Source organism: Puma concolor, chromosome D4 (assembly GCF_028749965.1).
Source record: "Puma concolor isolate L17-30 chromosome D4, mPumCon1.1.hap2, whole genome shotgun sequence".
Classification (NCBI taxonomy): domain Eukaryota; kingdom Metazoa; phylum Chordata; class Mammalia; order Carnivora; family Felidae; genus Puma; species Puma concolor.
Window position 1 is genome coordinate 65,231,568 of NC_141679.1, and position 72,089 is coordinate 65,303,656.

General features: G+C 34.3%; 2 protein-coding genes, 1 long non-coding RNA gene and 1 other non-coding gene across 4 annotated transcripts; all 4 read left to right on the forward strand.

Moving 5' to 3' along the window:
• The first annotated feature begins 3,958 nt into the window (after window positions 1-3,958).
• CYLC2 (cylicin 2) lies at window positions 3,959-18,062 on the forward strand. Its single transcript, XM_086683619.1, has 4 exons — window positions 3,959-4,023; window positions 13,634-13,674; window positions 15,043-15,164; window positions 16,571-18,062. The coding sequence occupies exons 1-4, from the start codon at window positions 4,007-4,009 to the stop codon at window positions 17,804-17,806; spliced, it is 1,416 nt and encodes a 471-aa protein (XP_086539745.1). The 5' UTR covers window positions 3,959-4,006; the 3' UTR covers window positions 17,807-18,062.
• Window positions 18,063-18,180: 118 nt separating this feature from the next.
• Window positions 18,181-31,454, forward strand: LOC147574949 (uncharacterized). The gene is made up of 3 exons (XR_015242908.1): window positions 18,181-18,435; window positions 18,768-18,829; window positions 31,310-31,454. It is a non-coding gene; the product is annotated as an uncharacterized LOC147574949 (long non-coding RNA).
• Window positions 31,455-31,701: 247 nt separating this feature from the next.
• LOC147574950 (uncharacterized) lies at window positions 31,702-47,750 on the forward strand. The gene is made up of 5 exons (XM_086683945.1): window positions 31,702-31,719; window positions 33,507-33,634; window positions 41,053-41,099; window positions 47,140-47,255; window positions 47,587-47,750. Exons 1-5 carry the CDS (start codon window positions 31,702-31,704, stop codon window positions 47,686-47,688), a joined length of 411 nt encoding a protein of 136 aa, XP_086540071.1. The 3' UTR covers window positions 47,689-47,750.
• Window positions 40,164-40,269, forward strand: LOC112851707 (U6 spliceosomal RNA). The gene has a single exon (XR_003222806.1). It is a non-coding gene; the product is annotated as a U6 spliceosomal RNA (small nuclear RNA).
• Window positions 47,751-72,089: the final 24,339 nt, after the last annotated feature.

The window sequence follows — 72,089 nt, forward strand, 5'->3', positions numbered from 1 at the left end:
TGCGGGGTTTGATCCTGCAAACAGTGAGGTCATGACCTGAACCAAAATCAAGAGGCTTAATCGACTGAACCACCCAGGCAAACATTCTAATTATTATTTCAATATGTTATATGAATTTCTCTTTTGCTTTTAATACATCTATGGCTTATGTAATTTTTTTATGAAAAGTTTGCTATAATTCTTCTTTTTCTCCTTTGGTAGGTTATGTGTTGTTGTTGTTGTTTTCCCTACACCTGCTCTTTCACCAGTGTTCCTAATCATTAATAATCAGGAAAATGTAATTTAAAACAACAGTGATACACAATCACATAACTTCAAACTAGCTAAAATTAAAATAATTCATAAAAACCACTGTTGAGAGGACAGGGATGAACAAGAGATTTCTCTCATACACCACCAGTGATACAGATACTTTGGAAAATTATTTGGCATTGTCTAAAGTTGAGCATCATTAAACCCCACCATCAAATACTTTTATAAATGTTATATATCAACATACACATATGATCATGTCTGCCAAAATACATATGAAAAATTGGCCATAATAAAATAATTAAAAATAGTTAAACATTAGATGTAAAATAAATTCATCAATTTAAGAATATATAAAAAATGTTATATAAATATAATGCTATAATACACAAATAAGTACACATACAGAAAATTATGAACAAACTGCAAACATATGCAACTAGATGGATGAATATAAAAGTGTATATTGAAAGAAACCACATTAAAGAAAATACATATTACATACTATTATAGGATTTCAAAAACAAATTAATAGTATAATAGTTAAGATAATTGTGGTCACTTTTGGGGAGGGCATAAGGTTAACAGTTTGAATAGATCATAGGCTATCAGTAATAATCCACATGTAACTGAGAACATTGTTAAAAACTTTGTTCATTTTACAATATTTTATCATGCTGATCACTTAACATTTTAGTTACATTTAAAAATAAAAAAAACTTTAGATATTTATATAATTTTGTGGTTAATCTTTACAATAATGATACAAACTACTATACAATACAAATAGCTTAAATTATATTTAATAATTTTATTTCTACATTTATAATACCCTTGTTAGGTGTCTTAAATCTTTTCAGCAACACAGAGAGAAATAAATAAGTTGATGATACATGGATACATAAATAAGTTAATAATCACATATATATATTGTATACATAATTCTGTGAACTTTGAAACCAGCACAAGCTTGAATAATCAATCTATCTAATGATCTATCTTTAATGGGAAAAATTATATAACCATACTTTTAAATTGGTAATCTATTATAAAATGTTAGGAAATAGCTGTAAATATCAAGGACCAACTGTACCCACTTCATACTGTATTATTATAAGAAAAAATGAGTTAATATACACAAATTATTTTATAACCTATAAAACACTTAAAATATATTATCTATTTATACTTTTATATTTTTATTTTACACATAGTTTTTAAATACAATATTTATATTTGAAGACATACTTACTAAGCTGAATGGCCTTTTAAAAAACAACAAAATGCTTGTATATAATCATAGTGCTGCTGGATAGACATTGGCAAAATCTTAGGACATAAAAATAATATATATCAGGCTGAAATATTTCTCATAAGCCTCAAATAAAGTAAGACTTTAGTCTAATTTTGGCTTTATGTGAAGCCATAGGCAGAATGTGAAGAATGACCCCAATGACCTTTCATTTTGAGCACAGGTGGGACTTGTGACTATGAAGAGATATTATCCCCATGGTTATGATCTACTATGAGGGACAGGCGACCTTCAGAGAGATATCTACAGGAGCCTAATGTACCCAATGAGCTGTTTAGAAAACAAAAGTTTCCTCATCTGGTAACAGTGGACGAAGGGAGAAAAAGAACACAGATATGAACTAGGAGAAGGATTTGAAACACTGCTGGTTTGAAGAGGGAGGGGGTTATCTGAGAAGGAATGTAGGCACCTTCTAGGAGCAAAAAGTAGCAGACAGTGATAACACACAAGAAAACACAGACATCAGAACCAGCCACAAGGAACTGAATTCTGCAAGTGGAATGTTGCTTGGAAATAGATTGTTTCTCAGAGCCTCCAGATAAGAGACTAGTCAACAAATTGACTTCAGCCTATGAGACACTGAGCAGAGGAACCAACTGAACCTGAGATTTGTGAACTACAGAATATGAGATTATAAAATTTTTTTAATGTTTATTTTTTGAGAGAGTGAGAGAGAGCGAGCATGAGCAAGGGAGGAGCAGAGAGAGAGAGGGAGACACAGGATCTGAAGCAGGCTCCAGGCTCTGAGCTGACAGTTCAAACTCATGAACCACGAGATCATGAACTGAGCTGAAGTCAGAAGCTTAGTCAAATGGGCCACCCAGGTGCCCCCAGAATTATGAGATTATGTTTTCTATTATAACACTAAGTTTGTGATAATTTGTTATACAGCAATAGAAAATTAATACAAACTTAGAATAAAAAGATCATTAGCTCTCTGAGATCTTAAAAGATTACATACAGTTAAAATGACTGAGAGATTAATTCAAGAGGTCATGGTGCAGAAGGCAAGTATTGTTGGCTGCCCCGTAATGATCTGGACCTTACTACATGCTGACAGAAGAAATGCACTGGGTATACCTACTTTCATAAACCAGGTATTTATTATAAAGTCTTAACAAAATACTGTGGATTCAGAAATCATACTTTGCTAATCATCACTTTGCAAAAAACCAACAGCATTAATAGTGTTAAGTTAGTGGATAATGAAGCCATTAAATCAGAGAAACCTGAATTACTAAACATTTTTTTGGAGGAGCACCCGGGTGGCTCAGTCAGTTAAGCGCCAGACTTCAGCTCAGGTTATGATCTTGCAGTTTGTGGGTTTGAGCCCCGCGTCAGGCTTTGTGCTGACAGCTCGGAGCCTGGAGCCTGCTTTGGATTCTGTGTCTCCCTTTCTCTCTGCCCCTCTTGTGTGCTCACTCTCTCTCTCTCAAAAATAAACATTAAAAAAATTTAAATCTTGTTATGGAAACCTCCTACCTCAACCACCCTAGAGCTTACCATGGTCTGAGACATAAGATAGTAAGTTTCACTGAGTTAAAACCACTGAGATTTTTGTAACTGATCTCCTACAGTAGCTGAAGTTTAATCAAACTATTCCTTAAGGGGAAAAAAATCAGCTGAATTTCCCTAAAAGGAGCAAGATAATGGCAGCATGTTCAAATACTACTTGTATTTGCATTCATCTGTTAGTGGGGTGGAGGGCGGGTATAGTAAAAACGACCTGAGATCTATCAGTAACTTGATAATTAAAAAAAAATTAAGTTAGTTTATTTTGAGAGAGAGAGAGAGAGAGAGAGAGAGAGAGAGGAGGGAAGGGGTAGAAAGAGAGATAGAGAGAGAATCCCAAGCAGGCTCTGCACTGCCAGAGCAGAGTCCAATGGTCATGAACTGTGAGATCATGACATGAGTTGAAATCAAGAGCCAGATGCTAAACCGACTGAGCTACTGACATGCTCCTAAATTCAAATTTTAGTAAGCACCTAGCCTTCTTTAAAATCTTGTATCTATGAGCAACCCGTGTGTTTAAAATGGGAAAAGGTAAACGGCACAAAGTTATACAAAGAATTTAACAAAAGACACATGAATATCAAGGAAGTTAGGATTACAATTTATTTTAATAGATACTCAGATTCATCTTTTTGTCTTATTAGTCAATAAATTAAAATTACATGAAAAACTGAAACAAGAATTTTATAAGATGTAAAACCAACTGGTTATTTTTAAACCATCAGTTGTAGTCTGTCAGTAATAATGAGTGAAAGAAAACACAAATCTTAGACTGAATATTAGAAAACATAAAATACAAGTTAAAGTGATTGCTTTTGTTTTCCCCTTTAACTCCAAGTGCTCTTGGCCTCTTTATGATGTCACCTCTCAACATCATTAATTTGAACTTACAGTGCTTACTTAAGTCCTGGCAAATCATAGGTGGTGGAAATGTCTGTACCAAGATTGTAAGTCCTCTTGTCAAATTTTATATTTTAAAATAACTGAAATGCTCTAGTTAGCTTTATATTTATTCTCTTTAGTATAAAGAGATGTCCATTATTATTCATTATAAACAAGAGAGTATGTGTTTAGCACATACATTCTCAAGCAACATCATAGGCTGTTTTGATCCAAGACTTAACTAATTCATTCATTTCAGTGAAATATATGCATAGTTTTGGATAAATCTTTTTGAATGTGATCCTTACTTCATTTTTTTTTTTTTATCATACTGTATTTTGTAACATACAGAATAAAATGTTTCATGGTTCTCATTCAGGGAACTTTCACCTCTTGGAGCCTATTTGGAAATCTCTGGGAATTTTGTTTTGTTTTGTTTCTGTTTTCTGTTTTGTTTTAAACTTTATTTTTGAGAGAGAGAGTGGCACTGAGAGAAGAAGAGAGAGACTCCCAAGCAGGCTCCTCACTGTCAGCACAGAGCTCGATGTGGGGCTCAAACTCATGAACTGTGAGATCGTGACTGGAGCAGAAATCAAGAGTCAGACACTCAACCGATTGAGCCACCCAGGCGCCCCTTGTTTTTTTGTTTGTTTGTTTGTTTGTTTGTTTGTTTTTTTAATGTCACAGTGACTGAGGAGTCTACTGACTTTTAGAGGGCGTGTATCAAGGATGCTAAACCTTTGGTAATAAGTGGGGCATCCCAACAGAAAGAAGATCAATTAAATACTAACTGTATTCCCCTTGAGAAATACTGAGTAGGCAAAAATACTTTGCAATGAAAAGCAGATTATGCAGACATGGGAAGTTTGACGATAGTAGCTTCCTTACGCTTAATTTATGTTGTGGTATAATGAGATAGGGAAAGAAGACCTTCAATTATGTAAGCCTTTTAACTATGTAGACTTGGAACAAAGGTGAAAGTATGAACTATGAAATAGAATGTAACTGGTTTTTATTTTGGACAGTACTTTTGAAGAAAAATAAAATACAACTCTTGAAGATAAACAAAATGGGCTTTAAAAGTCCCTAGTGCCTACTCCCTTATAATGCAATCATAAAGGACTACCATCAGTAAAAGGGTTCAACGTATGTGTAATAATTAAAGGGTGAGGGACTTGCTGATGATTACAAAGTAATCTGTACGTTAGCATGTAACATGACAGAATTACACTGTATAATAATTACTTTAAAATGTTGAAGCACAATAAAATATTGATGGCATTACTATTATGAGCACTGCATGACTTTCAGAGAACTTCACACAAAGAGTTAAAAACTTATTTTTGGTTCTATGACTACTTCTTTATGTTGTTTTCTGGTATAATCCTAAAACTCTCATGTATCATAGAAGGAACGTGTGGTTCAATTCATAATCAAATGGCCTCATTGTTAGCTAATGAAGCACACATACAAGTCCTTAATAACAAAATCTTATATTTCTTTGGGTTCAAATGGCAACTTTCAATTCAGTTACAAGAGAATTTGAGATGCAGAAAATAATATTGTGCTTTTTCCTCTGAATTCTATGACAGGACCTTAATTCTGGACTTACATTTCTGTGTCATGGCTATCAACTTATAGTTGATAGAAGAAATTTTCTCCTTTCAGTTCAGTTTTCCCCCTCCCCACTTATTCCCCTTTAATACCCTTGTTCATCAAAACCTCAACAGCACCATTCAAATGTTTCTCCTCTTCCTGCCTTTTCCTCCAATTCAGGTTGTATCAGTCAACCCAATCCTTCCATTTCTAATACTGAATAGACCTAAGGTTACTGAAGGAAGTAAGAGAGGTTTTCACAAAGAATGGGGCTATCTAAAACGTGAACTTCTTAAACTTCCAGTATTAACTTTTGGATCCCATATTGACTATACATTTTTTTCATCCCTCGAGTTGCATTAATAAGGTCCTCTCCTACCAACTTGCATAGGAATTCACCTTGATATAGAACAAGGTATAAGAATCTTAACACTATTGACTTATTAGGAAGGATAACTACTTATTGGAGGACTGGGCAGGGGGCAGGGAGGTACTCTGCAGTGTAAGTAGCTAGCAGCATCCCTGGTCTCTACCCACTAGATGCCACTATCAGCACTGTGTGTACATCCCCCCCCCCCCAACCAAAAGATACACACAATTGTGATAAAAATATCTCAGACGTTGCAAATGTCCACTGCAGGCAAGGCATTAATAATAAACCCAGGTTGAGAAACACTACTCTAGATAATGTTAAAAAAAAGACAGCAAATTTCACCATACTATACCTAGAGTCATCTTTCACCAAGACAATAACCATGTGACAGTTGAGTTTTGCCTTAAAAAAGAGACCTCTAGAGCAAATACAAGAGTGACTCAGATCCAGTCTGTCCCTGGAAAACTTTCTGCCAAGTACTTTATGGCTTTATTTGTCATATATCTGATGCAGAATACAAAAATCCAAAGTCAGCCAGCAGGATATGTTATGAAACTCACATATAATGATTGTCTGTAGCCATTTCAAATCAAAATAAAGTAGGTATAACATTATTGAGAGCCCTTATTCTTTGAATTTATTATACATTTCAAAGATATACCAGAGATACAGTTAAAGGTAAGAGTAAGGGCAGGTTTATTGTATACAAAGATTAAAAATTTTAAGACTAAGAAAAAAAAGTCCTACAAATACAGTTACACGTTTACTCCTTTAAAAGGAAAAAAACAACTTATTTCCAGTGGTAATATAAAAGTAGATTTTTGTCATAAAAAATAAAGATCCCCATGTCTCCTACTTTGGGATCTCAATTTTTTATTTAGGAAAACCCAAACCCAGTTTCCCTTTCTAACTCATGAATGCATGACATTCCACAATGCTAACAATGGGCACCTTCTTTACTTAAAGCTCACACATATGTGGAATCTAACACAAAATGAAGAATCAGACCTATAAATACAGAGAACAAAGTGATGGTTGTCAGAGGGGAGGAGGATTGTGGGGATGGGCAAAATGTATGAAGGAGAAGGGGACATACAGATTTCAAGTAATGGAAGAAATAAGTCATAGAATAAAAGGCACAGCATATGGAATACAGTCAATGACACTGTAATAGTGTTGTATGGTGACAGATGGCAGCTACACTTGCTGTGAGCAAAGCATAACATATAAACGCGTCCAATCACTATGCTACACACCTGAAATTAGTGTAACACTGTGTGCCAACTATACTCAAATAAAAAAAATTAAAAGGAATCTTGAGATTAAGGAAAAAAAAAAAGCTCAGAGACACTGAGACTGATTTTGAAATGATTAAATGTGTGCACTACACCTGAAGTGAAGGCAGGTTTTTGTGGCACCTGTTTTCCATTGCACCATGGTTAAGATGAAGTACTAGTTATTATGTTTCCATATATATATATATATATTGCCAGAGATCTTAATTCAAAAACTAGGTACATCAAGACAGAACAACCTTTTTGACTTGTTACATTTTTTATGAATTAACCAATTGTTTCAAAATAGAAAATATAAAAAAAATATGTTGACTCTGTGTGTGTGTGTGTGTGTGGTTTAATAAAAACTTTAAAAATGGAATCTAACTGCATCCTGGTCCAGAAAATTTCTTGATGTCCCAGAGAGGTAAAGGGAGAGATGCTATTACCAGCAGTACCAGATTTAGGCAAAAAAGTAGAAAAATGCTATCTATTCCCAACAGGTTAAATTTATTGAATTGCTTATGGCATATGTAAATTTACACAGGAAGTGAGAACTAGAGTATTAAGATCACGGCTATTTTGGGGTCCTATAAAATCTTCCCAGTGAAAATGAAAGAGAACTAAACTTATTTGTCACTAACCCTAACCTAACCAACCTTAAGAAACGTTAAGAATTTTCAACACCATTAAGTTACATTGTGTCACTTTCTAATCAACCACTCTGCCCCTCCCCCACAACAGGCTGTTAAATTACCATAGAGAGCCTTGCCTATGCTTGAAATTCATACAAATTAGATCATACAGTATATACTTTTGTGTTTCTGGATTTTTTCTTTCAGTATAATTTCTTTTTGATTCATTCATGTTGCATATATCAACGGTACATTTCTTTACATTGCAGAGCAGTATTCCATTACATGAATATACCACACTTAGTTTTTCCATCCTGCTGATAGACATTTGAGTTACTTTAGTTTTGGGTTATTATAAATAAAGCTGCTATACACATTTTGTCCAAGTCTTTTTGTGAACTTCTCCTGGGTAAGGTACAGTGGAAATGCTGAATCATACATACAGCACACATATGTTTAACTTTATTTTACAAACATCAAGTGGTTTTCCAAAGTGACTGTACTATTTTACACCTACCACCATGCTGAACATGTCAGATACTCTATACCTTTGCTGTTATGTCATTAGCCTTTAATTTTAGTTGTTTTGGTAGGTATAAAGTACAAAGGATGTCTGTGAATCAGAAAATATATATTATGTATATGAATAAAAATATAGGTTTATACATATGCGTGCGTGTGTGTGTGTGTGTGTGTGTGTGTGTATATAATTTTCCTCAAAAATTCACACAGAGTCCAATAATCTCATAGACTGTGAGATCATGATCTGAGCCAAAGTTAGACACTTAATTAACTGAGCCACTGAAGCACCCCTTTTAATGTTTATTTTTGAGACAAAGAGCAAGCGACCAAGAGCAAGCATGAGCAGGGGAGGGGCAGACAGAAAGGGGGACAGAGGATCTCAAGCGGGCTATATGCTGACAGCAAAGAGCCTGATCCAAGACTTGAACTTGTAAACTATGAGATCATGACCTGAGCCAAAGTCAGACACTTAACTGAGCTACCCAAACGCCCCTTAGTTTTCTTGCACATATTTCAATAAATTTACCTCTAAGTAGTTTTTTTATGGTATTGCAAATTATATTGTGTTCTTAAATTTATATTTTTAAATTTTTCCAGTTATGTTTAAAAATATGTAATTTTAAAAAAAAATGTTATTTAAATCCAAGTTAGTTAACATATAGTGTATTAACGGCTTCAGGAGAATAATTTAGTGACTCATCATTTACATGTAACACCTAGTGCTCATCCCAACAAGTGCCCTCCTTGATGCCCATCATCCATCTTGGCGATCCCCCCACCCAACACCCCTCCAGCAACCTTCAGTTTGTTCTCTGTATTTAAGAGTCTCTTATGGTTTGACTCTTTGTTTTTTTTCTTATTTTTCCTTCCTTTCCCCATGTTCATCTGTTTTGTTTCTTAAATTCCATATGAGTGAAATCATATGGTATTTGACTTTCTCTGACTTTCTTTGCTTAGCATAATACATTCTAGCTCCATCCACGTTGTTACAAATGGCAAGATTTCATAACTTATGTAATTAGAGCCTATATCATACAATCTTATTACATTCACTTAACAGCTCTAAATAATTTTTTAAGTTTATTTATTTTTATTTATTTATATTATTTAAAACATTTCTTTAAATGTTTCTTCATTTTTGAAAGACAGAGGGTGAGCAGGGGAGGGGCAGAGAGAGAGAGACACAGAATCTGAAGCAGGCTCCAGGCTCTGAGCCTTCAGCACAAAGCCTGATGCAAGGCTCGAACTCAAGAACCATGAGGTCATGATCTGGGCCGATGTCAGATGCTTAACCAACTGAGCCACCCACGTGCCCCAATTTATTTATTTTGAGAGAGAGAAAGAGAGCACAAACAGGGGAAGGGCAGAGAGAGAGAGAGAGAGAGAGAGAGAGACAGAGAATCCCAAGCAAGCTCTGCCTTGTCAGCATAGAGCTCAACACAGGGCTTGAACTCAGGAACTGTGAAATCATGACCTGAGCGGAAACCAAGAATCAACCAAAAGTGGGATGTTTGACTGAGTCACCCAGGTGCCCCTCCCTAAATCATTCTTTTTGTAGATGTTACTGGATAGTCCACTCAAGCACGTCTTCTGTGAACAAAGACAATTTTACTTCTTCCTTTCCAATCTTAATGTTTCATTGTCTTATGGAACAAAATAGTCTGGATTGCAAGGTTGATTAGAAAGAGTGAGCATCTTTGCCTTATTTCTGGTTTCTAGAGGAAAGATAGTCAACATCCACAACTGATTTTAGAAATGAGTATTGTCCGGAGACATTTTATCCATTTGAGGAAGGTGTCTTCTATTTCTATTTTTCTCAGAGTTTTAAATTATGAATTGATATAATTTTTTTCAAAAATTCTTTTGCGGGACGCCTGGGTGGCTCAATTGGTTAAGCATCCGAGTCACAGAGAACTCTCTCTCTCTCTGTGCCCCTACCCAGCTGTGCTCTCTCTCTCTCTGCCCCTACCCCACTTGTACTCTCTCTCTCAAAAGTAAATATTAAAAAAAAAAATCTTCTATATATCTTGAAATTATTAGATGAATTTTCTTATTTGTTATTTGGAGTGACTGCCTGGGTTGATTTATACATGTTAAACCAAACTTATATTCCAGAAAGTAAATTTCAATGACCACGATGTATTTGCCATTTTATATATTGTTCAGTAACTGGTTAACAAATTGCTAAGGAAGTTTTGTGTCTGTGTTAGTGCAAGATATTAGTCTATATACTCATTTCTCAAATTCTCAAAACTTCTTTGAGAAGTTTTAGTGTCAGAATTATTTATATTCGTGTCAAAAATGAGTTGAAACTTCTTTCCCCTACCTCTTGTTTCTCAAAACCTTGTGTAGAGTTAGTATTTTTCCTAAATTTTTTTTAAGATCTGAGTTTAGGTCTGTGCTTTCCTTTCTTGGAAGGTTTTTGATAATGGATTCAATTTACTTATTATGGAGCCCATTCACATATTTATTATTTAATCATGTGTTTTGCTAAATTAGTTTTACAAGGAGCTCATCTATATCATTTAAGCTGAACTTTTTGCCATAAAATTGTAAATAATATTTCCCATTATCCTTTAAAATCTACGTAGTTAAAAAACTTGCATCAATCCTGATATTGGTAATTTGTATTTTCTCTTTATTATATCAGTCTAAGAGTTAATCAATTTTAATAATTAAAAAAAACAAATTTTGGATTTTTTAATTTTCTTTAATTTTGTGTTCACTTTGTTTCTGGCTTATAGCTTTATTATTTACTCCCTCTAACTTTGAACTTAGTTTGATATTTTCCTAATTTTATTCATTTATTTTTCATATTTTCCTAATATTAAAGCAGGGATTTAAAACACTGTTTTAAACTTTTTTCTAATACCAGTCATTAAAATTATAAATTCTGCTTTGTGAACTGTAGTTCACAATATTTGATACTATGTTATTGTTTCTTTTTGTAAATGTGCACTGTGATTTGATGATAGGTTATTTAGAAGAACGATTTTTTTTAAAAATTGTATATTTTCTATATAGTGACTTTGATTTCTAATTCAATTACTTGTTGATTAAAGAACTATAGAAATTATACAAGGAATAAATGGATCATGCCTATGTACATTTTAAATCACAAATTTAATATTGTTTCCTGAATCTGAAATATTTCCTCTTTCAGAGTATTTAAAACAGAGATGTTCATAACCATAGCTGAACATCAAAATTTCTTCAGCAATATATTAACATACATTGGCTAGATCCAATCCTAGAGATTCAGATTGGCCAGATCCAGACTTAGAGATTCAGATACAACAGGACAAGTGATTTTAATGCATGTCCTCAGTTAAAAAGAAAAACCATCACCAGCAACAAAACCCAACTGTGTGGATGGAGCTACAGAGTATTATGTTAAGCGAAATGAGTCAGAGAAAAACGAATACCATATGATTTCACTCATATGTGAAATTAAGAAACAAATGAACAAAGGTTAAAGAAAAAGAGAGGTAAACCAAGAAACAGACTCTTAACTACAGAGAACAAACTGATGGTTACCAGGGGGAGATGGGTGGTGAAGTAGGTTAAATAGGTGATCGGAATTAAGGAGTGCAGTTGTTGTGATGAGCACTGAGTGATGTATGGAAGTGTGATAGCACTATATTGTAACCATGAAACTAATATTACACTGTATGTTAACTGGAATTTAAGTAAAAGCTTAAAAAAAAAAAACTAAACCCGATAACTTATTGGTTAATACATCCTAAATTTTATTCAATTAAAGTCATTTAAATTTTTATAGAGTGACAAAAATGTGCCAAGTTTTGTGCTAGGAAATAGAGCCCAAATAAAAATATCAAGATACTTATTTTAATGTACTTTATTTTTCAATTTTTTTGAGTACAGTTGACATGCAATGTTACATTAAGGTGTACATTAGACTTCTCTATTCATTATGCTGTGTTCATCCCAAGTGTAGCTACCATTTGTCACCATAAAACATTATTACAGTATCATTGCCTATATTCCCTATACTGTGCCTTTTATTCTCTTTTATTCTAGTGACTTAGTCATTCCACAACTGGAAGCCTGTATTCCCACTCCCCTTCACCCATTTTGCTTTCCCCCACAAACCATTAGTTAGTTCTGTTTATGGATCTGGTTCTGCTTTTTGTTTACTCACCATTTTGTTTTGTTTTTTTTTTTAATTTTACTATGTACTTAATTCTTAATATTTATATAATGTCAAAATAAGTAAGAACCTGTGTATGTGTGTGTGTGTGTGTGTGTGTGTGTGTGTGTGTGTGTGTTTATGCATGTCTGTAAGCCCCAAACTCACACACGATCAACAATGGCTTTATTTTTGTAATGCAATGAGATGCTGTAAAATAACATTTTTTAGGGGTACCTGGGTGGCTCAGTGGGTTGGGCATCTGACTTGGGCTCAGGTCATGATCTCACTGTTTATGACTTCGAGCCCCACATCAGGCTTTATGGTGACAGCTCAGACCCTGAAGACTGCTTTGGAGTCTATATCTCTCTCTCTCTCTTCTCCCCTACTCCAATTCTGTCTCTCTCACTCTCAAAACTAAACAAACATTTAAAAAATGTCTAAAATAACCTTTTTATATGAAATATTAATGTATGCCTCCAATGCAAATATTATATAATAAAATTCCCCTTTGTGGGAGCAAACATGCTCATATAGTACTGAAACAAATGGAAACTTTTAAATGAAAAATACTTTGCAAAACAGTTTTTATTTCTCAGATATTCCTGAAGAACAAAAATTAAAACAAATAAAAATCCGTATCGATACTTATGGTGCACACTGACACACATACACATTCACACACATATAAGTATGTCATTGAATGGTTCAGATTTGCTTAAGTTCTGAGAATATTTTGAGGATCTGATTTTGCTTAAGTAATGCTTTTAAAGTGACATATTTGCTAAAATTCAATTGCAAGTGAATCTGGAGCATGAGACAGAGAAAAATAATTCAACTATGATGTCACAATTCTTTTTTAAAGTTTATATTTCAGATATGGCAATTTGGTAACTTTCTAAATTGTTTTTTATCTACTTTGTTTTAGTTATGTTAAAGTTTGTGCAAAAGACACACATGTACTCATTTCTGTTTCTTCTAGAGTGAAGTAATCTTACATAATAGTAGAGATCTGAGAATGCAAAATATTTCTCTAGTTGGTGATGGCCAGTGCTTACACATAATAGTGATCATTAGAGTGATTATATATAAATTAATTAAAAACTTTCCCTCTTATTTTAATAGCCAAAAAATAAACTTTGGAACATATGATAATTACATTCCAGGTAAGAAAGAATTTAATATTTACTTTTGAAACATGATTAATTTTAGGATTATGATTATTTTAAGGATAAGTGATTATTATCCTCTATTAAAAGGGATAAAGCAAGAGCTCTTACAGAATATTATTAAAAATAAACCCTTTTACTTATAAGGCACCTTACTCATGGACTCAGCAAACACTTTCTAAGATATTTTGTTTTTAAATCAAACAAAGTTTAAGCAAATAGGTTCAGCAACATAAAGGTGTTATGTTAGAAATCATACATGTTAGAAATAAAAAATCAGATAATCTTACAGTTGAAAAGTAGTCTAGAAACTGGATAAATTCACCAATATCCACAATGACTTGTACTACATTCCTGCTAGACTATATCCTCCTGATAATAGGCCAAAAACCCAACAATCTGATGTTGAAGGCCTTCATATATCAAATGATTTTCCCTCATATAGTGAGCTTAAATATCTCTTTCATTCTGTATATTTTCTCATCGATCCTGTTTTCAGGAGACTCATGGGAAAAGTATATTTTCTCTTACACAAAGTACTACTACTGCACGTGTTTAAATGCAGTGATAATCTCTCACTAGTTTCATTTGTACCCTAAATGTCTCTAAACCATTCTCTCATAGTTTCCAGGTAACTTTACCCTCACAGTCACAATTCTATAGGTACTCTTAATTTGTTAGATTTTTTCATTAATATGCCACTTACATTTTTTTCAAATTTTTATTTAAATTCTAGTTGGTTAACATATAGTGTACTATTGGTTTCAGGAGTAGAATTAAGTGGTTCATCACTTACTTATAATACCCAGTGCTCATCAAAACAAATGCCCTCCTTAATACCCATCACCCAATAACAACAATGCTGTTATTAAGTGTACAACATTTACTCTTGTAACTTGGAAAATTACTAACTAAAGGAATCTTAAGCAGTAGCATTTAGATTCAATCATATATTTACGAAATATTTTATAACAAGTACTGTGCTAAGTACTTTGGAGGCTACAGAAGTAGTTACCATATTTTCTGATCTCAATAGAATTTATTCTAACCTAAAGAATCTATAGCAAGAATCCAGACCTGGAGAGACAGAAAGATTATAAGAAAGCAGTAAACATGTTTCTTTGCATTTATATCCCAGACTATATTAGTTTTACAATGACTAGTTATCTGTAAAACTGATCAAAATAGAAAAATAAATCTTTATTTTCATGTACTGATAGCAGAGAATTCCAAATATTAATAAAATAAATGAAGCCATAATTCGTATCATTTGTTTATTCATGAAGTCTATTATCTTACTGCTGTTTTAGTTCTGATGAAATTCTACTTACTCTAAAATGTTTGTTAAATATTTTCTTATTTTAGTCAGTGAATTAAGCAAAAAATCATGGAATCAGCAACACTTTGCCCTGGTATTTCCCAAACCACCACGGCCAGGAAAAAAAAGGAGATCAAAACCATCTCAACTACGAGACAATACAGCTCCTGTGAGTATTGAAAAGATCATATAATCTTACTAGTGATAAACTTGTGAAATCATGTATAGTTGTGTGTTTTACAGATCAGTGCTGACCAATGGGATTTCTGTGGTGATGGAAATATTTATGTCTTTGCATTCCAATTTAGCTATTGAACATTCATTTTGAGAGGCTAGTCCAACTGAGGAATTCAATTTTACATCTCAATTCATTTCTCTTGAGGCTTATATACCATATTGGACAGCACAGTTAAAGGTAATTCAAACTCTACTACTTGACAAAAGTAGATATATTTTATTTTCATTTCACTGTATAAAAATTGGCCTCTTATTTCATATTATTTCTTTAGTAACACCACACTATAAAAATGTGTGTTCAAGAAGCACAAAAATCTGAGGATCCTAATACTGCAGTTAATAAGAACATTCAGAAAATGTGCCCTAGCTAGAGAAACTCCCTCATTAAAGTTGTGGGGTTATATTATACCCTGATGAAGTTTTAATACTTCTTCAATGTAGAATTCAGTATTCTGAATACTTGAAGATAAATATTTCTTAATGTGTGTGGAGTCATCATGCGATATGAAATGTTAAAAAAAAAAAAAACTTTCACAAGATAAATGTATCAACTCTTGTTTGTTTTAGGGAGTGTTTCTAATCAGTAGAGATCCTAGCTTATTCTGTAATCTCACACTCTTTGCTTTTCCTTTCTTTCTTTATTCAATTTATTTTTCCATTATTTGTTATCATTACTTGCAAAGTTTGCTTTTTTTGCAATTAAGATTTTACAAATACTTGGTTAGGAGTTGAAAATAAAATGTACCATTCTGCACAAATTTACTTGCACTGAATGTTACAGATTTTATCATTGTAATTTCCTATCTGAAAGATATCAATTTATACCTTGCCAAACAGTAGCAGTTTTAGGCTTGTACTTTTAACCACATGTAGCAATCCAAATTCCAGAGACCTTGAATGTGATAATAGAGAACAGGATATGCCTGAACATGAAACTATTAGAGAATAGTTTCTGAGTTGCCTAGTAATGGAGAGTGGGCAGAATATTTTAAGAATTCTCCAGAACACTGAGGAAAAAAAAGCCTCCCTGATTGTGAAATCAGAAATTCTGATATGTCATTAGTCAGTGGAGGTCTCTACCAATTTTAACATAATATCTTGAGGGAATTATGAAGATCCTCTAAATTGAAATAAGGCCCACAATAATACATGAATATCAATTAGTCATAAAAAGAATGAAATTAGAAAAGCAAAATAAACTATGAGATCTACAATGTATCCACTTATCAAAATCTAAAATCTTTTAATGGTTGAAGTTAAAATGTATTTGATATCTGGTAATAAAGGCTGTGTAACTTGCACACAAGTTGTTCATCATTATTCTAACCAATATTTCAGAAATATGATGAAGAGAAATTAAGAGAAGGTCCTAAACGACCGTTATGGATGCACAGTTCTTTAATGAGAATTTCTGAAAGACCATCTGATTATTTAGCTGCCAGGATATGGCCCCAACATAAACCAACCCATCACCCCAAGGAGGTTGCTAAAGTAGCAGATGTACACAAACCTGTATCTCCAGCAAGAGGTAAGAAAGATAAAGAACACAAGAAAGCAGACAAGAGAGACAAATCAGAATCAGAATCAGAATCCACAGTTTCAAAGGGGCCACTAATAACTAGGAAGGAGTCAAAGAAAGATAAGGATATAGAAACAGGAACTAAAGGTGAAAAAGATGTTGCAAAAACAGATGTCAAAAAAGAGACGAAACATACAAAGAAGGGTAAGGAGTCAGCTACAGAATCTGAAGAGGAACAAAAAGGTGCAAAAAAAGATACCAAAAAAGAAAGAAAAGATTCAAAGAAGGGTAAGGAGTCAGGTACAGAATCTGAAGGTGAAAAGAAAGATGCCAAGAAAGGTGCCAAGAAAGAAAAGAAAGATTCAAAGGACAAGGAGTCAGGTACAGAATCTGAAGGTGAAAAGAAAGGGGCCATGAAAGGTGCCAAGAAAGATAAGAAAGAGTCAAAGGACAAGGAGATAGGTATAGAATCTGAAGGTGAAAAGAAAGAGGCCACAAAAGGTGCCAAGAAAGATAAGAAAGACTCAAAGGACAAAGAGTCAGGTACAGAATCTGAAGGTGAAAAGAAAGATGCCAAGAAAGAAAAGAAAGATTCAAAAAAGGGCAAGGAGTCAGGTACAGAATCTGAAGGTGAAAAAAAGAATTCAAAGAAAGATGCCAAGAAAGATAAGAAAGATTCAAAAAAGAGCAAAGAATCAAGTATAGAATCTGAAGATGAAAAGAAGGGTGCCAAGAAGGATAAGGATGGGAAAAAAGATTCAAAGAAACCGGGAGAAAAAGATGATGAGTCAAAAGACAAGAAAGAATCCAAGAAAGATGCAAAGAGAAAGGTGAGTAAAAAAGAGAAGAAAGATGAAAAGCCTAGTGGGACAGATATTGAATCAAAAGATGATGCCAAGAAAGATTCCAAGAAGAATGCCAAGAAAGATGGCAAGAAAGATGCCAAGAAAGATACTGACACAGAATCTCCTGATGCAAAGAAGGATGCAAAGAAGGATAAAAAGGATGCAAAGAAGGATGCAAAGAAGGATGCAAAGGCAAAGAAAGGCAAGTAGGCCTTGGATAAAATTCAAAAGCACGTTCGATAAAACAATTTTAGCAATCTGATACCAAATCTATGAGTGACAGGGGGCCTCAAAGAATCAAATAATTTTTAAAATGGAGCAAAGAAGAATACAAAGAAAGACTCATAAAATCATAAAAATATAAAGAAGAAAAGAAAAATTAAGAGATGATTCAATGAAGAACTTGGAGGATACGTATGCTAAGTTTGGGGATATGAAGGATTCAATGAAAAATCCCTAGAAATGTTCAAAGAAGAATATTCAAAACAGGATGTAGAAGTTAATGACACTGGATCTGTGGATAGCAAAAAAAAAAAAAAAATATATCAAGACTTCAAAAAAATCCAAGGAGGTAGACAATCTATATAATCAAACTGTGAAGCTGCATCCACAGATTTAAATAAAGAACTATAGGTGTATCAGAGGAAGTCAAAAAAATTTCAGAAAGTCTTTCAAACAAATACAAATTAAAAGTAGCATTCTTCAAAAAAATACGGAAGGAAGGAAGGAAGAAAAGAATTGCTTCCTTGTGAACCTATACCGTCATCCCTGAAGCGTAAACAGCCACACCAGGTTGATGGAAATTAAATTCCACATCCAAGCCAAGACAAACACACTTGGTAAGTTAATTTTGTTTTTTAAGCGAAACTGGATTAAACAATAATTGAGTCAATTTGAGGTTTGAATTGAAATATACGATTCTTAGAAAAATCTGTGTCATCTGCCGAGTATGTTTTGCTGGAATTTGGTAGAATTGAGTAGAATTTACTTAGGGCTTTCTCATTATAGAAATTACTGATGAATTTGGTAACAATAACACAAGAATGAAGACTTTAAAAGTATCAACAAAAAGGTTAATTAGAATTACTTATCATGAGAGAGGAGACTGAGTTTTGATACATGGAAACTAACAATTATCAAGAGTTTGTTGGGGTTTTTTTTCTTTAAACAGAATATAGTAGCCAACTTCTCTCCATTTAAGACAGGAAAATCAAACTTTTCCAAATTACCAAGGTAAGTAAATTTATTTTTTATTTTATTTATTTTATTTTTGGGGGTGTGTGGGGAAGGAGAAAAGGGGGGGGAGAGAGAGAGAGAGAGGAGAGAGAGAGAGAGAGAGAGAGAGAGAGAGAGAGAGAGAGAGAGAATCCCAAGCAGGCCCCATGCTCAGCACAGAGACCAACATGGGGCTCAACCCCACAACCATGAGATAATGACCTGAGCTGAAATAAAGAGTCAGATGCTCAACCGACTGACCCACCCCACGTGCCCCGCACCGTAAGTAAATTTAAACAAGTCATATTAAAGAGACACCTGATAAATTGCTAATACATATACAAAACCAAATTATCCAGAATTCAACAGGGTCTAACAGAGTGAAAGCATTTACATATTTTTTATATATGAAAATAATTAACTTTGTATTTTTATAACTACGTTAAACTCTCTTGTGATCCATAAGCCCTATTAATGTGACAAAAAATAAAAAAAAAAAACAATATAAAGCACAATGCAAAACTCTCTGAATGCCCAATTAGTGGAAATTAAATTTCTTTAACATTTTCTCTCAGATAAACTCAACATTGTTGCAGAACTTGCTAAGTGACTTTCTTTCACTTTTATGCATCCCAATATAAATTCTGAATACAAAATAAAGCTTCTCCTTGATACTCCTATTCCACATACTTTCAAGAGCTAGCTTTCTGTGAACAGAAGTATAATTATGTTGCCTGGTCTTTAAACATTGGCCCTGTTCCCCTACATCAACTACTCAAGGATTCATGGCTATTGTAATTTATGGTCTTCCAGGCTGCCCTACCTTGCAGATCTGACTCAGTTGTAATGACATAGAGTTAAATCCTGTCCCACTATTCTCTCCCTCTTCCAGGAAAATCATTCTTTTTCTCCCTTTGCTTTATAGTAAAATACTATATTCAGATTTTCAAAATTTTCTGAAAATGTTTGCATCTCTCTGAGGATTTAGGGAATCATTTAAAATCCCCTAGGGGAGCCTGGGTAGCTCAGTTAAGTTTCCAGCTTTGGCTCAGGTCATGATCCCATGGTTCGCGAGTGAGAGCCCCACATCAGGCTCTGTGCTGACAGCTCAGAGCCTAGAGCCTGGAGCCTGCTTCAGATTCTGTGTCTCCCTCTCTGTCTGCCAACTCTCCCCCACTCATGCTTGTCTCTCTTCCTTTCTCTCTCTCTCAAAAATAAACACTAAAACTTTTTAAAATCCCCTATTCCTTTAAAAAAAGCCCTTAGATTATTGTCTAACATAGTATTCAAAAGTCAACTTTTAGGTTAAAATTTAATGTATAGTACAATAATAACTGAGCTCCTGTCTTTACCATTCTACTGAAATGCATGAAGGTCCCCCAGGAACCTCTTGGAGTTCCAGTTACAATGTCTTTTTATCCTAGCCCCTCTTTTCTGTCTATGTATTTCTCTATATTTATTCCATGTATTCCCATGGCTTTACACATCATTCTTATTCTGCTGAATCCTTCATTTTATTTTTTTTTTAAGTTTATTTTTGAGAGAGAGAGACAGAGACAGAGACAGTGAACGGAGGAGGGGCAGACAGACAGGGAGAAAGAGAATCCCAAGCACGCTCTGCACTGTCAGCACAGAACCTGATGCAGGGCTTGAATGCATGAACTGTGAGATCATGACCTGAGACGAAACTAAGAGTCAGATGCTTAAACCCACTGAACCACCCAGGTGCCCTGAATCCTGTATTAGACATCTCAAAATTAACAAGTCTCAAAGAGAGCCCAATACCTCTCCACCCAAACCTGTTTTCCCCAGGTATTCACCAACTCAGTAAATGACGACTTCTGACTCAATCAAAAATTGGTGGGTCATTCACAATTATTTTATTTCTCCATGCTTATCTATTATTAAGTCCTGCCTGGCTACCGCCAATATTTAAATTGTTCACTCCATTTATACCACTTTTACATTAGAAGTCCAATCAGCCATTATATTTCACTTGGAAATCCCAAAGCCCCCTAAATGCAGGTAAAACCGCCTACTTCAACTCTTGTAACCACCCAACACCCCTTCTCAACACAGAAATCATGTTCCTCCATTACTCTAAGTCTTCTAGTGTATTGATGTCACATTTAGCATAAGCTTGCTTGCTTTCTTTTTCTTTCTTTTTTTTTTTTTTTTTGCTCTAGCTTATATTGCCTTTAATTATCTGGCTTCTGACTACTTATCTGCCTTCATGTGGTAGCAAAATTGTCTACCATGCTCTTGTCACACTGGATTTCTTTCTGTATTTAACCATATAGATCATTACACTTTCAAGGCTTCACACTGTTTCCTCTGCCTATAACACAATTCTTCTAGAACTTTACATTGCTGACTCCTAATTATTTATACTTAGCTTAAATTTTGCCTTTCCAAACATTTAAAATATATTTTATTTTTAAAGTATTTTTAGGTTCACAGAAATATTGATGATAAGGGGCAGATTTTTCCCATATATCCACCTATACATGCATAGCTTCCTCCATTTATCAACATCCACCACCCGGGTAGTATATTTATTACAACTGATAAGCCTACATTGACACATCATTATCACTCAAAACACATAATTTCCATTAGGGTTCACTCTAGGTGGTGTACATTCTATGGATTTTTAATGCATAGTGACATATATCAACCAACAGTATCATACAGAGTAATTTCACTGCCCCTAAAAATCTACGTGCTCTACTGTTTCATCTCATCTTTGCCTTTTACATCTGGCAACTGCCGATCTTTTCACCATCTCCATAGTCATATAGCTGAAATTATAGAATAGGTAACTTTTTCAGGCTGGCTTCTCTTATTTATCTACATGCATTTAATATTCTCCCATGTCTTTTCATGGCTTGAAAGCTAATTTCTTTTTAGCATTGAGTAATATTACATTGTCTAGATGTACCACAGATTATTTATCTATTCACCTACCAAAAGACATCTTGTTTGACTCTAAATTTTAGCAATACTGAATAAAGATGCTGTAAACATTCATGTGCATTTTTGCATCTACATATCTTTTCATCCTATTTGAGAAAATACTATGGAGTGCAATTGCTGGATTGTATGATAAGGATATGTTTAGTTTTTTCAGAAGTAATGTATGCTTAAAAAATTGCTAAGAGGGGATCTTATGTTTTCTTATCATATAGATGACGATAATAATAGATAAAAAAGGTAGGAGGAAACTTTTGGAGGTTATGGATAATGCTTATGATACAGATTGTAGTGATGGTTTCATAGGTGTATACGTATCTCCAAAATCATCAAGTCATCAAGTTGTACACATTAAACTTGCACAGCTTTTTAGGTGTCTCATATATATATATATATATATATATATATATATATATAATTCTAATTATGTTATTTATTTAGCTCAAAAGGATATGGATATGGCCCAATCTCATTTGACAGGGCTCCTCTAATATAACTCTACTCCATTTCAAAGGGCATTGTTTTTTTTAAGTTTATTTATTACTATTTTGAGAGAGAGAGACAGAGAGCACACAAGTTGGAGAGGGGCAGAGAGACAGAAAGAAACAGAATCTCAAGCAGGCTCTGCACTGTCAGTGTGGAGCCTGATGTGGGGCTCTAACTCACCAACTGTGAGATTATGATCTGAATGGAAGTCAGACACTTAACTGACTGAGCCACCCAGGTGCCCCACTTTACTCCATTTCTAATGGTTAGCTCAACTTGGAAGTTGTGTTACCTAGCTTAGTACCCTCCTTCCTATTTATAGACTGGTATTAGTAGACTTTTATTTTAATTTCCCATTCCCACTCCATAAGAGAAATTAAGATTTTATCCCCTCTAAAATCCAGGGGGAAAGTACACATAGTTTTTTTGTTTTTTTTTTTTTTTTTTGAGTCTTTATATGTAGCTCTGATTTCTGAACTAAGTTACTTAATTCTTCCATAAGGACTACTAGGATAACCTCTAAATGACTTTATTCATCAGCTTATACCTTGACCTATGGCAGAGGATATTAGCTTTTCTCCAAAGCTGTGTTCTATTTCCCAAATGTAGGTTATGAGTTGTTAGAAATATATGGAAATGATTAAAGAAAAAATTATATTGCCACTCATATGAAATGTAGGGTTTTGGCCATTAAAATAAAAATATAATACAGCAATATAAATATCCTCCTATCGATGACAATTATACATGTCTCTAAGAAGTATCTAGTTTTCTAACTTTTAGTTATTTGCTAACTTTTCTTCACACATAACAATGAGCAGCAGAGACAATTAGTTGTCAATTACAGGGTGTTTTTCTAACCCTCTTTACCTTGTCTCCTTAGTACCAAAGCCACAAGTGGAGGTGAAACAAGTTAGCAGATCAATTCAAAGGCAAAAATCCACATAAAGGACAACCTCCTACTCAATAATCCTGCTATATCTTTCACTTCTCAATTTAGCCTTTTAATCACACAGTTTGAATGTATAAGATATTTTTCCTCTTTTACTGATTCATTTTCCCTCGAGTAAAACTGAGAGCTGTAAAAGTGAAATACAGATGTGAAAGAATTGCTAGCTTTGTATGCTTGTTAATATATGATTAATTCACTGCAAAGGCTTGGAGTGGTGGCTAAAGAATTTCAAATGTGACTAAAACCACAGAATATCATAAAAAAAAAGAAATATCATAAAACAAAAACAAATCTTTAGAAACGTGTATGTCCTGAAAGAAATATGTCAATCTTCTGGCCTCCTTATGTGAAAAAATAAAGTAGTATAATAGATCATTAATTAGTCATGTCTGATTTTATAGAATTCTATAAATATTCCACATCATGACTTATCAACTGCAGTGGTATGGTTATTTGCAAGGTGCTTTCGAATTATTTTTCTCCTCTGTATGTGTATGTCTGTGTGTGTCTATGTAACATTGTCAATAACACAGAACAAGTAAGAAAATCTGTTAAAAGTGAATGTCATGAAAGATGAAATGACTGATGGATTTGAGAACTCTGTTTTATGTAGGGGGAACAAATATCACATTATGTCCAATTTTCTAAAACTGTAGGAAAATTTAGATATTATCAATTTTCTTTAATTCTAATAAAACTATCAACAATAATTTTAAACATATAAATAGGAAATAAGTACTAACATCAATAACAATTGATTTTGCACTCAAAACAGTATTTTCTGCCTGTGTTTCACATAACTCAAAGCACCACTTATCTGTTTTATAGATGGAAATAGTTCAAGCCTTGTCCTAGACTTCTAAGATGCTACTCCAATTGAAAAAAAACCTAGTTATACCTGTATTACAATCCACACTCCAGCATGAAGTAGACATCTGGAGATTAACATGACTTCTCCATGCCATTCATTATCTCCTTTCAGTTGCTAGTATTCATGAGCTTCTTTCAAAGGGCTGAGTCCTCAGTGATATCTGCACTGCAGTATATATATTATCTCCTTAAGAAATGTTGCTGTAAAACTAATTGAATTAAAAACATTTTCTCCCATTACACAAATTGCCTTTCACTCTGTTGATTGTTTTCCTTGCTGTGAAGATATCCTTTGAAGTAGTGCCACTTGTCTATTTTTTGCTTTTATTGCCTGTGCCTTTGTTGTCATACAATCATTGTCTACACCAAAGCCACAAAGATTTTCCCCTGGATTTTCTTCTAGGTTTAAGTTTTAGATTTTGCATTTTTTAGATTTTAATTCATTTTAAGTTGATATTTCCATACAGTGTAAGATAAGGTAATTGCCCACTTTCATTCTTTTGCATGTAAATGTTGTTTTCTAACACCCTTTGTTGAAGGGACCATCTTTCCCCATTGTACTCTTGGCACCCTTGTCAAAGCTCAGTTGACCATTATGTGTGGATTTATTTCTGGGCTCTCTATTCTGTTCCATTGTGTATATGTCTGTTTTTATGTAAGTACCATACTATTTTAATTACTGTAGCTTTGTAATAAATTTTGACGTCAGAATGTTGATTCCTTCAGCTTTGTTTTTATCAAAATGGTTTTGGCTATTTGGGGTATTTTATGGTTGCATATATATAATTGTTTTTTCTGTTATAGTAAATAATGTTATTGAGATTTTGATAGGGATTGCACTGAATCTAGAAAATGCACTGTGCAGTCTAGACATTTTAACAATATTAAGTCTTCCAATCCATAAACATAGAATGATTTCTATTTGTTTCTAATTTCTTTCATCAATGTTTTATAGTTTCAGTACACACAATCTTTTACCTCCTTGGTTAAGTTTATTTTTAAGTATTTTATTTTTGATGCTATTGTAAATAGAATCATTTTCTTAATTTCCTTTTTCAGATAGTTTATTACAGAAACACAACTAATTTTTTTAATTAAAGTATAATGGACATGCAATGTCATATAAGTTTCATTTGTATAACATATTGATTCAATAATTCTATACACTACTCAGTGCTCACCATAAATGCAGTTACTATCTGTCACCAAACATTATAATATTATATACCAAACCCTCTATCCTGCCTGTACTTTTCATCTTCATAACCACTTATTTTATAACTGCAAGTTGTATCATTCTCTTTATGTATTTTACTCATCCTCCTACCAACCTTCTCTTGGGCAACCATAGTTTGTTCTCTGTATCCAACAATGTCTATGTTATACAACTATTTCATATAAATTTCACCTACATCGGAATCTAAAAAAACAAATGAACTAAGAAGCAAAGAAACAAAGTAACACAACTGATTTTTGTATGTTGATTTCACATCTCAGGAATTACTGAATTTGTCCACTAGTTTTATTTATTTTTTTGAGTTTACAATAAGGGTATAGTGTATTTATTATTATTTGTAAGTTGTGTGGTATATACCTTACATATAAAGTGTATAATAGCTTTATGTATAAAACACATACATTTTTTCTGAGAGAGACAGTTGTTAAACATTTATCAACAAACCACCACCTGTGCCTCACTCTCATATAGGGAAGGGGGGATTTGTTTTGTTTTCACTCTTAGGACAATTATCTCTTTTTATTGAGAAATATCCAATTTCAGATTTCTGCCTATTGGCCCTTTGTTGTTTTCTACAGTGTCAAAAGAGCTTGGCTTAAGGGCTACTACAAGGAAAATAAGGCAGCAATTACCTATTTTCTTTATAATTAAAAGTGGCTTTTAAGGATGAATGTAGTTGACCCTCGAAACACAGTTTGAACTGTGTGGTCCACTTATATGCAAATTTTTTACAGCACAGTTCAGTAAATATACTTTCTCTCCTTATGTTTTTCATAATATTTTTTTCCTCTAGCTTACTTTATTATAACAATACAGTATGTAACACAAATAACATACAAAAATATATGATAATTGACTACTTATGTTATGGGCAAGGTTTCCAGTCAACAGTAAGTAGCTTACTACTAGTTAAATTTTGCGGGGGCGGGGGTGTCAAAAGTTATACACAGATTTTTGACTATGCAGGGGATGGGTCAGCACCCCAAATTCCTGCATTGTTCAAGGGTCAACTATATGTACACACTGCATTATCTTCGCTAATAATCAAGCTGACCCAAAATGTATTAGTTGTGTCTCTGAAATTATTTTATGAGTTTGAAAAAGATTTATGTTTGTGATATTAGAAAAACTTAAAAAAAAATTTTTTTTTACTTTTTAAGAAACCAGTATGCACTCTGAGAACCAGAGTACCTACATTTTAAACCTGCAAACTACCAACTCTGTTATCTGCTTAAATGACCTCTCTGTACTTAAGTTTCCCCATCTGTGAAATTAACATGATAATAGAATCTATGGCACAGGGTTGTTGTGATAGTCAATGTGTGTAAAACATAAACAGTGCCTAGCACACAACAGAAGGCTTGCCATTATCATTACCATTGCTATTACTACTACAATTGCTGCTGCCCCACAAAGAAGTCAACTCACTGACATCTTTTTTGGGTTCTAATACTACAGACTGTGTGATCTTTGGTTTAGTCACTCTTTCTACACCAGCATGGATCTAAGGTTAGGACTCTTTTTACAGTTTACTTTTAATATCTGTAAGTCAGTGAGTTAACTACTTTGTTCATTAGTTCCACTAATTTTTTGTGGAGTCTTTTGAATTTTCTACTTATATGTTCATGTCATCTACAAAGATAACTCTTTCTTTCTTTCTGTATTAAATGCCTTTTATTTATTTTTCATGCCTGACTTCTCTAAGACTTCTATTAAAATGTTGAATATAAGTTGCTGGAGTGGGCATCCTGGTCTTGTTACAGATCTTAGCGGAAAAGCTTTGGGTGGCAAGGTTGAGTAAGATGTTAGTCATTGGCTTTTCATATATGGCTTTTATTATGTTGAGGTAAATTCTAGATTTCGTTTTTTCAAAGATTTTTTTATCATGAAAACACGTTGAATGTTGTGAGATGATTTTCCTGCAGCTATTGAGATGATCATTGATTTTTGTCATTCATTGGTGTTGTGTATCACATTACTTGTGTATTGTAAACTATCCTTGCATTCCCAGGGATAAAACCACTTGATCATGGTGTATGAGCCTTCTAATAATGTGTTGTTGAATTCAGTTTACTAGCATTTTGCTGAGGAAGTTTTCATCTATATTAATCAGGGATATTGGCATGTAATTTTTTCTTATAATGTTTTTATCCAGTTTTAGTATCAGAGTAATGGCCTCACAAAATGAGTTTGCAAGTATTCTCTGCTTTTCTATTTTTTCTAGAAGAGTTTGAGAAGAATTGTTATTAATTCTTCTTTAAATGTTTTAATTCACCAGACAAGCCATGTGGTCCTGGACTTTTCTTTCCTGGGAGTTTTTGTTTTTTGTTTTTTTGTTTTGTTTTTTTTTATTGAGTCAATCTCTTTACTCATTATTGATCTTTTCAGATTTTTTATTTCTTCATGATTCAATATTGGTAGGCTGTATGTTTCCAGGAATTTATCCATTATCTAATGTTATCTAATATGTTGGTGTATAACTGTTCACAGCAGTCCCTTATGATTCTCTTTATTTTTGAAGCATCCCTTGTAAATGTCTCTTCTATTGTTTTATTTGTGTTTTACCTTGCTTGCTTTCTTAGTGTAGTAAAAGGTTTTTCAAGTCTGTTTATCTTTTCAAAAGCCAAGTCAGTTTTAATTTTTTTCTATTGTATTTTTGTACTATATTTCATTTATTTCTGCTTTATTATTTCTTTCTTCCACTGGCTTTGGACTTACGTTGTTCTTTTCTTAGTTACTTGAGTTGTAAAGTCAGGTTAAGATATCTCTTCTTTTTTAACGTATATGTTACTGTTACCAGCTTTCTTCTTCCTACTGATTTGGCTCCATCCCATATGTTTTGGTATTTTGTATTTTTTTTAATATGTATTTAAAAAATTTTTTTAATGTTTATTTATTTTTGATAGAGACAGAGCATGAGTGGGGGAGGAGCAGAGAGAGAGGGAGACACAGAATCCGAAGCAGGCTCCAGGCTCTGAGCTGTCAGCACAGAGCCCAATGCAGGGCTCAAACTCACGAACTGTGAGATCATGACCTGAGCCGAAGTTGGATGCTCAACCGACTGAGCCACCCAGGTGCCCCATTTAATGTTTATTTATTTCTGAGAGAGAGCACAAGTGGGGTAGGGGCAGAGAGAGAGGGGGACAGAGGATCCAAAACAGGCTCTGCACTGACAGCAGCAAGCCTGATGGGGGGCTTGAACTCACAAACCATGAGATCATGACCTAAGCTGGAGTCAGACACTCAAATGACTGAACCATCCAGGTGCTCTTGGTACCCTGTGTTTTTGTTTATCTTGAGTTATTTTCTTATTTCCCTTTTGATTTCTTCTTTGACCCACTCATTGTTCAAGAGTGTGTTGTTATATTTCCACACATTTGTGAATAAACCCATACATACACAGTTAATTGATCTTTTTAACAAAGGTACCAAGAGTGCACATGGAGAAATGACAGATTCCCAAAGATGATGTTTAAGAAACTGAATATCCACATTCAAAAGAATGTTATAGCTTATATCATATACAAAATATATATGATACATATATCACATACAAAAATGAGCTCAAAATGGATATAGGATCTGAAAGTGTGAAACTCCTCAAAGAAAACATAGGAAAACTTCATGACATTGGTCTTGACAGTAATTTCTTAGATTTATCATCAACATGCAGTCAACAAAATCAAAAAATACACTACAAAAATCCTACAACTCAGCAACAAAAAATCAAATAACGAACTTAAGAAATGGTGCAAGGACTTGAAGAGGAATTTCTCCAAAGAGAACATAAAATCGCCAACAGACACAGGAAAATATGCTTGGCATCCCTAATTTCCTCCCAGAAAAACAAAGATAACAAGTGTTGGTGACAACATGGGGAAATTAGAACCCACGTACACTGTTGATACAAATATAAGATAATGCTGTCACTATGGAAATCAGTACAGAGGTTCCTCAAAAAATTAAAAATAAAACTACCAAATGATCTAGCAATCCCACTCCTGGGTATATATCCAAAATAATTGATAACCGGATCTCAAAGAGATAGCTGCACTCTCATCCTCACTATGGTATTCAAAAAGCCAAAATATGAAAACAACCTAAATGTCCATCAGTGAATGAATGAAGAAAATGTGACATATGCATACAATATTTGACTTTAAAACAGAAGGAAATGCTGTTATATGCAATTACATGACTGAATCTGGAGAACATCATGCTAAGTGAAATAAATATGTTACAGGACAAATACTGCATGATTCCACTTACATGAGACATCCAAAATAGTCAAGCTCATAGAAACAGAGTAGAATAGTAATTTCGAGGGGATGGAAGGAGGGAGATAAGGGGAGCTGTTCCTCAACAGGTATTAAGTTTCAGTTATACATCATGTATACATTATAGAGATCTGCTGTACATCATGTATTAATACTGTACCACACACCTATAAAAAAATTAAGATAGATTTCATGTTAAGCGTTTTTACCATAATGAAAAAAAAAATGAGTATCTAGGATTAGATAGCTAACCTTGAAAGTGCTACCTAATCTACTAGCGAATCTCTAATTGTACCTTTTTCATGTAAAAGTACTTTCTTGGTTTTCCAATCTGATAATACCCCTTTTAGATAGATCACATTTTCTAGCCTTGGATTTTCTAAACTATGTAGATATTTTAACGGGAAATCTGAGAGAATTTTTCTAATGCTACCTATTGAAAAGACTGAGGTCAAATGAGATTCAGTAATATACCAGTTTTTATAGTTCCTCAGTGACATAATTTGGATGAGGATGCTGATCTTCAAATTCCCATTCCACTGGTTCTGCTTATGCCTACTAAGGAAAAAGTTTGAGTATTAAATGTGTGTCTTTATTCTCCCTTCTCACATCATCTCTAATCTAAGTTTTCTTTGGTAGTTCTATTCAAAAAGAAAAAGGAATTGATATTTTCAGGCTTTATTGAAGAATAGAAAATAAATTAATGTTTTAATCAAAACCATAGAAATATACATATTTTAATTCTCAGGAAAATATATTTGACAGGTAAAATACAGCATTTCCTAGTAACAATGTTTTTTTTTATTTCATCAGTAATATGGATTAAATGTCCAAGAAAACTGACCTTACGATTTTTTTTGCTTCATATAGAACTAATTTTTAGTCCTAAATATATAAATTCTGGGAAATGTACTTAGAGATAGAGTTGGAATTTTTTCAAGTAGAATGTAAACAAAATGTATAAATTCAAATCATTTAAACAATTTTAATTATAGATTAATCTCCAAATTTCAAGAGAAACAGATATTCTTGCAACAAATTTGGACGAATGATGCTATAAAAATTTTTAATTTTAAGATAAAATGTTTTACATTAGGTTTGATAATGATTATCTGCTACCAAAGAAGAAAAATTAAGCTTTATTACTGCAACTTTTCTGAAGACTGAAATTATGACAAAATAAAAAGTTAAAAACAAACTACTGAAAAGTAAAATGCTCTGACTTATGCATAATCACTATTAAAACATTATATTCTTTGTATCTGAAAAAAAAATCTTGACTAAATTAAGTACTATCTCTTTCTCTCTCTCTCTCTCTCTCTCTCTCTCGCATGCGCGCGCGCACACACACACACACACACACACACACACACACACACACACAACCTAACAGATATATCTAGCGTTCATGTATATGTATGTGTGTGAGTAATCAAATTACCTCTTTCTTCACCATTTTTTGTGAATTTTTACAATATCTATAAAATATTCACCATTCATGGATATCCTATGAGACAAGGCCCTTAATTAAAAAAAAAATAAAAAGCATGGCTATTGGTCCATGTACATCTAGGAATTTTCTATATATATACATATACATACTATCACCATATAGAATGGAATAAAACACCTGAATTCCTAAGTTCTATAGTCAATAACTTATTTTCTTTTCACAAAATTCATATGATTTTTGTATTGCATAGACACTGCTATGAAAGAAAACATTTGCAGTAGATATTGTATAAGGAGAGTGAAGTGATAGCACCCGAGAGGTACATCAGGTTCTAAATTTAGAAATATTGGTGTAGTTGTTTGAGTGGTGTAAATTTTTATTCCATTAAACTCATCCCCAGAGGCAATCATTAATTCTTTGTAATGTTCTATCATTTAGAGAATATTATAAGACAAGAAGATGCTAAACAGCATAGAGATAACTGCAAACCTGAGCATGGAAGAACTAAGGAAAGATATGTAGAAAAAGAACACTTATAAAGGTCTTTTTGGAAGTACAAGGGAACCTTGGTGAAGATTTTTCATGGTTTTATTATTTAAGGTCTATGATATATACTCAGTTTTAATTTTGCTGATTTACATAATGTTTAAGCGCGGGATGGTATACAGAAACCATCATTTAGGTCATACGTAAACCTCGTCTGCTGGTCATCCAAATTCATCAAAATATTCTCTGTCCAACCCCTGTGTACAATGCATTAGTTTTTGCAATGAGTTAAAATGTCTTTAAATTATTATCAATTCAGTTTTCTAGATTTAGAAACATTTCTTATTATTGGTACCATAGAATATAATTTAAAATAGTAAATTATTTGCATGGAAATTTAATAGATTTTCCATTTTGTTTGCAATTAATTCATATAACTACGGAGAGTAGGAGATGGTCACATCATTTTCCCCATAAATATCTTGCTGTATACTCTAGAGAAACCAGAGGTAGCAAAGATATTAGTAAATCTAGATTTTATTATGAGGCAATTGTAAGAATTTTGCTCCACTAATGAAAGGGGATTGACTCAACTTTGAGCCATTCTTGAATTGTATACACTACGTTTCCTAAAAAAAAAAAAAAAAAAGTGCATGACTTCCATCCATACAAGTATTAAACTTTATTTGTGCTTTTTGGTTAGACATAAGTCACATAAAGAAAAAGAAATTATTTATTTAGACTCTAATTATTATTCTATATTTTAATATTTCTATTTCTCACATTATACTATTATATATCATATGCTAATATAAGTATTAAATTATCAAAAGACTACATTTGAGAATAAAATAAACTATTTCTACTGTATATATTCAATATTGAAATTAATGTGAATCACTAAAAATATTATTACATATGAAAACAACATTTCACATTCTGGTGCTGTGAATAAAAATAATCCAGTTGGTTGAAAGGGCTATTTATTTGCTTTATTATCTGAGTAGTGGCAAACATTTAAGAAAGCAGTTTTTATATCTGTGGTCCTAATTCCATATCAGAAACATCAATAATAGTAATAAAATAAAGAAAAATTAAAAAAAAATATTAGATATATTTAGAATATATGTCACTACTTGTGGATATATTCAATCTTATTTCTAGGAGGTATCAAGTACTGTTCATGAAAAAAGCCAATAGTAAATCACTGAAAAGAGACAGAAAAGTTAGAAGTTATCTACTGAGAAGTCATATACCACATTACTGTACAACCAGGAAAATCTTTTAAAAGCAATGGCAAAATACAAAAATATTTCAATACAATAATAATTCATATTACTCCTCAAATAATCAACAAAATATTTCTAAATTGAAATAACAGCAATAGCAAAATCACCCAATATTTATTTGCCACTAACGATTTTCTAAACACTTTTCTTGTCATTTAATCCTCATACCAGTCGTAACATGTTGTCTCTGTTTAACTGAACATAGAGCTGTTAAGCTAACAGGAGAAAATTTTCAAAAATAATGGTAAAAGCAGACTTTCAATCTGAATTTATATCTCACAGCACACTAGGATTTAGACCAAGATTTTGTGGCTTAATTGTTCTGGGATTTGGGGAAATTGTTCTTTAACACCTCGCCTCAGTTTCTTCATAGCATCATTACTTTATCTGCAAAAATGTACAGTTCTGTTAAAATTACATAAAATTACATCACATATGTAAAGTTCCCACTCTACAATTTTTTAAGAAAAGCAGTTGTTCAATGCATAACTGCTTGGCTCCATTAGTCTCAAAGGAACCTGTCCTGCTACTACTCTTCCCACTGCTGATGGCCTTTAGTGTGTCTCTTCACAAATATTGCACTCTGATTAGTAAGTCATAGGAGTTGTATTTGCAGGAATATGCTACAGAAAACAAAAATACGGAAACTGAAAATATGCATTTGAATCCTAGCTCAACCGAGGGACAAGAAAAGAATATAAAACACAGAACTCAAGGCAGAATGGGAAAGTACCATCTCACATCCAAATATCATTAATTCTAAAAAGCATTAGAAAAAATGAAGTATGCCTGGAGACAAGGTAAAGATTCATCTATTTATCTATCTATGATATTATTAAGGAATCAGCTCTAGTTAACACGATAGTTTCCAAAATATTTCATGCTTTCCCCTTATCTTTATGTATGTCATCAAGAAATACCTCTAAAGGAGTGTCTGGGTTGTTCAGTTGATTAAGCCTCCTACCTGGGCTCAGGTCATAATCTCACAGTTGGTGAGTTCGAGCCCCACGTAGGGCTCTGTGCTGACAGCTCAGAGCCTGGAGCCCACTTTGGATTCTGTGTCTCCCTCACTCTCTGCCCTTCTCCCACTCATGCTCTGTCTCTCTCTGTCTCTCAAAAATAAATAAAAATGTTAAAAAAAAATTAAAAAAAAAAATACCTCTAGGGATGCCTGGGTGGCTCAGTCAGTTGAGCGACCGACTTCAGCCCAGGTCATGATCCTGTGCTTCATGGGTTTGAGCCCCGCATCGGGCTCTGTGTTGATGGCTCAGAGCCTGGAGCCTTCTTCAGATTCTGTTTCTCTCTCTCTCTGTCCCTCCCCCACTCTCTGTCTCCCATAAATAAACAAACATTAAAAAAATGTAAAGAAATACTTCTATAATTCCTTTTTTTTTACATTTCAATTAATCAGTTTACAGTATCTTAAATTCTGCTAAGAATTGAATAGAATAAGAGAAAACTGACATCTAGTGTCAAATAAATCATATAATGGTGAGTAGAGATAAAGATTACTAGAAAATTGTTTCATGTATGGTTTCTGCAAGTAGTGAATATTGATAACAGGCCAATTGGTTTTGTAATGTTTTACTTTGATACTGATAGTTTAAAAAAAATTATTTTGAACGAGACTGAAAGTGGGGGCAGAGGGAGAGGGAGAATCACAAGCAGGCTCTATGCTCAGCACAGAGCCAGACATGGGGCTTGATCTCATGATGGTGAGATGGTGCCTGACACAGGTCTGGATCTCACCACTGTGAGATCATGACCTGAGCCAAGAGTCTGTTGTTTAACCCAATGATCCACCCAGGTGCCAGACATTGATACTCTTTAAAGCAGTCATCCTCATATATATAAAAGGAGATTTCAATGAATGAGAGTTGCAGGTCAAATGATATAATACTAGCAAATCCACACACACACACAAATCATGCTTATACATTATTGAAATACCCTAGTCTAAATTAGAGGGACTTAGTTTGGTTAACTAGTAATCAGGAGAGTGGGATTTAAGTCTAAGGTTAGTTTAGACAAGTAAACATTACTGAGCTTCAGTGTTTCTTCAGTAGCATAAAGACACTGAAACAAATTCTAATATCTCAACAAGTTACATTGTATGGTTTTAAAACTCATTAATAAAATGAAAAACAAATATTTTTAATAATGTTAAGTCATATAGACCAAAGTCAATATTGCATTTTATGTGGTATTTTAATCCATGGTAATATAAAATATTACAAATGCCAGAGATATAATATGAAGAAAGATAAGTGATTTCTTGTAATCCTTCATAATGCCCATGTCAACTACTGGGAATTATAAAACAAGAAGCAGTAAACACATTATTTCTGACAAAGAAACTAAATACCAGATATTCTGCTGCTCTGACATTTCAGAAAACTGATACTCAAGATTTATATTTTTAAATGCCAGCATGCTATTACTTTATGTGCTATGTGAATGCAGTTGCATGCATTCAAAAAAAATGATGGAATTTAGTTTATCTTAAAACAGAGCATAATACAATAATTATAAGTTAGAATAAAATTAACAGGACTATGTCCATTTTGTACAAATATAGGGAAATACACTTTTCATTCATAATAATTTTGTTATTTTAAATATTTTCTAAACATATGGTTTTACTCTTATTCAAATACATTTTTTATGCATTTTAATTGTCTTATTGTGAAAGCTATGTATCTGAGGGCAATAGAAAGAATTCGGAATTCAAGTGTTACATTATAAATTTTCTGCAGTAAATTCAAATGAACAATTCTAAGAAATTTTAATGATAGTCACTAAAATCTCAGTCTAGATAATTATATATTTGATTTGAAAAATAAACTGTAGATTTTAAATGTTCTTCTAAAATTTTATGAAAGTACAATAAAATTTATGATAGATTTAGCATACAACACAATAATGATACACAGAAATACTTATTGAATAATTATTACATTAAACTTTTATTATAAAAGGATATAAAACTAGTATTTTTACTTTTATGAAATGTAAGTTTAATAAAACCTGATGGCATATGCAATAAACATTTACAAAATTTAGACAAGTCTATGTAAGTAGAGTGTAAGTATATATGCATATATATATGTTTGTGTAATGTATATGTGAATGCATATGTGTGTACATATAATGTGTTCTATTTCAGAAATGCTACATTAGAATTTTAGGTTGATTCCTTGGAACTCTTTATTCTAGAAATATATAAGTATCTCTAAAAATTTTAAAGCATATTTAAATCGACCTCTGACTCAGGAGGTAAACCTTGACAGAGGTAAAGATCTTCTACACTCTCTGTCCCAAAAATAAATAAACGTTGAAAAAAAAATTAAAAGAAAAAAAAAAAGGGGCGCCTGGGTGGCGCAGTCGGTTAAGCGTCCGACTTCAGCCAGGTCACGATCTCGCGGTCCGTGAGTTCGAGCCCCGCGTCAGGCTCTGGGCTGATGGCTCAGAGCCTGGAGCCTGTTTCCGATTCTGTGTCTCCCTCTCTCTCTGCCCCTCCCCCGTTCATGCTCTGTCTCTCTCTGTCCCAAAAATAAATAAACGTTGAAGATCTTCTACAGAAATTTCTAGTAAGCTAGTACGTACTTACAGAGTAGGTAAATCCCTCACCCCTTAGTAAGATAAAACGTCTCAGAATAAATTGTGTTTAAGTACTATCCATAATTTCCTTAGAAGTCCATGATGTGGCAAGCTTAACAGCCTTTGTTTTTGCAACCTAGTTACTTTTCTCAGGACACGTGTGTTAAAATAATTCAAGAGAAGCTGACAAACTGGGAGGTCTGACAAACTAAAAATTCTATATGTAAAATTCCTTCTCTCTCTCTCTCTCTCTCTCTGTATGCATGCACGTGCACCTGTTTCTTTCTCTGTCTCCAACCCCATTGGTTTTTTTCTATAATAGTTGTTATGGATTGGTAAAGACAGGGCGATGCCTTTGGGTGGTTTGCTCTGCCTAGGAAATTAGAACCTGGAACTCCAAAAGAATGAAGGTGACACATCTGAATCCCAGGAGCACATTCTAGTTTTTCCCTACAATTATCAAGTACAGTTTGATCTAAACAATATGCTAAAACTCATGAAAGGCAGATACATTGTATTTATATATCATTTCATACAAATGTTATATTTCACACTAAACAATAAGCCACCTATTACGAATATTTTCCGTATCAATAAAATATATCAAAAATATCAATAAAATATAAATATAAAAAAATTAAAAATAAGAATTAAACAACAATAACATTAAAAAATTGTAGGTTAATACCAAAAGCTCACTGGTATCGATATTTTGAAGTCAATAAAAGAATCACTAATTAGGGAAATAGAAGTTTGAAATGAGAGTCACTACCAATAACATATGATTCAATTCACCAGGAAAATATGATAATTCTAATTTTTTATGCACCTAATTAAAAGTATCTCAAATATATAAAGCAAAAATTGACTGAAGTAAAAGGAGACACAGATCCAGTATCCTAATGGGAAAATTTAACTCATCTCTCTCTGTAAATGATAGACATTGAATATCAGTAAGAATTTTAAAAGTTCAACATAATCAACACCTAAATATAATTGATAAATTATCTAACTTTACACCTAATAACTAAGAAAATATATACCCTTTTCTCTACCATGCAAGGTCCACTCATGAAAACTGTTCTCATTCAAATCTCGAAAGCAAGTCTCAAGAAATGAAAAAAAAATCATATATTAAGTTACAAATAAAGAATACACATAGTTTTGGAATATTCTAATTGTTTGGAAATTAATAGCAATCCCTATATAAATTAAAGAATAAATTTTTTAATAAAATCAGAAAGATAAAGAAATGACAAAATTATACAATAAAACTTGTGAATCTAATTAAAATTACAGTAGGGAACTTTCTATAATGCAACTTAGCAAGTTAGAAAAACTAAAACAGAATGTAATAAAATATCAAAGGACAAAGAGAAAATTATAAAAATAAAATTAAAAATATATGATCAACTTATCAACAAAAGTGAGATTCACAAAATAAGATTCATAAATCTTTAAGATTTACAAACTAAGATCAATGAAGAAAGAGAGAAGGCAAAAAACAGATCACATTAGAAAAGCAAAATAGTGTGAAAAAAGGGGACAGCAATATTAAAAAATAATGGATGGAAATTGTGAAATCTTTATCCCAATAAATTTGAAAAACATAATATTTGCCAAAACTGACTCAAAACAAAAAACTTAAGTATTACTCTAACCATCACAAAACCCAATATGGTTTTTAAAAATCATCCTACAAAAAAAGGCAGGTCCAAGCAGTCCTACCTTCTAACATTCAAGGAACAAACAAATCAAATTCACCACAATTATTGTAAAGTCCAGAAAGAGAACACATCTATGTTACTTTAACCAAATCTCTTAACCTTGGTACCAACATAAAAATAATATTAAAGGTAGAATTATAAGCAAATCTCACATATAAATATAGATGCAAATATTTTATTTATTTTTTTTTTTAATTTTTTTTTCAACATTTATTTATTTTTGGGACAGAGAGAGACAGAGCATGAACGGGGGAGGGGCAGAGAGAGAGGGAGACACAGAATCGGAAACAGGCTCCAGGCTCTGAGCCATCAGCCCAGAGCCTGACGCGGGGCTCGAACTCACGGACCGCGAGATCGTGACCTGGCTGAAGTCGGACGCTTAACCGACTGCGCCACCCAGGCGCCCCTAGATGCAAATATTTTAAAATAGATACCTTCACACCAAATTAAGAACTAAAGGTGATTATACACCTTGAATAATTTAAACTTACCACAGGAATTTATTGTTTTTTAGTATGAGAAAAAAATTATTATAAACTGACTAATTTGTATATGAGAAAATCAAGTAATCATCCCAATGGTTACCAAAATGGGGATTAAGGAATCACAACCTGTTATGTTAAAAAACATCTCACCAAAATAAACAGAAAATAGAGTTTTCTCAATGTGACAATCCTTAACCATTATAAAACTGGAAAAAAAAACACATAATGTGAAATATTTAAAGTATTTATTTTATGACTAGAAACAAGTAAAAGGCATCCATTTTTACTGATGTCATTTCATATTCTGCTGGAGACACTGTCCAGTGCAAGAAGTCAAAGAAAATTAAGCGGATAGGAAAAAATAAGTCAGATCCTTTTTTATAAATGATATAGTAAAAAGAATATACAAGTAGATTTATAAAAATTTTAGATAGTACAAAATTATTAAAATTAACAATGGAAAATTTGCTTCTATACAAAATTAATATCTGAAATTTTATTGCACTTTAATGTTAAAACTACAAGCATTTCTAATATTTAATTAAAATATATCACTTAACATAGAAACAAAACCTCTAATGTACCTAAGGGGTAAAATCTAAGAAAATGTGGGTAAAAATTTTACAGAGTAAAATGCATTTATAATATTTATATATAGTTTATATATTTTATGTATAGTTTATATTGAGTATACATAAAAATTACTGATATATATTGGAGGAGACGTTAATAAATCAAGATATATGTACTCATACTCAATATAACAAGGTCCCATATTTATCATAAATGAGATATAAATTCAATTTAATTCTAATCAAAATTTCAATAGGATTTGGTAGAAATTAATAAACATAAATTTAAGTCATAAAATGCCAAGAATAGTCAAGGAATTCCCAAAGAGTGAGACTTATCTGCCACATAACTTTCAAGTATTATTTTTAAAGATGCCATATATGTCAGTGTCATATGACAGCATTTTAATCAACGCTATTTTCAACCCATGTGACTGCAGAATTTAGAGCTGAGATTATATATAGGATTCCTATAAATTTACACAAAAACCCATAAAGTATCCAGATGATAAATGGACATACACAGAGGCAATTTACAGAGAAGGAAATATGAAAGCCTAATAATTATTTTTATGATATCACCTATTGAAATGTCAAATACATGTAACTTAAAATATAATTTTTAGCAATTCACACATATGTGATGACGTTGTCAAGAAAGACAAAACATAAAACAAAATTGAGGCTAGTAGTCCTCTAGATGGAAGAAGAGGATGTTGATTTTTGTCAGGGAAAGGCCAGTAGGAATTCTACAATGACCAGAAAGTTCTGGATTAAACGTGAATAGTGGGCACACAAATATTTTTTTCTTATTCCTTACGTCACATGTTTCTTATATTTTATGATATATTTTCATATAAAATGCACAATTTAAGGAATATCATGGTAAATTATTTAAAAAATTAAAAAGACAAAAATGTAGTATAAAAAGTTTCCAGAGAGACCTTGCTTCAGCAGCACATAACACTAAAAGTGGAAAGACACAGAGAAGATTAGCATAGTCCCTGGACAAGGATGACACAAAATGCTTCCAGAGAGAGTAAACCTCTTTATTCATAACAAACTCAACCACAATAGTATATACTACAGAAACCTAAATAAAACCATTTTCAGAAATGCAAGCAGTGAAAATCTACCATGCAATGACCTTCTAAGAGTGAATTACTCTTAAGTGTATTCTCACACACTAATAAATTCATCGATGAAGAATCATGAAATATAAGAAATAATGATGAGAAAGAAAACTGGTAAAATGTATAGTTAATACTAATAATTATTAACAAAAACAAAACTCAACAAAACAAAAATGGGCCTTTCTCTGATTTTTCATTCTGAATGGAAATAAATTTGATTCAAGAAAGAGTTAGGTGGTCCCATTTTAGTGTATGGCACAAGATGTATTTTCCACTGCAGGTTCTGCCGGAGTCTTTCATTGGCGATACAGACTGTTCAAATTATACACACACAGCAATTTGTGTGTGTGTGTGTGTGTGTGTGTGTGTGTGTGTGTGTGTGTGTGGCTGTGAGCACACACTATAGATCCAACAAATCCTAAAGAGAGCATAAGTAGAACACACTGTACCCTCCTTTATACAAAGGTGTTCTGGCTAAGCTTCAGTAAGTACATGTAATATTTTTAATATTTGCTATCTAAATGCTACATGGGAAGATGAAGGGTTATGTTGATCAAATTCTGTATCATTTTAACCATCCTCCTTCCTTGCTTGGCTTTAGTATACACAGGCTGATTAGTAATGTAGTTTCGACTATTGTGCTAACTCACAAGATCACAATTGGGGTTAAAAAGAATAAGAATCTTCATTTTTTTTTCCAGCAATTTCAAGGTATTAGTTTCAGAATTCAGGCCTTTTCTAGGGCCAAGTAAGACGTATCTCACATCAAACTTATTTCACATTTGGCCTCTGGCATTAAGGGGAATATAAGGTCCAGCAAGTCCACTGTTTGAGATTTCCTTTGAAATATTAGGCAACAGGTATGGATTGAATTATCTTCCCAGATGCTTTAATTCTCTCTGTATGAAATACTAGGGCTCTGTTATTTAAGACTGCAACATGAAAATAGAGCCAAAAATATATTCTGGTTGTTTTGGAGCAATGAAGTTTAACGAAGGCCCAGTTTATGAAAAAATGAAGATGGTAAAAAATTGTGAGAAAGACCCTAAAGCACACTTTACGTTGAAATTCTGAAGGCTTAGGGAATGTACCAACTGGAACTGAAGTCATACCATAGAATAAATATTGCATTACTGAATATCTGCTTATATATTTGTATTTTGTGAATATAATGTTGCTGCCATGAAACTATGCGGGTGCTTAATAAAAATCATTTCACTTGAAACATGAGCCAGTATGGAGCTGTTGCAGATAGAGGCTAGGATATAGGTTGACACAAAGAAAGGGGTTATGAAGTTTAAATGAGGTGAAAAGAAGGAAGCTTCTCTTCTGCCCTCAGCCCTCTCCATGTTTTCTACCCACTTTTCTTTTTTTCTTTTCTTTTTTTTATACCAATTCTTGCCAAAATTAAGTTGATACTTGATTTCCTTATCTAATAATCTAGGCATGTAATGCTTACTGGTCATAAGCCTGTAGAAGAGGAAGGGTCAGCGGCAGAATACACTGCTGGGCTACTCCTTAGACACTGATTCCATTTAGAATTTTTCAAAAATAGGATGCTTATGCTTTTGATTTGGTGATGCTGCTAGATTTTGTTTCTGCCACTATTACTGGAAGGAAAAACGACAGTGGTCCTACAAATGTCTAATTTCTATTATGACATATATGCCCAGGGGCATATCACTCTCCCCCCATTGGAGTTGCTTAAGATTTTATACTTCCATAAAACCTGGACTTGGTATAGGAGAAGATGTCTACTCTTGTAATCCAGATGTTTGCCTCATATTCTGCTCTATTTTCAAGGATGATCAAGAGCAGGGACATCCATTCTCTTATGAAAATAGTTTATCCTCAGCTTTTGAGCCATTTACAAGATTCCAATGGAAAAAAAGGATATTTATCATGTGCAAATTACATAATTTTAACATGTTTGAATATTGTAGTCAATTTATATATATGTGCATATATATATATATATATACTTATGTACATAGAAAGTGCAGTTTTTGTCAGAAAATATATATTTAAATTAGCTATATTGATAAAAACGACAATTATTGGAAGGATTTAGAGATATTGCTCAGAATCCAAGAAAAGAAATGTAGCAAAAATCCATGAGGCTCTGGAATCAGGAAATACAATGTTGAGAACTCAGGCCATAACATAATACAGATGTTTAGGGATTAAAGCTTTGGATAGTGGAAGCTTGTTAATATTGAATCACGAATAGGTCAGTTCTTTATTAACTAGAAAACAATATACAACTGTAGTGAGTTTGTCATAAAGGGTATCCATATTACATGAAAGGATAGAAATCATCCAAAAATGTTCTCTAACCCCTTCTACGTAAGGATTTCCTTGGTATTCATACATGTATTGAAGGATTGACATTTAATGCTCAAACTATCCATATATGCACACATACACCCCTATATATAACTAATTGATTGAAGTTTTCATTTTCCTGATCATTGTTTTTACATATAAACAAAACTTGCATTTCTTCTCTATTTTTTGCTTCTATAAAGTTGAAAGTTGCTTGGATTTTCTTAAGTTACTATGTAACTTTGATAATGTAGGCTTTCCAAATACTAGAAGACATGAACTATATTATTTTTCTTAAAAAAATGCTTCATGTTTGACATTGTCAACGTAGGTTTGATGGCTAAGTCACTTACTATTGAATTTTGGTACTTCAGGTTAAGGGAATTTAAGATTTTCTATAGAAGAGGTGACAGTCATTCAGCAGTTCTTGAAAGCTGATGAAACCACCTAAGTGACAAAAATGGGGTCCAGTTGAAGCTAACCAATTTTGAAAACTGGGGGAAGGGAGTATGGCTAAGTGGATAAAGCATTATTAATACAGTTCTAAGTAGGGTTCAATTTCACAAGAGATGTCAGAAATCCAAAACCACTACTCTGTGGGTTTACAGTGTGAAGTTTTCTAAAGTTTCCTTGTGAAGTATACAAAAAGTTTGCCTACCAATAAGATGGGATTAACCTAAGGCCCATAAACATCCAGGATTTTATTTGTATTATTTGTATTTGTATTATTTGTATTTATTTGTATTATTTTTTACACAAAGTTTGGTCTCTTTGAGAACATGTTAAATCCAGAGAATAGACGAAAGTAATTCTTGAGAAACATTACTCAAATTCCCTTGGCAACATATACCTTTGTCAAGTCACAAAAAATAACTTGCTAAATCTTGGATTATTCTTTTTTTTTTTTTTAATTTTTTTTTCAACGTTTATTTATTTTTGGGACAGAGAGAGACAGAGCATGAACGGGGGAGGAGCAGAGAGAGAGGGAGACACAGAATCGGAAACAGGCTCCAGGCTCTGAGCCAGCAGCCCAGAGCCTGATGTGGGGCTCGAACTCACAGACCGCGAGATCGTGACCTGGCTGAGTCGGACGCTTAACCGACTGCGCCACCCAGGCGCCCCGGATTATTCTTTTTTAAAAATAAGAGGGGAGTAATCATTTTAAGATAGAGAATTGCTCAAAAGCTTATAAATAATGTGGAATATCCATTTATCTCTCCTGGTCTTTTCAGCAATTTTGGTATTTTTCATCGTGCTCTGTAAGATCTATTTTTAATCTATTGGACAATAATTCATGAGAAATTTGGAAGAACTCTGGTGTTTTGATCTTGAATTCAATGTGGCATCTGGAGAGATCTAATAATTTTTAATAAAGCACAGCTTCCATTTCAACCTTCTCCTTGTTAAATGATTTATTTTTAAAATTTTTCTAAATTAAAATTTTTTTTTCTTATTTGAGAGATAAGAGAGAGAGCAAGAGCAGGGAGGGACAGAGAGAGAGAGAGGAAGAGAGAAGATCTCAAGTAGCCTCTGCGCTGACAGCCAGGCTCAAACTCACAAATCATGAGGTCATTATCTGAGTAGAAATGAAGAGTCCTACTCTTAACCCACTGAGTCACCCAGGTGCTCATTCTTGTCAAATGATTTAAATGAAACTCATGACTTCTTCAGCCTAATCTGGAGCCTCATACGTGATAAAATCAAAATTGCCTATGGAGATAAAGTATAATATGTTACAAATGAATAATATTTTTAGGAGAGAATATTGAGGGGGGTAACCAAAGAGTAACTCCTAGTTTTCTTATTAGACAAAAGTATCAGAGAAAAAATAACAGGAAATCTACTCAAGATGCTGAATCTGTTCAAGAATTAACTTTATGGTTCTCAAAAAGTTATAAGCTAAATTTATACATTTCCTAAGTTATTACATGCAAAAGGAGATAGTTGCCACAGTAATTACATTTGTAATTCCTATAGCTGGCAATAACCAGAGAAGGAAGTTTCATGGTGTATAGAGAGGGTAAAAGAACATGGAATGGTGAAGTTAAGCCTTTGGATAAAGGAAGTGAAAAAAAAATAGCCTGGGCATTCGAAATATATTTTTGTGGAGAAAAAAAGGTAAGATGTGGTTTTTACTGATACCACAATTAAGCACCACACGATATGTTTGAAAATCTAATGATTTATCTAAATAAAAGCATCCTTAAGACAATTTCAATATAAATCATGTCCAAAATATTTACCTTGAATGTTCCTTGGAATGCCTATGTGAGTATGTCAAGTGATATGGATCACTACCTTTCAGCGTAGGGATTTTTAAATTTTTTTTTTTTTCAACGTTTATTTATTTTTGGGACAGAGAGAGACAGAGCACGAACGGGGGAGGGGCAGAGAGAGAGGGAGACACAGAATCGGAAACAGGCTCCAGGCTCTGAGCCATCAGCCCAGAGCCCGATGCGGGGCTCGAACTCACGGACCGTGAGATCGTGACCTGGCTGAAGTCGGACGCTTAACCGACTGCGCCACCCAGGCGCCCCCAGCGTAGGGATTTTTATGTAATTGAATCACAGTTGATATACAATTTTAATTTTACATTCGGTTCAGGTGTACAACAATGTTTCAACACAGAATAGGGCACTTTGGCTTTGACTAGCTATAACTTTTAGAAGATGTTCTCCTTAGATCCAGGATTGCACAAATATCAGTATCTCTTCAACTTCAAATATATGCAAAACCAGAAAAAAATGGGAAGATGGAAATTAATGTGTACTGCTGATTCCCAGTTCAAGCATAGATCTGGAGATATGAATGAATGAATGTTAAAGTTGATAAAGAACTGAAAAGCTGGGTAGAGAGAGTGGCCTAAGATTGAGGAAAAGCAGCAACCTCTCTGGTAGCAGTTGTTTACCACTATGGTCAGAAAGTAGGCTATGGGGCAGATTTTTTTTTTAATTTTTTTTTTAACATTTATTTATTTTTGAGACAGAAAGAGACAGAGCATGAATGGGGGAGGGGCAGAGAGAGAGGGAGACACAGAATCGGAAGCAGGCTCCAGGCTCTGAGCCATCAGCCCAGAGCCTGATGCGGGGCTCGAACTCACGGACCGCGAGATCGTGACCTGAGCTGAAGTCGGACGCTCAACCGACTGAGCCACCCAGGCGCCCCAGATTTTTTTCTCTAACACATTGCCATGGGAACATCATTGCCTACTCCTGCTCTTTCTGGGCAGAAAAAAGATACAAAACTAACATAATGCTAGCACCAGAATTGTTGTGAGGTGCAGGTAGCAATTAATGCAGGATGATTATTCTTCTCATGACCTTTATTCAAGGCTTACAGCCAAACCAGGAGAACAGCTTTAATGGGAGTCATTTGCTAAACCACCTAATGAAAGTGAAACAAAGATGATCAAGATTATGACTATGTGAAGTCTCCCACCCATCAGAAGCCCTACTGTAATTGCATGTAGGTAAAGTGTATTAAGAATTTTAAAACAATGCATTTTTCATTTATCAATTTTTTTCTTTTATTCATATCATTTATTGTTTCCTTCAGAATTTTTATAGACTTTTTGTGTGTGTATGCACAGTAGTAATCCTATAATTGTTATATTTTCTCCCATTTACTACTTCTAAGGACAATATACTCTAGTATAGAATTTAATTTTTTTTTGGTTTGAATTATTTTATTTCTGATAGTTCCCAATTAATTTCATATCGTTGTCTTACCTTCTCATTAATCATTGCTCGTAAAAAAGTAGCAAAAAAGAAAAAGCTGTATGCCAATTGATTCAGTTGATTTACCAGGGAAAGTAACTTCCTCTTAGGAAGAGAAATTCACTTTGTCTTAAAGTACGTTAACAGAATAATGGGGTAGTTGAGCATGAAAGATGAGGCCTTCTAAACATAACCCAGATAGAAGGTGTTTACTTTACAAAAAGTCAATTTCTCTACGTAAGAAACAAACAGGAATTTTTTTTTGGAGTTGGGGCTGGGGGTGGAGAGGGAAGGTGATGGTTAATGCTGGAGAAAGTTATCCTAAGAGGCAAGAGTAAGACACCAATAAAGGGCATAATAAAGCCAGGGAAAAATTATCTTTTATGTGTAATGGACATCTAATTTTAGGAGAGTGATATTTAGTATGTAAGGTCTTTGTTGCCACATCTATTGTTATCATCTGCTAGCCCCATACTTACAAAGAAAGACATTTGTACCGCTAGTTTTGTTTAATGGCATAAATGATGTTTAATTGGGAAAATGGTAATTATAAAGAGGACAGAGAAGGAATTTCAAAAGGGGGCTTAAGGTGAGCAACACTTGTGAAACAAGCTTATAAATGAATTAACCATTAATATTAATGCTGAAGGCCTAGAATCACCTGGAATATGTTTATTTCATAAAGAGCTCTTTAATTTTCAAACAAACAGAGTTTTTATTTGTTGCCTCTGATTTTCTTTAATAAAGGAAATGATCTGGAAAAAAAAAAGAATGGCCATCAACTATATTCAGCATGCTCTGTTTATCTCTTCAGAAACTTCTCCTTCATGATGTTTCCCCCCATCACCCCAGGGAAACATGCAGTAAGTATGTCTGTGTCTCAAATATCTTCTTAGAGGGTACATCAGTCATATTGGTTTGGGACCCACCTTAATGACCTCATTTAGCCATAAACACCTACATAATTTACTTATCTCCAAATACAGACACATTCTGAGATACTGGGGGTTAGGATTTCAACATTTGAATTTGGAGGGACACAATTATGCCCATGAAAAGGGACATACGAGACTAGTTTATTTCACAGATTTAATCACTCAGAATCCTAAAGTGCTGGGTTTGGAACTCACAGCTTCAGTAGAGGAATAGAAGAATTTTACCATCTGATGTGACTCTGCTCTGATTATATTTTAGGACTACCATGAAGATATACTAAAAATTCTAACACCCTGGAGGAGTCTAAAATCCCATTCAGTTGCAAATCTTCCTGTCATGGGAGTTGATTGCCAGCTCTAATTTTGAGTGAACGCATTAAACATGATGGTGAAAATATCAATTAAAAAAATCTACTCTCCATACTACGTGTGTGTATTTCCATGTGCGTTCTTCCCTAACTTACATTCCACCTACACAGAGTTGTTTGTGGCTTCTATTTTGTCAAACTCTTAAAACATTCTTAGTTAAAATCATCTATTTTTTTTTTCTACTATCCTACCTTGACCTTGTCTTCAGCTCTTGCTCCTTAAAGATTGGGATGTGGGGGGACACTTCTCTCCTTTACCACATAATTCTTTTGTCAGGAATTTCAGGATTTCCTCAAAGTTTGCAGTTCTATGTTTGACATTCTCTAATTTCAACACTGATGTTTTTCATTTTATATTCTCATATTTTTGTAATTTGGGTTGGTTCTTGTATGGATTTGAAAACTTACACTTATTCTAGGCTATTATCCCCAAGAATTCCCCCATTACAAGGTTTGTATCTACCTGAATGCCCCAAAGATCCCAAAAATGTCAGTATTCAGGTTCCTAATTCCTAGTTTTCCCCATTTTTAATACAGTCCTCCTTGACAGTTTGAAATTTAGCAGATAAACTTGTGAACATGAAGTAGTTTTGAGTTAATTCAAAATCATCATCAGGGAAGAAAATTCTTGTCAATAAAATTAAAATCTGTACCCATCAATACTAGTATAGATCATTTCCCTTTAACAGATTGCTTTTGAATTTCAAACATTTTTTTTTCAATTTAAATATTAAGCATTTACAATCAAGTGCTAATTTATTTTCATACTACTTCCACTATTTCCCCACCTTTCTTCTTTAATCCATAATTATATGTCAACATTCCTTTTCTTCCAAAATATATTTTATCTTTCCTTTCCCTGGTATTTTTACAATACTATTTACTTGATCTGGAATATCATATTCTTCCACTGTATCTGTTAAACATTTTTATATCCCCCAGTGTTTCTATTTAGGCAGCTAGCCTCATGAAGAATTTCCAGTCCATCTTCTATAATCTGAGTTTAAGGTCTCAAGGGGCATCTACTAGAGAAATGTTGAGCTCTCCTTATCTTCATGAGCAGAAATCAGCATTAAATACAGACAGCAGTGTAATTCTTCCAAAGGAATTATATTTGAACTCTCTATCAATTCCTCTAATCAGGACTGGCTCCATTGATGAGTAAAGTTGCACAGTGTCCAGCACTTAAAAAGGCCCTACACTTGGGGTTTCATGTTCTATAGACATCATTTAAAAATTATCTTTGAATTGGTGTTTTATAAATGAGTCCTATTAGACAATGCAGGACTGCAATGGGTAGGATCAGATTTAAGTGAGAGCCTTGCAGTGTCTGGGGCTGGGCAAGGTTGCAGCCTCCCTGACTCTGGCAGTTAGCTGAATAGTACCTTCCAAGGGGATTTGATGGGGAACTCTTCACACATTCCCCATCCAGATACTGAGTGCATCCCAGCATGGAATCTGCAATCCTTTGGAGGTCTGAAGGGTTAGGGTGGTGAGCTCTGGAGAAAAAGAAACTGATTCCCTGCCCCAAACCAGGGTCCTGCATTTTCACTTTGTACTGGGCCCCGTAAATTATATAGCCAACTATACCTCCAATGAATACCAATTAATATAAAGTAATAGGAGGAAAGGAGGGGAAAAAAGTATTAGGAACTCCTTTTCTCCCATTCACACAGTTCAACATTTAAAATTAAGTAAGAATATCATGGGTAAAAAGGCACTTCACAGCCACTGTCTGTATTTTTTGTCATTTGGTTTCAATAAATATTGTTATTCTGTTAAGTTGAAATAATATAGTTCTGAAGGTAAGATCTGTACGTATCTGAATAACTAGAAAGCAAATATAAGTGTATTCTGAGAAAAAAGAAAAAAAGATTCTCTAAATAAAAGATATATATAAAAGTTGTTTAAAAAAGCAGATGATGTAACTGGCACATTGTAAGTGTTGATGGTTAGTGAGAATCAAAGACTTTTTAAGGAGATGGGTGAGGTCTTTGTTATATAATTATATATCAGAAAATATCTCTCAGTGCTCAATAAAATTCACAACCACTTAAGCAGTAATTTTGTTAAGAGTAACAAAGGGGGACCTACCAAAGTAGTGCACTAGGGTGCTGATCAGTGGTAGCCTATGAACCCAGCATAGTCGAACTGTGTTATTTCACCAGGACTAAGAACTCAGCCCAAACATGTGAGCTTCCTGTACCATCTTTGCTGCAGAGAACAGGATAAAAATGAACTATCACTAAAAATAAGGGCAGACACTTAGATATGATTAAATATGTTATGGACATATCATATACACCATAAAAACTATACTGAGACAGATACTATTAACATACAGATAAGGAACGTAAGGCACAGAGAGGTGATTTGCACACCACACAGAGATTACAAGTGGAATAGCCAGGATTTGAACTATGTATGACTCTTCATCTCAGGACCTATGCCCTTAACCTCTACATCTCTCTCTATTGATTCTTAGTTTCCTAATATAGGTGAATGTAATTTCAAGTTTTTCCTCAGACAACATCTGACTTATACTAACTTGGATCTTTTTTTCTCTAATTCTTAGTCAACATGGGGAAACAGCCAAAAATGCAAAACCATTCTAATACGTTAGGAGTCAGTCCTCTCTCTCTCTCTCTCTCAATTGCTTGAAAGCGTGTAGTCATATTTCCGATAGACCAGTAGCAATAAGACTAGATTTTTGAAACAGTTTATACTATAGTTATTTTATGTTTATTTTAGTCTGCAATTTGTATCTTTTGAGTGATATTATAAATGATGATATTTGTTCAGGATTGGTCAATATGATATTTTCCAATTAGATAATCATTTTAACTTCTACATCATTTTTCGTAGTATATTGTCCAAAAACGGGTAAAGGTATTCTAGATTAGACTTCGCAAGTACTATTATACTGAGATTGTACTGAGGACTCCACAGCATACCATTTGACAGGTGGTATTTATTAAATACATGACATTAGAGAAGGCAGAAAATAACAAAGGCAGAGACAGACATGATAAACATGTCTGTGTTTCACCTATGAATTTTAGTTTTCAGTGACTTTGACAGTTAAGATAATGCAAGGCTAGTGTCACTGCTGAATTTTTTTTAAGTTTGTTCAGAAATTCATTTTTCTTACCTTCGAGTTAAAGAGTCAGTGTTTCTAGCCAAGTTAGACAATAACAGGGTCACACAAGGTATAGGAAACTACAGAATATAAATTATTTTTGTGACTTTGACTAAAAATAAAAACAGATTCTCATATTGGTGTATATTTTAAAAATACTAGAATGTATTAAACACTTATTATGTGTCAGGAAATATGATCCTAAAAAGACAGCACTCTCTCTGCTTAAATTGCCTTAATATATTTTCTAGATCTACCCTAAAAATATACTCTATCATTCTGTTATTTTTCCCTGCTCTGACTTAACATAATCATATATTCCTTTTCTTTGACTTTGTTTGCATAAAAGTAAATGAAGGTTAATCAATCACCCTTTTCTCCCTACTTTCCAGGAGTCAGCCTACCTTTGCACTCAACCAACTTTCCTTCTCTAGACAAATTTATTACGAGTAGCTCTGCTTCTCTTTGGAGAGGTGTGTAAGAAGTCTAAAACTTCAACTGAGGTGTGCCCTGCTGAACCTTATTCAAATGGCCTGGGGATCTCACCGGTGGATGTAGATAAATAGCCATGGCCTTTGCAGTATGAGCTCTTGATATTCTATTGGCTATATTTAGCTTTACCTTTTATTGCAGGAGATGCTGAAGCTGAATGCAATCTTCCTGACGCAATGTTGAACAAAATAACATGTCCTACTTTTCTTTTTTTTTTTTAAAGCTGTTGATTTCAATAAGTCCCACAGAGCATTTAGGCGTGAGCTTCTAGCTTTAACTTAATGCTAAGTAGACAACACTGGATAAACTACCCCGACTTCCATTTGGGATTAAAAGCAAGGACAGGAATAGTAAATATTCAAACTTAGATGCATGTGGTTGTCCCCAGACTTAGGAATCAGGGTCCTATATGGTCTCACATGAATTCTAGGTTTATAAACTATGTATGAGAGCCAAACATAAGTTTTCCCATGAAAAGGTGTCTGATTTTATTAAAACACAAAAAGAACTGATGGCTCACTCTTATTGTTGTGAAAATATGCCAATTTCTTAAGTCAAGTTAGTTAACATACTCATGAAACTATTGCAAACCCGAAGGATAAGAAAGCAATTTAAAATGCCTGAAATTAAAGCACTGCCCCTGGAAACCAATACATCAACGGGAAACTAGAGTGCATTCTGTCGTACTGTCAGAATGAAAACGAAAAGGAACGCAGAAGACACAAACTAAAAGTGGAAAGAGTTTTCCTTAAGACAAATGAGAAATCTTAAGATGCAGATTAGATACATATAAAATGAAAAATGAGATACTGATAGCCAAACAGACAAATATAAAAAAAAAAATGTAGGCTTACATTACTGCTTTTAGAGAAGACACTGGACAATGTGTCTTAATTAGTAATGTGGTCTGGGATTAATAAAGCAGCACATTCTCAAGACAGCTCTCTTTTGGTACAATTGTGGTATTCAAAAGTAAAACTAAAACTAAGTGATTTGATTACTTTCGTTTTCGAAGAGATAATTTGCACATGTGGAAATATCCCTCAAGATATTTTAAAGTATCATAGATCAAATGTTTACGTCAATTTAGTTTAAATGCAAAGGCAGTTAGGATCGGAGAGGGAAGAAGGCGGTGTAGGAGGACGCTGGGCTCACCGGGCATCCTGCTGATCACTTACATTCCACCTACACCTGCCTTAATAACCCACAAAACCGCCAGAGGATTAGCAGAACGGAGTCGCCGGAGCCAAGCGCAGACGAGAGGCCCACGGAAGAGGGTAGGAAGGGCGGCGAGGCGGTGCGCGCTGCACGGACTGGCGTGAGGGAGCCGGGGCGGAGGGGCGGCTCGCCAGCCAAGCAGAGCCCCCGAGTCTGGCTTGCAAAAAGCGGAGGGGCCTGACGGACTGTGTTCCGACAGCAAGCGCGACTTAGCGTCTGGGAGGTCATAAGTTAACAGCTCTGCTCAGAAAGCGGGAAGGCTGGAGGACAAAGGGAAGGAGAGCTGCTGAGCCCCCTGACGACAGAGCTCAGTTTGGTGGGGAACAAAGGCGCTCGCCAGCGCCATCTCCCCCGCCCATCCCCCAGCCAAAATCCCAAAGAGAACCAGTTCCTGCCAGGGAACTTGCTGGCTCCACCCAAACACCCAACTCTGTGCTTCTGCGGAACCAAACCTCCGGCAGCGGATCTGACTCCCTCCTGCTGCCACGGGGCCCCTCCTGAAGTGGTTCACCTTAGGAGAAGCAAGCTAAGCCTGCCCCTCCTGCCCCTGTGCACCTTGCCTACCCACCCCAGCTAAGACGCCAGATCCCCAGCATCACAAGCCTGGCAGTGTGCAAGTAGCCCAGACAGGCCACCCCACCCCACAGTGAATCCCGCCCCTGGGAGAGGGGAAGAGAAGTCACACACCAGTCTGACTGTGGACACAGCGGTGGGCTGGGGGCAGACATCAGGTCTGACTGCGGCTCCGCCCACCAACTCCAGTTATACACCACAGCACAGGGGAAGTGCCCTGCAGGTCCTCACCACGCCAGGGACTAGCCAAAATGACCAAGCGGAAGAATTCCCCTCAGAAGAATCTCCAGGAAATAACAACAGCTAATGAGCTGATCAAAAAGGATTTAAATAATATAACAGAAAGTGAATTTAGAATAATAGTCATAAAATTAATCGCTGGGCTTGAAAACAGTATAGCTGACAGCAGAGAATCTCTTGCTACAGAGATCAAGGGACTAAGGAACAGTCACGAGGAGCTGAAAAACACTTTAAACGAAATGCATAGCAAAATGGAAACCACCACGGCTCGGATTGAAGAGGCAGAGGAGAGAATAGGTGAACTAGAAGATAAAGTTATGGAAAAAGAGGAAGCTGAGAAAAAGAGGGATAAAAAAATCCAGGAGTATGAGGGGAAAATTAGAGAACTAAGTGATACACTAAAAAGAAATAATCTACGCATCATTGGTATCCCAGAGGAGGAAGAGAGAGGGAAAGGTGCTGAAGGGGTACTTGAAGAAATAATAGCTGAGAACTTCCCTGAAGTGGGGAAGGAAAAAGGCATTGAAATCCAAGAGGCACAGAGAACTCCCTTCAGACGTAACTTGAATCGATCTTCTGCATGACATATCATAGTGAAACTGGCAAATACAAAAATAAAGAGAAAATTCTGAAAGCAGCAAGGGGTAAACGTGCCCTCACATATAAAGGGAGACCTATAAGACTCGTGACTGATCTCTCTTTTGAAACTTGGCAGGCCAGAAAGAATTGGCACGAGATTTTCAGGGTGCTAGACAGAAAAAATATGCAGCAGAGAATCCTTTATCCAGCAAGTCTGTCATTTAGAATAGAAGGAGAGATAAAGGTCTTCCCAAACAAACAAAAACTGAAGGAATTTGTCACCACTAAACCAGCCCTACAAGAGATCCTAAGGGGGACCCTGTGAGACAAAGTACCAGAGACATCACTACAAGCATAAAACATACAAACATCACAATGACTCTAAACCCATATCTTTCTATAATAACACTGAATGTAAATGGATTAATTGCGCCAACCAAAAGACATAGGGTATCAGAATGGATAAAAAAACAAGACCCATCTATTTGCTGTCTACAAGAGACTCATTTTAGACCTGAGGACACCTTTAGATTGAGAGTGAGGGGATGGAGAACTATTTATCATGCTACTGGAAGCCAAAAGAAAGCTGGAGTAGCCATACTTATATCAGACAAACTAGACTTTAAATTAAAGGCTGTAACAAGACATGAAGAAGGACATTATATAATAGTGACAGGGTCTATCCATCAGGAAGAGCTAACAATTATAAATGTCTATGCGCCGAATACCGGAGCGCCCAAATATATAAAACAATTACTCATAAACATAAGTAACCTTATTGAGAAGAATGTGGTAATTGCAGGGGACTTTAACACCCCACTTACAGAAATGGATAGATCATCTAGACACACTGTCAATAAAGAAACAAGGGCCCTGAATGAGACATTGGATCAGATGGACTAGATAGATATATTTAGAACTCTGCATCCCAAAGCAACAGAATATACTTTCTTCTCGAGTGCACATGGAACATTCTCCAAGATAGATCATCTACTGGGTCACAAAACAGCCCTTCATAAGTTTACAAGAATTGAAATCATACCATGCATACTTTCAGACCACAATGCTATGAAGCTTGAAATCAACCACAGAAAAAAGTCTGGAAAACCTCCAAAAGCATGGAGGTTAAAGAACACCCTACTAACGAATGAGTGGGTCAACCAGGCAATTAGAGAAGAAATTAAAATATATGGAAACAAACGAAAATGAAAATACAACAATCCAAACGCTATGGGCCGCAGCAAAGGTAGTCCTGAGAGGAAAATACATTGCAATACAGGCCTATCTCAAGAAACAAGAAAAATCCCACATACAAAATCTAACAGCACACCTAAGGAAATAGAAGCAGAACAGCAAAGGCAGCCTAAACCCAGCAGAAGAAGAGAAATAATAAAGATCAGAGCAGAAATAAACAATATAGAATCTAAAAAAACTGTAGAGCAGATCAACGAAACCAAGAGTTGGTTTTTTGAAAAAATAAACAAAATTGACAAACCTCTAGCCAGGCTTCTCAAAAAGAAAAGGGAGATGACCCAAATAGATAAAATCATGAATGAAAATGGAATTATTACAACCAATCCCTCAGAGATACAAACAATCATCAGGGAATACTATGAAAAATTATATGCCAACAAACTGGACAACCTGGAAGAAATGGAAAAATTCCTGAACACCCACACTCTTCCAAAACTCAATCAGGAGGAAATAGAAAGCTTGAACAGACCCATAACCAGCAAAGAAATTGAATTGGGTATCAAAAATCTCCCAACAAATAAGAGTCCAGGACCAGATGGCTTCCCAGGGGAGTTCTACCAGGCGTTCAAAGCAGAGATAATACCTATCCTTCTCAAGCTATTCCAAGAAATAGAAAGGGAAGGAAAACTTCCAGACTCATTCTATGAAGCCAGTATTACATTGATTCCTAAACCAGACAGAGACCCAGTAACAAAAGAGAAATACAGGCCAATATCCCTGATGAATATGGATGCAAAAATTCTCAATAAGATACTAGCAAATCGAATTCAATGGCATATAAAAAGAATTATTCACCATGATCAAGTGGGATTCATTCCTGGGATGCAGGGCTGGTTCAACATTTGCAAATCAATCAACGTGATACATCACATTAACAAAAAAAAAGAGAAGAACCATATGATCCTGTCAATCGATGCAGAAAAGGCCTTTGACAAAATCCAGCACCCTTTCTTAATAAAAACCCTTGAGAAAGTCGGGATAGAAGGAACATACTTAAAGATCATAAAAGCCATTTATGAAAAGCCCACAGCTAACATCATCCTCAACGGGGAAAAACTGAGAACTTTTTCCCTGAGATCAGGAACACGACAGGGATGCCCACTATCACCGCTGTTGTTTAACATAGTGCTGGAAGTTCTAGCATCAGCAATCAGACAACAAAAGGAAATCAAAGGCATCAAAATTGGCAAAGATGAAGTCAAGCTTTCGCTTTTTGCAGATGACATGATATTATACATGGAAAATCTGATAGACTCCACCAAAAGTCTGCTAGAACTGATACATGAATTCAGCAAAGTTGCAGGATACAAAATCAATGTACAGAAATCAGTTGCATTCTTATACACTAACAATGAAGCAACAGAAAGACAAATAAAGAAACTGATCCCATTCCCAATTGCACCAAGAAGCATAAAATACCTAGGAATAAATCTAACCAAAGATGTAAAAGATCTGTATGCTGAAAACTATAGAAAACTTATGAAGGTAATTGAAGAAGATTTAAAGAAATGGAAAGACATTCCCTACTCATGGATTGGAAGAATAAATATCGTCAAAATGTCAATACTACCCAAAGCTATCTACCCATTCAATGCAATCCCAATCAAAATTGCACCAGCATTCGTCTCGAAACTAGAACAAGCAATCCTAAAATTCATATGGAACCACAAAAGGCCCCGAATAGCCAAAGTAATTTTGAAGAAGACCAAAGCAGGAGGCATCACAATCCCAGACTTTAGCCTCTACTACAAAGCTGTCATCATCAAGACAGCATGCTATTGGCACAAAAACAGACACATAGACCGATGGAATAGAATAGAAACCCCAGAACTAGACCCACAAACGTATGGCCAACTCATCTTTGACAAAGCAGGAAAGAACATCCAATGGAAAAAAGACAGTCTCTTTAACAAATGCTGCTGGGAGAACTGGACAGCAACATGCAGAAGGTTGAAACTAGACCACTTTCTCACACCATTCACAAAAATAAACTCAAAATGGATAAAGGACCTGAATGTGAGACAGGAAACCATCAAAACCTTAGAGGAGAAAGCAGGAAAAGACCTCTCTGACCTCAGCTGTAGCAATTTCTTACTTGACACATTCCCAAAGGCAAGGGAATTAAAAGCAAAAGTGAATTACTGGGACCTTATGAAGATAAAAAGCTTCTGCACAGCAAAGGAAACAACCTACAAAACTAAAAGGCAACCAATGGAATGGGAAAAGATATTTGCAAATGACATATCGGACAAAGGGCTAGTATCCAAAATCTATAAAGAGCTCACCAAACTCCACACCTGAAAAACAAATAACCCAGTGAAGAAATGGGCAGAAAACATGAATAGACACTTCTCTAAAGAAGACATCCAGATGGCCAACAGGCACATGAAAAGATGTTCAACGTCACTCCTTATCAGGGAAATACAAATCAAAACCACACTCAGATATCACCTCACGCCAGTCAGAGTGGCCAAAATGAACAAATCAGGAGACTATAGGTGCTGGGGAGGATGTGGAGAAATGGGAACCCTCTTGCACTCTTGGTGGGAATGCAAATTGGTGCAGCCACTCTGGAAAACAGTGTGGAGGTTCCTCAGAAAATTAAAAATAGACCTACCCTATGACCCAGCAATAGCACTGCTAGGAATTTATCCAAGGGACACAGGAGTACTGATGCATAGGGGCACTTGTACCCCAATGTTTATAGCAGCACTCTCAACAATAGCCAAATTATGGAAAGAGCCTAAATGTCCATCAACTGATGAATGGATAAAGAAATTGTGGTTTATATACACAATAGAATACTACATGGCAATGAGAAAAAATGAAATATGGCCTTTTGTAGCAACGTGGATGGAACTGGACAGTGTTATGCTAAGTGAAATAAGCCATATAGAGAAAGACAGATACCATATGGTTTCACTCTTATGTGGATCCTGAGAAACTTAACAGAAACCCATGGGGGAGGGGAAGGAAAAAAAAAAAAAAAGAGGTTACAGTGGGAGAGAGCCAAAGCATAAGAGACTGTTAAAAACTGAGAACAAACTGAGGGTTGATGGGGGGTGGGAGGGAGGGGAGGGTGGGTGATGGGTATTGAGGAGGGCACCTTTTGGGATGAGCACTGGGTGTTGTATGGAAACCAATTTGACAATAAATTTCATATATAAATAAAAAAAAAATAAATGCAAAAGGCATGGATTCTGAAATAGACTGCTGTTTTGATAAATAAATTTATAAATAAATGTAATTTTATTTATTTATTTATTTATTTATTTATTTATTTATTTATTTATTTAATAAATATGAGTCTCTGCTAGGCTCCTAAATACCACCAAATTTATATTCTGGGTCATAAATTTTGCTGGGAAGCTTGTTGAGGGCTAGGATTTAGTTTGTTTTTATTTATTTATTTTTTATATTTTAAATATTTGGTAGTACGGGGCTGGTGCAATAACAGTTTTATTTCACATTAAGCTCTATAAAAGTGATATTCATGAAAGACTTGGCACTGGTTCTAAACAATTTCTGATCTCCTAAACAACTTAGCACCACTCCACTGAGAAATACCTAAGACTGAAATTTCCATTTGAATCCCAACTTTACCTATACTTTGATTCAAATTTATCATACTAGAAAATAAAAGCTAGAACTTGGCTTACTAGGTTAACATCATCAATTCAGTCCACCAGCCATTTGCTGAAGTTCCAGTATCGTGTATTTTTTATTGAGGCTTTCAGCACTTGATGCCAATGCCAAAACTGTTCAGTTAAGCTGATGCCAAATTCTTGCACAAAAATTGTGATACGATAAATGTTGTAGTTGAACCCATTAAGATTTGGTATACTTTGTTATTCAGCAATAGTAAGTGAAGCACAGAGCAAAGAATTTCATAAAAAGCTTTGGCTTGCAATCTTAATATTCTGCTTTGTTGAGCTAGTCTGAACCATGGCGTGAATTATTTTAGCCGCTCTTCAGGTCCTCAATTGTATGACAATGCAGTATAAAGGCCTGCTATGATTCTAAATCCTTCTATCAATCCTGGATCTTAAAATCTGCAGAAATTTAGAAAGGAAGAAAAAACAAACTGGACCAAACCATTCCATTCACAATCTATACATACTCAACCCCAGAAAAAAGTTTTACTTTTTGTTTTTTTTACATTTTTCTCACTGCTGTGAAAAATATATTATTCCACATCATTACCCTTACTAGGACTCTGGTACAGAAAAAAAATCCATGATATTTGTGTATTTATTGCACAACAAAAACTCGACTGAAACACATTACTTTTTTTTTCAGTATATGAAATTTATTGTCAAATTGGTTTCCATACAACACCCAGTGCTCATCCCAAAAGGTGCCCTCCTCAATACCCATCACCCACCCTCCCCTCCCTCCCACCCCCCATCAACCCTCAGTTTGTTCTCAGTTTTTAACAGTCTCTTATGCTTTGGCTCTCTCCCACTCTAACCTCTTTTTTTTTTCCTTCCCTTTCCCCATGGGTTTTTGTTAAGTTTCTCAGGATCCACATAAGAGTGAAAACATATGGTATCTGTCTGTCTTTCTCTGTAGGGCTTATTTCCAGCACCATTTGTTAAAGAGACTGTCTTTTTTCCATTGGATGTTCTTTCCTGCTTTGTCAAAGATGAGTTGGCCATATGTTTGTGGGTCTAGTTCTGGGTTTCTATTCTATTCCATCGGTCTATGTGTCTGTTTTTGTGCCAATACCATGCTGTCTTGATGATGACAGCTTTGTAGTAGAGGCTAACATCTGGGATTGTGATGCCTCCTGCTTTGGTCTTCTTCTTCAAAATTCCTTTGGCTATTCGGGGCCTTTTGTGGTTCCATATGAATTTTAGGATTGCTTGTTCTAGCTTTGAGAAGAATGCTGGTGCAATTTTGATTGGGATTGCATTGAATGTGTAGATAGCTTTGGGTAGTATTGACATTTTGACAATATTTATTCTTCCAACCCATGAGCACGGAATGTTTTTCCATTTCTTTCTATCTTCTTCAATTTCCTTCATAAGCTTTCTATAGTTTTCAGCATACAGATCTTGTACATCTTTGGTTAGATTTAGTCCTAGGTATTTTATGCTTCTTGGTGCAATTGGGAATGGGATCAGTTTATTTGTCCTTCTGTTGCTTCATTATTAGTGTATCAGAATGCAACTGATATCTGTACATTGATTTTGTATCCTGCAACTTTGCTAAATTCATGGATCAGTTCTAGCAGACTTCTGGTGGAGTCTATCGGATTTTCCATGTATAAGATCATGCCATCTGCAAAAAGTGAAAGTTTAACTTCATCTTTGCCAATTTTGATGCCTTTGATTTCCTTTTGTTGTCTGATTGCTGATGCTAGAACTTCCAACACTATGTTAAACAACAGCGGTGAGAGTGGGCATCCCTGTCGTGTTCCTGATCTCAGGGAAAAAGCTCACAGTTTTTCCCCGTTGAGGATGATGTTAGCTGTGGGCTTTTCATAAATGGATTTTATGATGTTTAAGTATGTTCCTTCTATTCCGACTTTCTTGAGGGTTTTTATTAAGAAAGGGTGCTGAATTTTGTCAAAGGCCTTTTCTGCGTCAATTGACAGGATCATATGGTTCTTACCTTTTATGTATTAATGTGATGTATCATGTTGATTAATTTGTGAATGTTGAACCAGCCCTGCATCCCAGGAATGAATCCCACTTGATCATAGTGAATAATTCTTTTTATATGCTGTTGAATAAGATTTGCTAGTATCTTATTGAGAATTTTTGCATCCATATCATCAGGGATATTGGCCTTTAGTTCTCTTTTTTTACTGGGTCTCTGTCTGGTTTAGGAATCAAAGTTAATACTGGCTTCATAGAATGAGTCTGGAAGTTTTCCTTCCCTTTCTATTTCTTGGAATAGCTTGAGAAGGATAGGTATTATCTCTGCTTTAAACGTCTGGTAGAACTCCCCTGGGAAGCCATCTGGTCCTGGACACTTATTTGTTGGGAGATTTTTGATAACTGATTCAATTTCTTTGCTGGTTATGGGTCTGTTCAAGCTTTCTATTTCCTCCTGATTGAGTTTTGGAAGCGTGTGGGTGTTTAGGAATTTGTCCATTTCTTCCAGGTTGTCCTGTTTGTTGGCATATAATTTTTCATAGTATTCCCTGATAATTGCTTGTATCTCTGAGGGATTGGCTTTAATAATTCCGTTTTCCATCATGATTTTATCTCTTTGGGTCATCTCCCTTTTCTTTTTGACAAGCCTGGCTAGAGGTTTGTCAATTTTGTTTATTTTTTCAAAAAACCAACTCTTGGTTTCATTGATCTGCTCTACAGTTTTTTTATATTCTATATTGTTTATTTCTGCTCTGATCTTTAGTATTTCTCTTCTTCTGCTGGGTTTAGGCTGTCTTTGCTGTTCTGCTTCTTTCCTTTAGGTGTGCTGTTAGATTTTGTATGTGGGATTTTTCTTGTTTCTTGAGATAGGCCTGGATTGCAATGTATTTTCCTCTCAGGACTGCCTTTGCTGCGTCCCAAAGCGTTTGGATTGTTGTATTTTCATTTTCGTTTGTTTCCATATATTTTTTATTTTCTTCTCTAATTGCCTGGTTGACCCACTCATTCTTTAGTAGAGTGTTCTTTAACCTCCATGCTTTTGTAGGTTTTCTAGACGTTTTCCTGTGGTTGATTTCAAGCTTCATAGCATTGTGGGCCAAAAGTATGCATGGTATGATCTCAATTCTTGTATACTTATGAAGGGCTGTTTTGTGACCCAGTATGTGATCTATCTTGGAGAATGTTCCATGTGCACTTGAGAAGAAAGTATATTCTGTTGCTTTGGGATGCAGAGTTCTAAATATATCTGTCAAGTCCATCTGATCCAATGTCTCATTCAGGGCCCTTGTTTCTTTATTGACCGTGTGTCTAGATGATCTATCCATTTCTGTAAGTGGGGTGTTAAAGTCCCCTGCAATTACCACATTCTTATCAATAAGGTTGCTTATTTTTATGAGTAACTGTTTTATATATTTGGGGGCTCTGGTATTTGGCACATAGACATTTATAATTGTTAGCTCTTCCTGATGGATAGACCCTGTCACTATTATATAATGTCCTTCTTCATGTCTTGTTACAGCCTTTAATTTAAAGTCTAGTTTGTCTGATATAAGTATGGCTACTCCAGCTTTCTTTTGACCTCCAGTGGCATGATAAATAGTTCTCCATCCCCTCACTCTCATTCTGAAGGTGTCCTCAGGTCTAAAATGAATCTCTTGTAGACAGCAAATAGATGGGTCTTGTTTTTTTATCCATTCTGATACCCTATGTCTTTTGGTTGGTGCATTTAGTCCATTTACATTCAGTGTTATTATAGAAAGATATGGGTTTAGAGTCATTGTGATGTCTGTATGTTTTATGCTTGCAGTGATGTCTCTGGTACTTTGTGTCACAGGATCCCCCTTAGCATCTCTTGTAGGGCTGGTTTAACACTTATTATTTCTGATTCCTGTTTAGCTAATTATGTACTTTTTTAATGTAGATAATCCTATCACCTGTAGCATGGGAAAAACTCTTCTAATACTTAACTCTTACATAAGTTTCCTATAATTGCATTGACTAGTACTCAAAGAAAATGTAAATAAGAATAATACAAATTATAACTGGGAATAGTTTTGTTAAAAACTTTAATGTAGCTACCTTTAAGGTCCATAGTTCAGGGCACTATACACTTACTTGTTTTATGTATTCCATGTGTGATTCATTTTTATAAACTGCAAAAAATAATCCCACTCCTATCATTTTATCAGTGGACTTTTTAAAGTTTTTGTTTTGCCCAGTAATCTCTTTTCCTATTAAGATGCTGAGGCTGGAGGAACAAAATAGATGGGACACCATACAGGATCTCCATTACACAGGAAGTCCAACTGTGCTTCTGACTCTTCTTTTCCATTCCTGTTTTGGTGTAATGCTAATTTCACCCTGTCAAAGCAGAGTCAGCAATTGTGACTTGACACCTACTTTGGTTTTGATTTTATTACAAAGATTTTAGAAGACAAGTCATGAAAAGCATAGAAAATGCTGAATCTTATACTGCTAGCCTCCTGTCTTTTTCATTGACATTTTGCTAAAAATTTAAATGTAATCTAAATTGTATATGGCTCCAAAATATCTTATTCCAAGATAGTAATAGCTTCCAAGTCACTAATCCACTCAATGCTTTTCAACTCCTTCATTACTTGGCCAGACAGTACCAATACTATTCATATCCTTCTAAAAGTACTCTCACCCTCAAACACTATAAAACCATAGTATTGTGACATTTTTGTACTACGCGGGTTGTTTCTTTCCATTTCCATGGTCACCTTCTCTGTCAGCTGATATTTAAAAATTGAAATATCTCTAGTCCTTTTTTGTGCCCCCCATGCTTTTCTTTTCTCTTTTCCTTTCCTCTGTCTGCCTTATCCCCCAACCCAACTATATAAATATTCCTACCTACAAGATCCTACCTACTCCAATGGTTTAAACTACATCACCACCATCTCTTAAATATCCATCTTAGGCTTTGAGCTCTCTTGAACTCTGATCTGAATATTCTACTAGTTCTTCATATTCTTTAATTTTTCTCCTTATAAATACTCCAAACTAACAATGTCTCAAGCTAAAATTTTTATGCTCCTTTCTAAAACTGGTCTTTTTCTTTTCTCAATATCCTGTATCAGAAGTTACAACTACTTTTCAATTAGTTGTTCAAACCAGCAATCTGCATGCCACGATTTCTTTTTTTTAAAGCTCATTTCTCAAATCTCCTCCCAAATACCTCTCAGATTTATTTATTTCCTTACAGACCTATTGCTACCACCCTAGTCCAATGCACCAATACATAGGACACATGAACTATCAAAACAGTCTTCATCTTCCTGCTTATACTCTGGTCCCTTTCCACACTATTCCCAGTGGTAAGCAGGAATGTTGTGGTATTTTTAGTGCAAATCTAATTGTCATCTTCATGCTTAAGTTACTTAATGGCTTAACTTTTACACACTGAAAAAATGTTACTTTCTAGAACTCTCAAGTGCTTACACCTACATCTCTCTCAACAAACTCTTCATTGATTCACTAGAATTCAACTATGAAGGACCGCTTTTTGTTTCCATAATGCAGCTATTCTCCCTCAAGGTTAAGATGTTATCAAGGTGAACTCTCGTAACATTTAACACTCATTGTTTCTTGTATCTTTATCTTTATGGTGTTTGGTATACCTTATTTTGCTTTTTAATTAACTCTTTTTGTCACTAATTGGATTTCACTCTACTATAATTTTAAGCATGTGACTTAATTTCACACTTACTATAGTTACAATTGTGTTCCATCTTTCAAAAATACTTTTGTAATTAGTATTTTCACATACACAAACATACACAGACACTCACTTCTATATGGCTTCACAGACATTCCCATATTAAGCTTTTATTATAATGTTTCTTATGATTTATACCAGTTTTTATAATACTATACAGCAAAATTAATAGCTGGATTCTAAGCATTATAAACACAATGATTCCTTGCCAAATGCAAACTATTTTCTAGCTAATGGAATCATCTCACAAATGTCTCTGTTCATTCTTTTGCCTGAGGGAAGGAGTAAACATCATGATGTTAGTTTTCATTATTATCATCTTTGTCTCCTCTCCCCTAATTTTTTATGAGGTATTTTTGGCTATTGTCTTTTCTTTAGAATCATTTTTTTTTGTTAAAATATGTGTAATTTATCTACTGGTGGAACAGTTGGCATTGTTGAAGTTGGGCTAGTATCAGAAACTTAGGCATTATTTGCTACTTAAATCTCAAAATCCATGGGGATTAGATGCATCCACCACTATGGTAACTGTTGAGGTACTAAAAATCTCACATTTCAAAAGGCATGTTCCAATTTCTAGAATATCTCAGTGTCCCAAACCTATGCTATATTCTGCTCCGAAGTTTTGGAAATTTGCCACTTTCTCCTTCAGGGTATACTAACATTGGAAAAACAAAGTAAGGCTCCTAACATCTCAGAGATATTTCTTCCAAAATAGTCCTGTCACTGTTAGGTGTGGGGTGTGTTTGCATGTGTGTGTGTGCACAAACATGCGTGCACACGTGTTTATATATCTACTTATACTACTGGTTTTCAAATGTTTAACTGAAAATCCTATGAAGAAGTAAGACTTCCAGAATGACAGTTTGAGGAACTTGGGGAAACCTCTCCCACTGGTAAGGTATCTATTAAACAGATATAAAAATTGGCAATAACAATTATTTAACGTCTTTGGGGATTTATTAAAGAGCATGCAATAATTTAACAAAATTGGCCAAATTTAACAAAATATCTATTGGGCTTAATACGCACAGCCTTGGCACTTGATCTAGAGGCTTCCACCATCTACTCACAGTTCTGCCAGTGACTGTCCTCCAGCTCCATGGGTAGAAAAGCTATTCTGGGTAGATCAGGCTGATGAACACAAGCAGATCCCATTACTCCTTATATTCTCCTCACTGTAGAAGGCTTATATCAAGTGGGTAGTAGCAGTGGGACAATGGTGCTATCATCCTATCTTCAAATTCTAGTATGGATCCAGTGGGGCAGCTGGTGAAAAGTGGAATCCCCCTTTTCTGCCGACTTGTGTGTTGCAGGACAGTTGCTCTGATAATCTTGCCAGTCAAGTGTCAGTTCTAATCTCTAGCTTCCTTGGGCAGAAACAATAAATTTGGCAGCCACTGAACATGGCAGAGCCCATCCCCCCATTTCTGCACTAAAGGAGGTCCACACTGGGCAGTTCTCACTCCTCCCCACCCCCACCAACCCCCAGAAGCAGCTCCTCTCCACAGGAAAGAGATCTGTAAGGCAGCTGGGGAAGATCGAGTTCCTGCCTTCAACACCCCAAACATGCTCCTTCTGCTTTATACTCAGAGGTTCTTCCCAGGGTGGGGTGTGAGCAAGCACCAAAAACTAACCACTCCATAGATCTTACCAAGTAATTCAACTTTAATCATATCAAGTTGTGAAACAATTTATAACCAAGACATGGTCGTCAACAATAAAGCAATCAGCTAGCAATTAGTGGAGGCTAACATCTGGGTTTGATACCAACGATGCAGATTTGCTGGAAGCTTAATGGGAGATCAGGAGAAAAGATTGTCAGAGTGCTCAGCTAAATCCAAAATGAAATTAGAAAGCAAACATATACACAGTAATATTTTTAAATGTTAAGAATAAATTAAACATAACAAGTATAAGACACTACACTAAAGTTATAAAACATTGTTGAAGGAAATAAGATCTAGCTAAATGGAATGATATCCTATACACAAGACTAGAAGACTTACTATTGTTGAGATCCCAATACTCCTCAAATTGATCTTCAAATTCAATGCAAAGCCTATTAAAACTTCAACTTCCTTTTTTGCAGAAATTGACAAGATGATCCTTAAATTTACATGAAAATAAAGGGACCCAGTATATCCAAAATAATATAAATACAAAATTATGAAAATAATAAAATAATATTGAAAAAGAAGAACAGAGAAGTACTCATGCTTCACAATTTCAACACTTACTACAAAATTATGAAAATAATAAAATATTGAAAAAGAAGAACAGAGAAGTACTCATGCTTCACAATTTCAACACTTACTACAAAGGTATAATAATCAAGATAGTGAATTACTGATATAATGCTAAATGAATAGATAGCAATGAGAGCCCTGAAAGAAAGAAACCTTAAACTTATACTTCAATGATTTTTGATAAGGGTGCCAAGATAATGCAAAGTTTAAATATAGTTCTTTCAACAAACTGGGTTGGAACAAGATAACCAAGGCAAAGGTATGAAGTTGGACCCATACCTTTTATCATATACAAAAATTAACCAAAATATGCCATAGGCCTAACAGCTAAAAAACTATAAAATTCTTAAGCAAACACCAAGGAATAAATCGCTGTGATTTGGGTTAGTTTGGTTTCTTAGATAGGACATCAAAAGCACAAGCAATAACAATAAAAACAGATAAACTGGATCTCATGAAAGTTTTTAAAAAACACTTCTGTAGTTCAAAGAACATTACCATGAAAAAGAAAACCACAGAAAGAAAATATTTGCCCTAAGACTATATAAACATGATAGACAACTCAATAACATAAATCATTGAAATGGACAAAAATCTGAATAGACCTTTCTACAAAGATGATAGACAAGGGACCAATAAGCATATGAAAAGGTGCTCAACATCATTAGCCACTAGGGAAATGCAATTCTAAACCACAGTGAGATGTCACTTCATACCCACTATAATGGCTAAAACAAAACAAAGATAATGACATGTGCTGACAAGGCTATGGAGAAATTGGAAGCACCATGTATTGCTGGGTAGATACAGCCACTTAAAACAACAACAACAACAACAACAAAAACCCCTCCATGGTAGTTCTGCAAATAGGTAAACATAGAGTCACCATAGGAACAAGAAATTCCACTCCGAGAGAAATGAAACATGCAGCCATACCAAAACAACAAAAAAGTATTTATAAGTTCATAGTAGTATCATTCATAATAGCCAAAAAGTGAAAAGGGCTCAAATGCCTATCAAATATGAAAGGATAAATATAGTATATCCACAAAATGAATTATTAGACAATTAAAAAGAAAGAAAAATTGTTACATGCTACAACATGGATGATAAGGATCAAGTCACAAAGGGCAATATATTGTATGACATCATTTATATAGATTGTCCCATATAAGTAAATCTATAGAGACAGAAGTGGATTAGCAGTTGTTTAGGACTATGGTAGGAGTGGGAGTTTCTGGAAATGGGGAGTGAATGCTAATGGGTATTGGGTTTCTTTTTTGGGGCTATGAAAATATTAAAACTAATTGTAGTGATAGACACATGACTTAGAAATATACTAAAAACATCAAATTGTATACTTAAATGGACAAATTGCATGGTATTTGAATTGTATCTCAATAAAAATTAAAAATAGAAATATTACTACATTTTTACATTATGACACATACATGTTTGAATTTTCCATAGTTCAGATACATTTCAGAATTTTTACGCCCAATTTTACAGTATAATCACTACATACTCAAACTTAACTTTATACCACTTAAGTAATAATCTCCTACCTCATTTGCATTCTCAAATATTACTTTATTGTCTAGAATTTTAATTATAATTCATGTGTAAGCCACAAAGTACTTATGTTTTTACTTATATTGTTTTTTATAACTTGTTGCATATCCCATGTTGCTAAGTAGTTGCTTTATGTCTTCCAAAAGCAGAGAACATATAATTGATTACATTTGCTATTTTTTATTTCTGAAATACAAACTTTAAGAGAATAATTTGACACATGTACAATATACTTATTGTCCTAACACACCTTTCTCGCTATAGTTTTATATTTCTCCACCTTACCTCTTCTTCCTCTACTACCTTCTACTCCTACTACTTCTGCTCCTTTCGCTATCCTTTCTCTTTTTCATCTTTGCCTCCTCCTTCTACATACAATCCCTACAGTTTTATTTTATTTTTTTAAAAAAGAAGTTATTTGCCAACAGAGATCCTTATTTTTGTTCAGTATTTTTTTAAATAATTTGGAAGCCATGTAGTGATATGTTACTTTTGTGCATTATACTTGAAGCCATATTTTCACACTTGAATCTCTACTTCTCTAACTCATCATGTTAATTTTTTTATTGCCTTCTACCCAGTGAAATAAAGAAACTGACACAATACTATACTCCTATCCCCCTCCGGCATTGTTTCTAGTTGGTTAAATCTGGGATGGCTAATTTTTGCCTCAATTTCTCCTCTTTATTCTCTTTTATTTTTCTTATGGCAATTATTATTATAGTTTTCACAGATTGATTACCTACCACAAATATTTTGAATCTTACTAGGATTCTTTTTTACACATAGTTCTGAGATTCCATAATTTTGCTTCTCAGTATCTGTCATTTTAACTAATTATATTTTGATTCTTTATTTGTTTTTATTCATTTCCTTATTGGCTTGTAAACTCCTCTTTATACAGATTTTCAGGGAAGTCATTTTTAGTGGCACCCATTGATTTCAGTTCAGTGACGTTGCTGTTCCCTTTACAAATTTATAAAGTATAGCATTTCAGGTGTTTCTCTTTTCTTATCCTCCCCACCCCCACCTTACTCTCCCCACCTCCCTGATGAAATGATTGGAAGTTCACACTCTATTGACCTGTGACTTTGATTTTACTATGTTCATTGGAGTAACATTACAGAATATTCCACTGGAAGACAGTATTAGGAGTTCACAAATAAAAGTATGAGGTTAAAAACAAAAACAAACCTTGAAAACACAAAAAAGCTAATTTCCTCAGAACAGACTTTTTCCTCGCATGTGTCTAAATTTTTCACTCTTTCAATTAAGGCATTTGTTCAATCCAAGAAAGGTTTCTTATGATAAAACTGATTATTTCTGATTTTAATGTTCTTGAATCAAATACAGTGATACTAAATTTCTATACTTTAAATCTGATCTTTCACTTACAAATTTGTTTCCTCTCTAAATGCTTTAGATATTTTTGCCATATTAATTTGCAATCTGACAGAGTGGCTTTTTGTACTCAATATCACTAAAAATTTTTGTAGTGATGATTTTTCTATTCAGGGCTGTGACTCAAGATGTAATTATATTATTGAATTCACAGACTCCTTACAGTATGTCATTTCATTCAGATCTACTTCATTTCTTCTACTTTTTTCTACAAGCCACTCGTCTATATCTGTTACCTGATTTTTTAAATCACTAATTTCATAATACAGCAATAATAAAGACAAATATATATGGTACCTTAAATTTACTTTTTTATACTAATAACACTAATTGATAACCAAGTAGGAAAAAAATCAATGAGGTATAACTGTAAATAGCAGTAGCAATCAACCTGATCTGACACTTATAAGATCTAACAGTAGCAAAATTATTTTTTTCAAGCTTACACAGAACATTCACCAAGACAGACCACATTCAAGTCCACAAACATGCCTTAGGAAGAGAACTTAAAAAATAAATCATACAAAGTATGTTCTCTGATCACAAACGAATTAAACTAGAAATAACGAAAAGATAGCAGGAAAAAGTCCAACATTTAGAAATTAACCACACATATAATGAGTGTATCAGTCAAAAGACAAGTTTCAAAAGGAATTTTAAAATATTTTGAATGAAGTGAAAATGAAAAATCAATTTACCAACATTTTTCATGAATGGAGCATACAGAAGAAAAATTTAGGATTAAATATACATTAGAAAAGAAGTTAAGATCTAAAATCAATAACCTGAGCTTCCATGTTAGGCAAACACTGACAGAAGTGCAATTTAAGCCTATGGTAGAAGAACAAATAAAAATTACAGCAGAAATCAGTAAAATTGAAAATGGGGAAAAAGAGAAAAATCAATAAAAAACAAAAGCTGTTTATTTGAAAAGATAAAAAGATACCAAATCAGCAAATCAGAAATAAAAAGGGGATCATCATTACTGATCCCACAGATATGCAAAGGATTATTATAGAACACTCTATGTCCAAAATTTTAGTAACTGTGATGAAAGTCAGGCCAATTACCTGAAAGAAAGAAACACTTTTTACAACAACAACAACAACATGAATAGCCCTGTATTAAAGAGAGATAGTAAATCAATTATTTAATCTTTCCAAAAAAAGATATCATCAGGTCCCAATAGTTTCATTTTTAAATTCTACCAAACATTTAAGGACCTTTTCCAGAAAATAGAAGCAAAGGAAGAACCTTCTAACTCATTCAGTGAGGTCATAATCACCTAAATATCAAATCCAAATAAACACATTACAGTGAAGGAAAATTATAGACCATTATACCTCATGAACATAAACAGACAACATCCTCCAAAAATATTAGCAAATAGAATCCAACAACATATATAATGATTATAAAACACAATCACAACTTTTTACCTTTTTTAAGGTGTGCCAGGCTAGTTGACATCAGAAAATCAGTCAGTACAATTTATCACATTTCATAAATCTACCAATTGACATTAAAAAGTGTTTGAGAAATCCCACACCAACTCATGAAAAAACTCAGCAAATTAGCAGGAGAGAGTAACTTTGTCAATTTGATAAAGAACATTTACAAAATATCTACAGCTAAAATCCCACTTTACTGTGAAAATTAGGTACTTGTTCCCTAAGATCAGGAACATGTAAGGCAAGGATGTGTTATCTCATTACTCATACTGAACATGACCCCATATGTTCTAGCTGGTGCAATATGACAAGAAAAGTAAATATGAGGTGCACAGATTAGAAAGGAAAAAAAAGAAACTGTTTCTATTTCAAATGGTTGTATAAATATTTCTTTATGTACAGAAAATTACAAGTAATTTATAAAAACTAACAATAATAACCTCCTAGGACTAAGTGAATATAGAAAGGTCACAGGATACAAAGTTGATACACAAATCAATTGCTTTCTTATGTAACAGCAATGAAAGGTAGGAGTTTGAAATTTTTTAAATAACATTTACAGTAGTATATCCTCCAAAAGTATTTATTCATACATATCTATAACCCGGTATAAATACAAGAAACCATATAGGACTTCTGTGGAAATCTCAAAACAAAGTGAAAACTTATTATAATAGCAAACAATATTTAAATATATGGAGGGATATGTTTCATGTTCATGGACTAGAAAGTTCAATATTTTTAAAATGTCAATCTTGATATATGGATTTAACAGCATTCCAATCAACATCCCAGAATTTATTTTTTAGATATCAATAAACTAATTCTATTTTTTTCTTAATGAAAATGCAAAGGACCTAGAGCAGCCAATATAACATGGAAAA

Coding starts and splice junctions, on each gene's coding strand:
- CYLC2 (XM_086683619.1), top strand. Junction 13,675..15,042: donor ATATGATAATTACATTCCAG/GTAAGAAAGAAT, acceptor TTCTTATTTTAG/TCAGTGAATTAAGCAAAAAA. Junction 15,165..16,570: donor TACGAGACAATACAGCTCCT/GTGAGTATTGAA, acceptor CCAATATTTCAG/AAATATGATGAAGAGAAATT.
- LOC147574950 (XM_086683945.1), top strand. Junction 33,635..41,052: donor GAAGTATGCCTGGAGACAAG/GTAAAGATTCAT, acceptor TTTTTTTTCCAG/CAATTTCAAGGTATTAGTTT. Junction 41,100..47,139: donor CAGGCCTTTTCTAGGGCCAA/GTAAGACGTATC, acceptor TCTTTAATAAAG/GAAATGATCTGGAAAAAAAA.